General features: G+C 36.7%; 5 protein-coding genes across 6 annotated transcripts; 2 read left to right on the top strand and 3 right to left on the bottom strand.

Moving 5' to 3' along the window:
- Positions 1 to 15,395: 15,395 nt before the first annotated feature.
- LOC101900554 (ATP synthase membrane subunit K, mitochondrial) lies at positions 15,396 to 16,054 on the top strand. The gene is made up of 3 exons (XM_005183615.4): positions 15,396 to 15,480; positions 15,565 to 15,648; positions 15,739 to 16,054. The coding sequence occupies exons 2-3, from the start codon at positions 15,580 to 15,582 to the stop codon at positions 15,808 to 15,810; spliced, it is 141 nt and encodes a 46-aa protein (XP_005183672.1). The 5' UTR covers positions 15,396 to 15,480; positions 15,565 to 15,579; the 3' UTR covers positions 15,811 to 16,054.
- A 2,441-nt stretch (positions 16,055 to 18,495) lies between these two features.
- LOC101900381 (hornerin) lies at positions 18,496 to 44,680 on the bottom strand. Of its 2 annotated transcripts, none has more exons than XM_059118649.1 (7): positions 43,982 to 44,680; positions 35,984 to 37,077; positions 35,601 to 35,778; positions 26,295 to 33,397; positions 26,121 to 26,225; positions 24,769 to 25,333; positions 18,496 to 20,380 (listed from the first exon to the last, which is right to left on the bottom strand). In XM_059118649.1, the coding sequence occupies exons 2-7, from the start codon at positions 36,071 to 36,073 to the stop codon at positions 20,367 to 20,369; spliced, it is 8,055 nt and encodes a 2,684-aa protein (XP_058974632.1). In that variant the 5' UTR covers positions 36,074 to 37,077; positions 43,982 to 44,680; the 3' UTR covers positions 18,496 to 20,366. The 2 variants fall into 2 exon arrangements, with proteins under 2 accessions (XP_058974632.1, XP_058974633.1); XM_059118650.1 differs by lacking the exon at positions 43,982 to 44,680 and adding an exon at positions 40,526 to 40,680.
- A 422-nt stretch (positions 44,681 to 45,102) lies between these two features.
- On the bottom strand, positions 45,103 to 48,759 carry LOC101901088 (uncharacterized protein CG3556). Its single transcript, XM_005183618.4, has 4 exons — positions 48,390 to 48,759; positions 48,249 to 48,326; positions 45,467 to 45,549; positions 45,103 to 45,267 (listed from the first exon to the last, which is right to left on the bottom strand). Exons 1-4 carry the CDS (start codon positions 48,644 to 48,646, stop codon positions 45,194 to 45,196), a joined length of 492 nt encoding a protein of 163 aa, XP_005183675.2. The 5' UTR covers positions 48,647 to 48,759; the 3' UTR covers positions 45,103 to 45,193.
- A 3,646-nt stretch (positions 48,760 to 52,405) lies between these two features.
- On the top strand, positions 52,406 to 53,809 carry LOC101900909 (transmembrane protein 177). Its single transcript, XM_059118463.1, has one exon. The coding sequence runs from the start codon at positions 52,468 to 52,470 to the stop codon at positions 53,386 to 53,388; it is 921 nt and encodes a 306-aa protein (XP_058974446.1). The 5' UTR covers positions 52,406 to 52,467; the 3' UTR covers positions 53,389 to 53,809.
- Positions 53,810 to 59,187: 5,378 nt separating this feature from the next.
- Positions 59,188 to 64,574, bottom strand: LOC101900033 (uncharacterized). Its single transcript, XM_005183612.4, has 2 exons — positions 62,956 to 64,574; positions 59,188 to 59,899 (listed from the first exon to the last, which is right to left on the bottom strand). Exon 1 carries the CDS (start codon positions 64,208 to 64,210, stop codon positions 63,332 to 63,334), a length of 879 nt encoding a protein of 292 aa, XP_005183669.1. The 5' UTR covers positions 64,211 to 64,574; the 3' UTR covers positions 59,188 to 59,899; positions 62,956 to 63,331.
- Positions 64,575 to 70,634: the final 6,060 nt, after the last annotated feature.

Genomic DNA, 70,634 nt, shown 5'->3' with positions numbered 1-70,634 from the left:
CTAAATAAAATAAATATTAAACTGAAATATGGAATAATTTAAAATAAATTAACATAATTTAATCAAAACCCCATAACAAAAATTAAAATTGAAATAGATCGTTAAAAGTAGTTGTTTTAATCTGTCACCTATATAGAATTTAAAGTTCTCCGATGTTATGAGAATTGGCCTCTAAACCCTCGCCAACCATTGTCCAAAAATGGCAATGTTTTCTTTGGACCCCAAATTTAAAAAACCTTCAAACTATATAGCCAGCCCTATTAAGATAACGTCTTCTTAGAAATTTAGAAATTCATATTGAATTCATATTGAATTTATTCACATTATATACAAAGATGATTAAACTTAAACGTATTTAAAATATACAGAATAATACTAAACGCATAAAGTTACAATATCATAATTTCTTTTCTGCCCCTGAATGGGATAATTCATGTTGTATAAATAAGAAATACAATTTTCACCACAAGGGAGAATTTGAATAAATGTAAGAGAATTGAACTTCGAGAAATTAATATCAGAGTGTACTCTCAACAAACAAAGAGAATACATTAAATTAGATCTCACTTAATTATTCAACTTTACCACAAACAATACAACAAATTTATCAATGATGTTCTCAATCACTTACCACGCTCTCCTGTATTGTTGAAGGCCTTCTCCAATAGCTGGATGCTGGTTCATTTTGATCTGTGAAATTAGTGTGTTTGTTGTTGGTGGTAATGATGTTATCTCATGCGATAAAAATAAAAATATGATGATAATGAATATAGGTACTAAATATTTTGCAGCATGATATACACTCAAAGACTAAATTGTGTTAATTTAAAAAGAAAAATTATTTTTACCATAGTAATAGATTTTGATATGAAAAAAAAACAATTTATATCTTTGAATACATGTCATGTGCGTATATATAGATAGATTGAGGGAATTATCAATTATACTTATTTTATATCATTTGGGTAAATTGTAATTATATTTTTAAATAAATCCGGTTATTGTTGATATGAATCTATGTAGATCCCATGATTTCCAAAAATGTGGTTATGGTGTATATTCTGTATTGCTGGTCGATCATTCGTTTTGGACGACTGCATGTGTTGAAGCAGGTGAATTCTGACCACAAAGAGGGATGTCAGGATGTAAAACAAAATATCCTCAGAATTCCACTATCAGATTGGGAATAGTTTCAGACACCCAAAACGTAATCTTAGGATATAGCGGGTTTTCAGAACTTCACAAGAACTTCGAGTCAGCAAGAAATCGTAATAGCGTTATATGTCTTGTTTGGTTACGTTCAGGCAATATATATATATTTATTGGTTACTGTCAGAGTTAACCTCGATGGGCTTATTTACAGAAAGGTTTCTTGTTCCAACAGATGTTATGTTATGTGTCGATGATCTTAGTTAAAGGCAGGGTTTTTGTTCACAACATCCACGATGAAGCTATATTTGATCTTCAGCAGACGTCTGCCAGTCGGGTTACGGAATTGGAATAATTGTGCACGAGAGGTTTGTTGATGTTTATGGCACGCCAATAACCCTGTGGCCAATATGGTCCGTTTATAGCCTGGTTATTTGTATCGTCAGAAATCACCAATTTGGAGTTATTTAGGGTTTCCACAATATATTTTAAAAAAAGGGAGGATACTGATTCCAGTGGCCAGGTCACGTTGTGTTGTCGCAGAGCCAATTAATATTTTTTTCAAAAATCACGTAGGAGCAACGCGAAATATATTTTTTGAAGAAAATTTTATCACTTTAAAGTTGATTTAACAACGGGATGCAAATGATAAATGTCGATTTTTTATAAGGATTTTTCGTCTGCTCACGTTCAAGATTTAATAGAAAAGAAAGATTATTTTACTTGAAAGGCTTAAGCTATTAAGTTAGCAGCAGAAAAATGTCAACAAAGAGAAGAATAAAGTTTTGTAGTTATCGTTTTTGGTAATGTTGCCAGCTTCGAATAAGGTCTAATCGATGTATATACCACATTTAAAAGAAACAAAATGTATTATTTTGATGAAAATAAAGCTGTAGATTACGAATAACCACATCAGAAAATTGTTTTGAGTGTATTTCTAGTTAATAGAAGTGAATTAAATTGTGATCGGTAGTGTAATTTTATTACTAGTGGAGACTCAAACCATTACTATACTACTGAGGTGAGTATAGTAAGTGGGATATCAATGAAGAGAAAAATGAAATTTATGAATGAAATGTCAATGCGAATCAAAACAAAAACTATATTGATAGAAGAATAGACTGACATAGAGAAAATACGCATTTGTGGAATTTGGGCGTGAAATGTCTCTCAAAATTTTTATGAATTAACTGAATAGTAATGTGAAATAAAGTGGACAATCGAGTATTTAGTTTGGTTTCAGACACCAAAGAATGGAAGGTGTACGGAATGTCGGATAAAACTTAGAAGCAAAGCTCTGGCCGATTGTGGAGTTATCCTAAATCCGAGTGTGTGAAAGACGTGTATAAGAAATAAGAAGAATAAGATTATCAAAACAAAAAGATTTATATTGGGTAAAATTCAATTGTGAAATATATTATTTTAAATGGCTAACTGAGACTGATTTTGTCCAAATAAAAATGTGAGGATTTAAATTAAATATTTAATTTTAAGTGCCTTTTAATAATGCTAGCATTTCCAATCCAGATTTGGTATCTTATTTTAATAATTTTATTTTCAGTAAAAAAATTATATTGCCCACTTTGTAAGGGGATTGTGGATAATAGATGTAATAAAAATTATTTAATAATCTTTTGGCTGTTTGTATAAAACGTCCCTTACAAACCGGATAATTGGCTAAGATTTTCGAAAGCCAATTAGATGGAATAGACGTTTTTAGGATCTCATATCTTTACCGTGAAAGGTACCAATTAGTTTGCCTTCCATGTCTTCGAGAATATAGTACTGTTGGCCTAATTTTTCTCTGATTTTGGCTTTTAAAAACATTGGTGCCAGTTTGGCATTAAAGGCTTTTTCTTGGGAACTTTGAGCGAAGTTTCGCCTATAAACAATTTGACCAACTGAGAAATTTTGTGGTCTCGCTCTGAGGTTGTAAGTCGCTTGGTTCCTATCATAAGCTTGCTTGATGTGCTTAACTATATCCTGCCGTATGATTTGAAGTTCATCGTCATTAGACAAAGATACAGAAGGTTCATTTAATAGTTTTAATTTTCTTAGTAAGTCGTACGATGAAGCATGGGTGATCATGTCAAAGCCATATAGAGCATGATATGGCGAGCACTTAGTGGATTGGTGGATAGAATTCCTCAGAGCGCAACTAATATGGCTCAGTTTCTCATCCCACTGGCGTTGGTCCTGTTTAAGATACGCTCTTATTCCTGCTATCAACGAACGATTGACTCGTTCCGATGCATTGGATTGAGGTGAATATAATGCGGTGTAGGTGTGACTGATTCCATAGGATGTGAGAAAAGCATTTAGTTCGTTTGAGCGAAATTGGCTGCCATTATCGCTTACAATAGTCTCGGGAACCCCGTAAACATGGAAAATTTGTTTTTGAAGGAAATCTTGTATAGCTGAGGCCGAGAACTTCCGAAGAGGACATAACCAATGGAATTTTGACAAGTGGTCTAGGACAATAAAAATTCCAATATTTCCAGATTTACTTCGGGGATAGGGTCCCAATATATCTACGTACAATCGCTGGAAAGGACGTACGGATTGGTTTTGCTGACCCATGGGAGGCTTCATAATAGTGTTCGGGGCTTTAACGGTTTTACATATGTCGCAGTTACGGACATACCCCCTGACATCCAAAACCATGCCAGGCCAAAAGAATGTACGTCTCAACAGTTCAAGGGTCTTTGTCATGCCTCCATGAGCTGCTTCAGGGGAATCGTGAAATCGGGCTATAATCTGTTTGCGTAAATTTTGGGGAATCCATAACTTCCAACTTTGTTGCTCTTGAGACGGATCGCCAGAATAATGCTCCGCCCGAAAGTAGACATACTTGTCAACGAGTTTTATGTCGGGGTATTTATTAGGGTTCTGGGAAACAAGTTGTTTAAGCTCAACATAGTCCTTGTCCTCGAAGCACGGGGAATCTAAGTCAATAACTGGATCATCCTCTAGACCTGAAACTTCAGCCTGTGGAATTCTTGATAAAGAGTCTGGCACAACATGGTCTTTGCCCTTACGATGGCTGATGGAAAACCTATAGGGCTGTAGTTTAAAGACCCAACGAGCCAACCTTCCGCTGAGATCTTGCTGACGCATGAGCCAAAGAAGGCTGGAGTGATCCGTTATGACTTCAAATTCCTGAAGTTCCAGGTAGCACCTGAACTTCTTTATTGCTTCGACTGCTGCGAGGCATTCACGCTCCGTAACACTATAGTTACGTTGAGCTGTGTTGAGCTTTTTGCTCATAAAAGCAATGGGTCTCTCATTTTTTTCGTCATCCAATTGGACGAGAACGGCTCCTATACCAAAATCACTGGCGTCACAGTGAAGGTAGAACTTTTTACCAAAATCTGGGTTCGCCAATACTGGAGCTGTGGTAAGTAAGGACTTAACCTTTTCAAATGCCTTCTGTGCTTCTTCAGACCAATGAAACTTCTTTTGGTAGACAGTACCTCCGTTATTGGAAAAGTTTCTGACGCAAAATCCTTTAAAAACGTCTATACCAACCAGCCAGACCTAGAAAGCCCCTAACTTGTTTCAAGTTTTTGGGTACTGGCCAGTTGGAAATAGCAATAATTTTGTCGGGATCGGTTGTAATGCCACCGTTGCCGATAACGTAGCCAAGGTAGTTGACCTTGGTTACGCAAAATTTGCTCTTAGATACATTAAGAGTCAAATTAGCCTTCCTAAACTCTGATGAAAGACGAATTAAGATCTCAAGATGCGTTTTAAAATCTTCGGATATAATAATTAGGTCATCAAGATAACCGAAAACGGAGTGGCGAAGATCAGGTGGGATTAGTTCGTCCATAAGTCTACACATAGTCTGAGGGGCGTTGCACAGCCCGAACGGCATCACTACGAATTGATAAAGAGGCCGCCCAGGGACTGTGAACGCCGTCAGGTGCTTAGACTTATGGTCGAGACTAATCTGCCAAAATGCATCTTTGAGATCTAATTTCGTGATAATATTCGCTTTTGGCAGGCGTGAGAATATCCCTTCGATGTTCGGAAGCGGATATGCGTCCTTTTTCGTCACGCTATTCAGTTTACGAGCATCGAGACATAGTCGAACCTTATTAGGCTTAATGACTAATCTCATTGGAGAGCTCCATGGGGAATTGGATGGTTCGATAACCCCTAACTTCAACATCCGGTCAATTTCATCAAACATTAACTTTTCCACTGCCGGTGAGACAGGGTAGAAGCGTTGTTTGATCGGAGTAGCACCTCCAACATCGATGACGTGTTTTATAATTTCAGTCCTGCCTAGGCCCTGTTTCTCGAAATTTGGAAAAAGGTCGATAACGGTATTTAATTGTTTTACCTCCTGGTCATTTAAGGGGTAAAAAATTTCGTCCGTAGCTTTTGCACTTTCTACGTCCGGGGGTATATCAAGAGAGGATATATCGGAAGTACAAATGCCATTATGGTTAGAAGCTAATATGTCAGTTGACCCTAATATATTTTCTAAAAGATTAAAAGTCTTCCAAAAATCTATCCCAAGGATTAACCTTTGGGAGATTGTCGGAATAATATAAAGTTTTATATTTTTTATCTTACTCATAAAGGACACGCTTACATCAATCCATCCCAGAACCTTTTGCCGATTGCCGTCAGCGGTTTTGACGAAGGATTTACATCCGAAGAAGTTGGGGAATTTTGAAAAGTCTTTGTTTGCCAGATCTTCACCTATACAACTTACATTGGCCCCAGTATCGAGAAGACCGTATTCCGTGAGATCTAGAAACGACACTTTAGCGTAATATCTTCTGTCATTTGGGTTCGATACTATGGTTGAAATATTAATTTTTGAGCATACTTTCCTAAGTTTGAAAAATTTTCGCTGACGAAGTGTTGACCGTTTTGGTTGTTTAAGCGAATGAATAGATGAAACATTGAATATTTCATTTCTCCGTTTCAAATATAACTCTAAACGCTTATGATACGGAAGTGTGGGATATATTATTTTGGAGTTATCATTGTCATTACTTGTATGTTCAAAGGCTGGCCTTTTAAGGATAGAAATATTTGTACTAAAAGTACCAGAATGGTTGGATTTATTAGTAATATAATCAGATTTATTATCGTTAGACTTGAAACTGGAATTGTTATGTTCTGTATTACGTTCATCATTTGTTTTCTGGGAAATATCTGGGTTCGAATTATTTGAAGGTACCTCCGTCAAACTTAGTCCTTTGGAGGCCCCATTGGTCTCAAGTTTTTTGGATTGGTCGCATTACGTCCAATGCATTTAGCGCATTGTGGCTTATATACGTTTTTAGAACCGCAGCCGTAGCAAAATATAGTTCGACTTTCCAAACAATCTTGCCAGTGGTGTCCCGATTTATCGCAGTTCCAGCATTTATAGGTGAAATCGTTATTTTTCTGAGTAACCTCGAAAAGGTATTCCGCTTCCGTATTTCTGAGCGGATCTTCGTGTTCAACTTCAGCAACCGTTCTACGAGGATAAGACTGCGGAATTTGGTTACGCTGGCCCAATGCCTTTCGTACATAATCATCATTTAAAAAATTCTCGCGCATTTGCACAAGTTTTCTTAAATGAGATAGGGATTCGATGGGAACATAAAGCAAATCCTGACGTATCTCAGGTCGCAAATTCCGAGCAATAATACCTATAAGCTCCTCTTCAACTATTGGTCTTGGTAGTCTGTCTGCTATCATAGATAGGGCGTCAAAGAAATTATCATATGTTTCACCAGGCCTTTGTTTTCGATTTCTTAATTCTTCTCGGATGTCAAATGAAGATTTCATATCTTTATATTGGCTTCGTATAGCCTTGCAAAAGTCTTCCCACGATATTACATCTACTGTCTTTCGGTACCGCCAGTACCATTCGCGTGCTTTGCCTGCCAAAAGAGTATTAAAATTTTTGCATATGACAGAGAAGTCTCCGTCAAAAGTCTCATTAGTAAGGGTCTTCACTCTATACAGGAATTCGTTTATAGTAAGGCCATTGGTGGAACCATCAAATTTTAGATTCCAATTGTTTATAATTGAAGTAACTTTGTCAGCATGTATATTACTATGATTAGTTGTGTGTGAAGTTGAATTTGAGTTTTGAGAATAGCCAGAAAATTGAACACATTGTGGAACAGTGCCATGAGCATTAGTATCGGAATTGGGTATGGAATTCGGATTTATAGATCTGTTTTGATTGGGGAAATTGCCGTTAGAATGTGATATATTGTAAAGGGTATTATTTTCTCTTAAATTATTTGTATTGATAGGTTGTGAATTAGAATTATTATATGATGTTATTGGAATTTGAGGCAAATTATTATTATTGTACGACATCATTGGAATTTGAGACAAATTAAGGTTTTGAAGAATACGGGTGATATTTGATTCAATCATGCGATTAATTTCAGCGTAATCCACTGTAGCAGAGTTTGTACTTGCTGGTCTCGTATTAGTTGTAAATGGAGATATACGAAAATTATCATTATTTATAGAATTATTTATCTGAGATTCACCTTGTTGTGGATCAGGTTGGGGATTAATCTCATTATTAAATGACACGTTTTGCATGTCTTGAAATAAATTACGGCTGGCACTTCTTGTATTATACCCTCGGGCCATTGCACCTCTTCCTTTGCCTCGTTTTGCTTGCTTGGACACAGGTTGTCTTTTAGGCGTGACGACATAGGACCTTAACTCGTTAAGTTCACAAGGGTGCTGACATACCGGGCATTGACCGGATGTAGACAAATGAGACTCTATGCATTCTCTATGGAATGAGTGTTGACAATGGCTTATGAGTAGACAATCTTGGCCTTCGTTCATAGACTCATTGCAAACTAGACACGTAGAAGATGTGACATTAGTCGAAGCTGAAGACTGATCTTCACTCAAAGGAGCGGCTTGTTCAGCCATTTTTACAAGTTAAATTTCAGTATATTAATACACTTAGAGAAGATTCTGAAGTAAATATATATAATAACTATACGAAATTGTATAAAACAAAAAGCTATTATTTGTATTTATGGGATATTTCTATATGGAACACGACTTGCGATAAAAATATCATTAAACTATAATAATATTTTATTTATTCACAATTTTAAGAGTAACCAAAAATTTTCATATGTATAAAATGACGTTTCTTATAAGGTGATGATCTATAGTAGTTTGAAGAGATATAAAGCTTTAGATTAAAACAACTGAATACAAAATCTGGTCTATAGCGTTTTGCATGTTTTCTAAAATACCAATACGTCTAACACACCAGCCCTGAGATTCAAAAATTTACATGTTAAACTCTTATCCTTTTGACGGAGGTCATTAAACCGCAAAAAGCAGTTCTAACGAAATTCCATCCGTTAAAAGGTTGCTGATAGCTAAATTAGAGATAAAAGACAATTTAGAAATCATACTAAAACATCGGAAAGTTCAAAATTTAACCTTAATACAGGACTTTATTGTAAAAGAAACGATTGTAGTTTTATTTTCGGTCATCTAAATTGAAGTTAACTTCATATTGATGAAAATCCAGAAAACGCTGCCAATTATTCTTATACCAAAAAAATCATGCACTATAACCAAATTTATAACTTTCGAAATAATGAAATCTATATATGAAAAATCGGAAAGAGCCAAAATCCATGTAGGATCTTCAGGCCCCACGTTGGGCGCCAAATACTGTAATGTACACGGTTTAAATTTTCTGATCTAATGCATTAAAAACTTTTAAGCCTTAGAGCCTTTGGTTATGAGGACTACGGGAGCCATTGAGTTGGTAGCTACAGTCGGAATGGGGGGGGGTGTTGTCCTACTAAACTCAAAGGCATGTCTGTTTACAGCTATTAATATAGACTCCCTAAATAAAATAAATATTAAACTGAAATATGGAATAATTTAAAATAAATTAACATAATTTAATCAAAACCCCATAACAAAAATTAAAATTGAAATAGATCGTTAAAAGTAGTTGTTTTAATCTGTCACCTATATAGAATTTAAAGTTCTCCGATGTTATGAGAATTGGCCTCTAAACCCTCGCCAACCATTGTCCAAAAATGGCAATGTTTTCTTTGGACCCCAAATTTAAAAAACCTTCAAACTATATAGCCAGCCCTATTAAGATAACGTCTTCTTAGAAATTTAGAAATTCATATTGAATTCATATTGAATTTATTCACATTATATACAAAGATGATTAAACTTAAACGTATTTAAAATATACAGAATAATACTAAACGCATAAAGTTACAATATCATAATTTCTTTTCTGCCCCTGAATGGGATAATTCATGTTGTATAAATAAGAAATACAATTTTCACCACAAGGGAGAATTTGAATAAATGTAAGAGAATTGAACTTCGAGAAATTAATATCAGAGTGTACTCTCAACAAACAAAGAGAATACATTAAATTAGATCTCACTTAATTATTCAACTTTACCACAAACAATACAACAAATTTATCAATGATGTTCTCAATCACTTACCACGCTCTCCTGTATTGTTGAAGGCCTTCTCCAATAGCTGGATGCTGGTTCATTTTGATCTGTGAAATTAGTGTGTTTGTTGTTGGTGGTAATGATGTTATCTCATGCGATAAAAATAAAAAATATGATGATAATGAATATAGGTACTAAATATTTTGCAGCATGATATACACTCAAAGACTAAATTGTGTTAATTTAAAAGAAAAATTATTTTTACCATAGTAATAGATTTTGATATGAAAAAAAAACAATTTATATCTTTGAATACATGTCATGTGCGTATATATAGATAGATTGAGGGAATTATCAATTATACTTATTTTATATCATTTGGGTAAATTGTAATTATATTTTTAAATAAATCCGGTTATTGTTGATATGAATCTATGTAGATCCCATGATTTCCAAAAATGTGGTTATGGTGTATATTCTGTATTGCTGGTCGATCATTCGTTTTGGACGACTGCATGTGTTGAAGCAGGTGAATTCTGACCACAAAGAGGGATGTCAGGATGTAAAACAAAATATCCTCAGAATTCCACTATCAGATTGGGAATAGTTTCAGACACCCAAAACGTAATCTTAGGATATAGCGGGTTTTCAGAACTTCACAAGAACTTCGAGTCAGCAAGAAATCGTAATAGCGTTATATGTCTTGTTTGGTTACGTTCAGGCAATATATATATATTTATTGGTTACTGTCAGAGTTAACCTCGATGGGCTTATTTACAGAAAGGTTTCTTGTTCCAACAGATGTTATGTTATGTGTCGATGATCTTAGTTAAAGGCAGGGTTTTTGTTCACAACATCCACGATGAAGCTATATTTGATCTTCAGCAGACGTCTGCCAGTCGGGTTACGGAATTGGAATAATTGTGCACGAGAGGTTTGTTGATGTTTATGGCACGCCAATAACCCTGTGGCCAATATGGTCCGTTTATAGCCTGGTTATTTGTATCGTCAGAAATCACCAATTTGGAGTTATTTAGGGTTTCCACAATATATTTTAAAAAAAGGGAGGATACTGATTCCAGTGGCCAGGTCACGTTGTGTTGTCGCAGAGCCAATTAATATTTTTTTCAAAAATCACGTAGGAGCAACGCGAAATATATTTTTTGAAGAAAATTTTATCACTTTAAAGTTGATTTAACAACGGGATGCAAATGATAAATGTCGATTTTTTATAAGGATTTTTCGTCTGCTCACGTTCAAGATTTTAATAGAAAAGAAAGATTATTTTACTTGAAAGGCTTAAGCTATTAAGTTAGCAGCAGAAAAATGTCAACAAAGAGAAGAATAAAGTTTTGTAGTTATCGTTTTTGGTAATGTTGCCAGCTTCGAATAAGGTCTAATCGATGTATATACCACATTTAAAAGAAACAAAATGTATTATTTTGATGAAAATAAAGCTGTAGATTACGAATAACCACATCAGAAAATTGTTTTGAGTGTATTTCTAGTTAATAGAAGTGAATTAAATTGTGATCGGTAGTGTAATTTTATTACTAGTGGAGACTCAAACCATTACTATACTACTGAGGTGAGTATAGTAAGTGGGATATCAATGAAGAGAAAAATGAAATTTATGAATGAAATGTCAATGCGAATCAAAACAAAAACTATATTGATAGAAGAATAGACTGACATAGAGAAAATACGCATTTGTGGAATTTGGGCGTGAAATGTCTCTCAAAATTTTTATGAATTAACTGAATAGTAATGTGAAATAAAGTGGACAATCGAGTATTTAGTTTGGTTTCAGACACCAAAGAATGGAAGGTGTACGGAATGTCGGATAAAACTTAGAAGCAAAGCTCTGGCCGATTGTGGAGTTATCCTAAATCCGAGTGTGTGAAAGACGTGTATAAGAAATAAGAAGAATAAGATTATCAAAACAAAAAAGATTTATATTGGGTAAAATTCAATTGTGAAATATATTATTTTAAATGGCTAACTGAGACTGATTTTGTCCAAATAAAAATGTGAGGATTTAAATTAAATATTTAATTTTAAGTGCCTTTTAATAATGCTAGCATTTCCAATCCAGATTTGGTATCTTATTTTAATAATTTTATTTTCAGTAAAAAAATTATATTGCCCACTTTGTAAGGGGATTGTGGATAATAGATGTAATAAAAATTATTTAATAATCTTTTGGCTGTTTGTATAAAACGTCCCTTACAAAAACCGCAAGTGGCTATCGTTAGAGTACTCCAGCATTTAAATGTGAGAAAGAAAATAGACTCAAAAGAGCCAAAAAGTTGCTTCGCTTTGCCGAAAGTGGTGAACTGCCGAATTTGGGTTTCTCCGATGAGAAAACATTCGTTGTCCAGCAGCTTGTAAATAAACAAAATGATCGTGTTTACTTGCCAAAAAGGTCAGCCGAAAATTTGCACCTTCGGTTGGCCACCAGAACTCATGCGCCGGCCTTGTAGGCCTCCATAACAGCCGATGATCGCTCTCCGCTCGCATTAATCGATCATCAGAATAAATGCTGAATATTATCGCGAAAATATTCTAAAGCCTTGGACATTCCAAAGTGAGGTTCCTCGCTTCATTTCCAGCGCACAATGGATACCAAAATCTCCGAATACCAATCCGTTGGACTTTTGTATCTGGGGTGTTTTGGAAATCAAGGTTGGCACCAAAAAAAAAAAATACCAAAGTGTCGATCACCTCAAACAAGCGCTTTGCCGGGAATGGGCCAAATTACCGCAAAGCAACATTCGGTCAGCGTGTGACGGTTTTATTGGCCGTACCATAATTCTTGGCAAAGGTGACCAATTCAAACAAATCTAAACTTATATAAATTTGATAAGAGAGAGTACATAAAGGCTTTTTTGAATGGCTTAAGTCACGTCTGGTTGAACCAGATTCTTGCAGGTACTGGAACATTTTTTAGTTATTTATCTATTATTTTTTTGAAATTGAAATTTTACTGTCAAGATATTTGACAGTTGTTCCACGTTTTTTGCTATAGTAGAAGAGGGCAATTTTGAATTTAAACAAAAAATGTTGGCAATTAGATCTTGCATTGTCAAAACGTTTATTTATAAATCCATTGTTTATACACTAAACAGAGGTGGGAATCTTTATTCAATGAAGTTAAATTTCACAATGTAATTTACAGAAAAATGCAGAGATGGATGTTGTGTTTTGAAATTAAGTTAACTTGATTTAATTACACCATAAAATAATCTAAGAAATTTGATTAAATTATATTATTTTATTAAATGCCGGCCATGTATCGGACGATATGTGTAACTTCTGGAAAATTTGACACAGCATATGTAAAAATAATTCGTCCGATAGAGCCTTAAGTTTGCAAGTCTTGATGACTTTGTTATTTTATTTCTGCAGTTAAAGTCGCAAAGCGCCATTTAACCGAACAATTGTCAACTAGTATAGTCATATTATAGCATATGCATCAATTTTCCTATAAACTTCCTAAAAATATGCTATGTTCTTGAAAGCGATATAAAATGGTCGATAATAGCGTTACCCATAAGTGTGGGGCGTATCTACACCAATACAATTGGCCGTATTTTGTGACACCATGTTTACACTGAAACAGTATTACCAACATCAACAAAATCTCTCTAATTAAATTTGAATTATTACTTTAACATGCTATACCATGGCAGAAGAATACAGGTAGATGCATCAAAGCTTGCAAACATTTATATGTATAAAATTTGCATTTTTTTTTCAAAAATAAGTAGATTTTTATTTTTTTTTATACAATGTCAATCGGAGGTTATTATAATATGCATTTTTCAACAACATTTAAAATTTTAAATAATTTTTCATTCAAAATTTTTAATTTCAAAATTGGTTTGACAGTCAGTTTATTGTTCCGTCTGCCTGTATTCTTTTACCATGTGCTATACGTTGCTATACACTGGGCAAATATTTGATCGAAATTTGTTTAGCCATATTTGTCTGAACAAATGTGAAATTCATGCAGAGTTGATTCGATGTTCACATTACAGTCAAATATTTGACAGATTTTGTTTGTTCAAGCAGTCACCAAACAGCGTCAAATAGTGCTATTGGAAAACATGTTTGACATATGTTCAGATTCGTGAAAAATATTTTCGCTACGAAATTCTTTAATCGAACTGTGAGGAAACATACGTTTATTTGATCGAGAGAAATATAGAGAGAAAATGAAAGAAAGATATAAATAAAATGGAGTTTTGGGTGTAATTTATTTTGAAGAAGGGAAAAAATACCAGCTGTTGTGAAATAAATGCCTTGCCAGAACAACTTTTTTTTGCATTTTTGTATGTTTATATTTGTGCGCATAAGTATGCATAGGTTTACAATTTTTTCAAATTTATACATTTGACAACATCTTATTGTCGAAATCTATATTCACACAAAATCAGAGATGGGAACTGTTTTTAAGCCTTAAAATTTGACAAGGTAAATTACAGAAAATACAGAGCTGGGAATGCTAATTTGAAATGAGGTTATCTTTATTTCATTGTACCATGCGTTCATTTTCAGAATTTGAATTATTAAATTGAATATGCAGAAGAATCGTTCATAAACTATTAAATTTTAATGATTTCACATCATTCGTCTGAATGTACAGGGTGAGATAAAAAAACTGCATCAAAGTTGAACGCCATAATTTTTACATTTTTTTACATTTTATTGAAATGAACGCAAAAAATGTCGGAAACAGCATCAAATTTTAGAATAAGTTTAGATTTGTTCGAATTGGTCACCTTTGGCACGAATTATAGGCTTCAAGTTCTGGTGGCCAACCGAAGGTGCACATTTTCAGCTGACCTCTCTGGCAAGTAAACACGATCATTTTGTGCCCAAGGCTTTAATACTCTAGAATATTTTCGCGATAATATTCGGCATTTATTCTGATGCCACGGTCGAATAATACGAGCGGAGAGCGACCATCGGCTATTATGGCACCATCACCATGGCCGGCGCCTGAGTTCTGGTGGCCAACCGAACCGGTGCACATTTTCAGCTGACCTCTTTGGCAAGTAAACACGATCATTTTGTTTGTTTACAAACTGCTGGACAACGAATGTTTTCTCATCGGAGAAACCCAAATCCGGCAGTTCACCGCTTTCGGCCAAGCCACTGTCGGAAGTAACTCTTTAGCTCTTTTGAGTCTATTTTCTGTCTGTTGCGGTGTAATTTCTTGCACATTTTGGAATTTCAACGGTTTTACCCCGAGCTCATTTTTTAATATTTGCCGAATGGAATATTGCGATATGTTCAGTTCACGAGCTATTTTTCGGCCACTACGACGCGGGTTTCGATCAAGTCGCCTCTTTACTTTTCGAACCATTTCTGCTGATGTTGCTGTTTTCTTCCGTCCACTTCCTTGACGTCAGGCTACGCTACCAGTATCACTGTAACGAGCGATGGTACGAGACACAAAAGATTTATTCACATTTAAATGTTGGAGTGCTCTACCGATAGTCACTTGTGGTTTTCCAGCCAAATATAAAGAAATCACACTATCACGCTTGAATTCCATCACGAATAACTTTTTTGCTGGAAAATTCTCACCAAAATGTTTTTGTACGCTTGTAAACAATATAATGAGCTGTCACTGAAATAATTTTAACAGCTGTCGGATGAGTGACTTAGAAATGACAGCAAGCTGAAGTTGGTTGCAATTTTTTAATCTCACCCTGTATGTAATAGCCGGCCATTGCGTCAATTCAGAAGCTTTTATTGTGCCAAATCGTTGGCATAACCCCGCCGTTACATTTATCATCAGCAACGCCGTTACCGGTACACAAAGGCCAGACTGCGGTTTGTGTTTGACACTTGTATTGTCAAAGTTTACCAGAGACAAGTAAGTCTGCGCGAAATTATATAATTTTACTTTAACGAAATAAATTATTTTTTATTCTTTCTTTTCTTTTTGGAACAATAAAAGCAACAAACTAAAACAATGGCCGAAGAGAAATTAACCGGTTTGTCCAAATACTTCAACGGCTCGACCACTGCTGGCCGTGCTAATGTAAGTAGTCGTCATGCACGACTGTGATATGTTATCCAATCAGAAATAAGTAAGGAAATCAATTTGCAATTTTTTGTTTGCTATTTCCAGGTTGGAAAGGCCACATACGCCGTTGTTGGTTTGATCATTGCCTACAACATGATGAAACCCAAGAAGAAGTGAACTTTTTCAATAAAGTTTTCAGCATGTGGAGTGTGTTTTCTTTGAAACACCTCCCTTCATCATCATCCTCTGGTTGACATTTTTTCAGATGAAGACGAGTAGTAGTTTGTTAAAACAATAATTTATTTTTGCGTGGATTTTGCACATTCAGAATCTTACTTACTGTTTATTGAGAGTTCTGTGAACCGAGGATCATTTTCGGAGTGCGCGTTGACGTTAATAAAACCAACAAAAAAACTTAAAATTGCAATATTTTATTACAACAAGTGCTTGGGGAAAAGTGAATGGTTGGACCGAACAATAATTATTTTGAAGGTTATGTTAAAAACTTCAACTAATATGAAATTATGACTGGATAAGCCGGACCAGGTCCAGTTTATTACATATGGAAGTGAGTAAAAATGCCTGCGGACGTTTGAAATAAATCTACTGTAGTACCTACAATCATCCAGAGTCTCATCTCCTGCTTAAAGGGAAAAGTTCAAACAATAAAAAAATAATAAAAACAAGAAAATTTTTGGAAAATATGAATGCTGAAGCGAGAATAAAATTCTCCCAAAATCTACTTTCCACATCGCATGTATAAGTTAATACATGCATATTATGTTTATATTACGACTGCATATGATTCCTTATTGAACTACAAGTCCTGATCTTAACTGCCAATAAATAGATATAACATCTACAGTAAAACAACTAAATAATTGTTAGATAAATTACTGATCTTTAGAAACACTAGATATAATAATTTGACGCTCATTTGAGGTTATGTTCACTGGCTGCTAACGGATAATAGAGTTATGTTTTATCCATGAAGGAGGTATTAGGATCTAATTTGGCCATACTTCCCGAGCATTTCCAATGTTTGTAAGAGCAACTCAACCAACCTAAATACTACATGTTCCAATTTTTTAATGCCAAAGAAGTAGTTGAGTCATGAGTACATTTGATTTTGAACTATGCCTTTATGTACGATAGGAGTCATAATTTTTACGGCTAGAATGCAGTTCTATCTGCATCTCAACCACGTATTTGCATTAGTCCGTTGAAGTGAAGTTTTTGTTCATATATTTGAAACAAGCAAAAAGGGAAAGGAGTTAAACTTACATTTTTTGGGGATCTCCACAGAAACGCATTCTCAGTCGATTATTACATGTAAGTTCTAGTTGGCAGCAGACTATAGTACCAACGGTTTCCTACTTGCCAGTTAGGAATCAGAACTACAGAGTCCCTTAATGTGATCCCCAAAGATTCCTCCTAGAAAAAAGTTGAGATAGGGAGGCATAGAAAGTAGGCAAGAAAGACCTTCCATCCAGTTTCGATATTGTTGTTGTTGTAGCCGTAGTACATGCAAGTGTTTGCGTTCTGCTAATCTGGTTCCAGGTTTAGAAATTCGACTACTTTAATGGGCTGTAGCCAGAGATCTTCTGGAGTGAGTTGGGTAGGTTTGGCTGTGCAAGTAAAGAGGTGCAGCGTATTGTGCGGGCCTGTATCGCACGCCGGGCAGGCGTCAGGCACATCTTCTTCAATTCGTGCCCAATACGAATTGAGACGACTACACCATCCAGAACGTAATTGCGCCAAAACTATCCTGGTTTGTCTAGGTAGCTGACCTTCTTCAGCTGCAATGGATGGGGTGGACTCCGAGAACGGCATTCATTTTATAATAAAATACCAATCGAATACCAATCCGTTGGGCTATTGTGTCTTACCTGCATTGTTTCAAATTTGACGATAATAGCGACATTATTCACCGGAAATATTTCAAATTTGGTATTTAAAGTTTTTAATGTATACTACAGTCTAAGACAGAAAATTTTCCGAGCAGCCAGATCGCCAGAAGCCCTCATTAACGGTACCTCCGGATATTCGGTATTTTGTTGATTTTAGCGACATTATTCACTGGAATTGTTTCAAATTTGGTGTTTGAAGTTCGTAATGGATACTACAGCCTACAAACCGAAAATTGTCTGTGCGGGTCCACGTCTTCGTATAGCCCCAATATAACGGTACCTCCCTATATTCGGAATTTTGATGATTTTAGATACATTACTCACCGATTTTTTTTATTCAAGTTTCGCATTTGAATATCGTAATGGTTTATAAGAAAAGTTGCCTATACAGGTCCACGTCGTCTTATAGACCCTGACATAACGGCTACATTCGTTATTTTTAAGATTTTAACAGAATTTTTAAAGGATTTTATTTTTGTTTTTTTTTTTTTTTAAATTGCCAAAATCGTTCCAAATGGTGGGAGGTATTCAAAGATCGGCCCGGCCGAACTTACAGCTTTTTTACTTGTTAAGATTCCTTTTTACGAATGAATACGAGCGATCATTGGTTTCCGAGACATGTGATCGCCAGAAACTTTAATTAGCCAAATAATGGTTTTCCTGTAAAAAGACTCCAGGGAAATACATCTGGGGCTGGGCTTGTTCTATGGAAATATGAAATGAAAAATATTTCCTTTCCTTTATTAAAGTTTTCATTTCATATTTTCATAGAACAAGAATTGAGGCCCTGGTTATAGTTATAGTCTTAGAAACACAAATTTTCAATAATGCCCACTTTATGTAACCCTACCTTTCAACATTTTTTTCCACCCCAATTAAAACATTTACAATTTAAGTTTTTTTATTCGTTTTTGTTTTCTTTATATTTTTATTTGGAAAATGTTTGCAATAATTTCATCATATGCTTTTTTGTATTTATTATTTTTTTTTTAATTTTTTGTTGTTGTTGTTTAACATCATGTTACAGAAAGAGTTGTTGGTTGGTTGTTGTTTTGTTTGTTTGTTGGTTGGTATGCAATTTTATAATGTAATTTCGAATAGATATTTTGTTGTTTTTGTTTGTTTGTTTGTTTGTGTTAATTATATATGATTCTCTTCTCACTTCGAAAATTAGGCTGCTGTATGACCTACTACGGTTTTCGGTTTTATGTTGGGCTTTTTTTATTGTTGTATTTGTTTGTTTTTTTTTCTGTTTTTTTTTTCATTTTAATAAAAAATATTTTTTTGTTATTCAAAGTGGTTTTGCATCATTTTTGTTTTATATAGTAATAATAATATAAACTATTTTTTGTTGTTGTTTAAAAAATAATAATGATTATAAAATGACAAAAATAATTAGGAAAAAAATAAAAAAATTAAAAATATATATATTTATTTTTTGTATATGTGTAAATCTGTTAAGATAGTTATTTGTTTGTAATTTCTTATAATTCGTGTTAGATAATGAGGGGAGAGTTTATTTGTTAAATGTGTGTGAATTTATTTTTATATGTATGTATGTGGGGAGTGTGTATGTGTGTCCTTCATTAATTATTAATAATAATCATAGAATGACGTTTTTTTTGTATTTTATTATTATCTGCTTTTTGTTGTTGCTGCTAATTCTTTTTTTATTTATTTTTTGTTTGTTTGAAATTCATATAATAATTTAATAAAAATATATATTATATTCATTAAAATTATCCATTATTTTGTTTATAAAATAAAAAAAAAACTGAAAATAAAAACATAATTAAGAATAAAAAATTATATATTTATGTTATGCTGTATTTTATGTATATTTTGTTGTTGTTGTTTTTGTTTGTATGTAATATGAATTCATTTAATATATCCCAAAACTCTTCGGTTGGGTTAATTATTTTTCTTTATTTCATTTTGTTTTCCTTTTAATTTTCAAAATATTAGGTTATGTTTTTTGTTTTATTTTATAACTCCTCATCTTCCAGCTCTGGTTGTTGCCAAAAATGAGGGAGAGTATAGGGGAGAGTGAGCTAACGGTTAAGTCGTTCTCATTTTTGTTTTCCTTTAAAGAGTTTCTGTATTTCTTCTGGCCAAAGAAATGTAACAGCTATGCTTTTTCATTGTTGTTGTTGTATGAACTCTTTTGCATTTTCTTTTTTCTTCTTTTATTTTGTAATTAATAAAGTAATGTGTTTAAGAAATTGTTTTAAACTTTAGTTTTTTTTCTTTTTCTTCTTGTTGTTGGTTTGTTTCATAAGTGTTTCTATCCTGTTCGCCGGTTAACAAACGTGTGTGTGTGTTTCTTTTTGTCATTATACATCTTGGTTTTTGCTGGGGTAGTTTTTTTGCGTTTTTGTTTTCTTTTTAATTTATTTCATAGGACTGAAAGGGAAAGTCCAGAATATTCCTTGGAAAAGTTTATCCTTTTTTATTTAAGGGTAATTTTGTCGCTTCTTTCTCGTAGTTCTTCTTAAAAGTAGTCTTATGGCTGAATACTCTTTTCCATACTCATCCATGCTTGGTAAATTTTATTTTTCCTTTTGAAGTTATTCCATATTTCTTGTGTTCCTTTATTTCGTTTTGAATTAATTTTTTTGTAATAGAAAATAATTTGTTTTTTCATTTTTGTTAATGCATATTTGTTAATTCCTTTATAAATTATTTTCTATTAGCTGTGTGTGGTTCGTGGAGAGGGGGATTTTTTTTGGCTAAACAAACAAAGAAAAGCGCCTTTTTATAAACTTACTTTCGTTATTTTGTTTATTTTAAATTTTTAATAAATTTGCCTTTTGTCTATGTTGTTTAATTGTGATTAGCTGAAACAAAGAAAATATTATTTTAATTAATTTTTTTTATTGAAAATATCATTTTTTAATTAAATGTTGTGGTGAGGTGGATAAATGCAGGTCTAATGAGAGGTGGATGAGTGGATCTTAACAAAAAGTATTAAATTAAAACAAATATACAGGGTGATATGATGAACAAACAAATATACAGGGGGAGGTACGAGAAGAAGTGTGCCGATAAATTCCATATTCACATCAGATCTCTGGTTGAGAGAAATATTGGGATGTACAAAGTTTGAAAGTAATCGGATGCTCCTTTCGCCTCCTTTGACCCGTTGTAAGGGAGGTACCAGAAGGAGTTGTCCCGTTATTCATACTAGATCTTCTGTTGGTAGAAATTTCAATACAATCGGACTCTTATATCACGTTATGAGAGTTGTCATTATTCAAAAGTTGGCCTTTGTGGGGGAGGTACTTGATACATATATACAGGGTGAGATGGGAAAACTGCAACCAACTTCAGACTGTTGTCCATATGATATGGAGGCCATGGCGGATTTTTGAATACCAGTATTTATAAAAATAAGTCCCAAATACCTGAGGGTGGTTTCAATATGGGAGAATGAGAAGCCCAAGTCGTTCAGTCGGACATTTCTAACCTCGAATTGCTACGCTTGATTGTCAGTTCAAATTTCTCAAAAAAGTCTCGGCACAAATTCAAGAACCTCTTGTTAGGCAAATGGGACATCAATCAAAAACTGATCCTATTCCAAAGTATGAGAAAAGTGTCACAATTTTCGCTACAGAAGATGGATCTTGTCACTCAAGGTCTTTTTTCGTAAACCAAATGCTCAACATAATTCCGTCCGTTGAATTTCCAGGCCAATACACCACATAGCGAGAGTGCAGCAATCCAAATTTTAAAAGAATATGTGGGATTGATTTCATGTGCGAAAGAAACTTAACCTAGTTGTTTATCTGGTGTTAACCACCCACATGTTTTCTGAAGCCTGGAAAGTGAGCAAGAAGGTCCCGCTACTGAAGCCTGTGAGGATTCCAGCGAAAGCGATAATACAAAGCCAACTTCGCCAATAGAAAGACTCTTGAGGTTTTACTCCTTTCCATCTATAAATACGGATTCCATCCCCAACATAGTACCACAGCAGCATTGCGCATCATTACCATATGTATCAGTCGAGGATTAAACCAGAACAAGCCGTGTTATAAATGGAAACGGGGAGTGCCCAAGATGGGGTGATATCTCCGGATCTATTTAACCACTACCCTACCGGAATTCCTCCCCTTTCCCCAGACGGCATAGGGATCTAACGTATGCAGATAATTGCACGATCATGGCGTCAGGGCCTGTTGTTGAGGACATATATTTAAGAATGAACACCTGTCTTGCGGAGCTTCCAAGCGAGGGATATGAAAATATTCTGCCACTAAGTCACGGCCATACTTTTTACCACATGGTCAGTGGAGATGAGATCACAGCTGAATGTGCAGGCCGAGTCGTCCACGCAAAAGTAGAAACATTACAAACTGCTGGACAACGAATGTTTTCTCATCGGAGAAAACCAAATTCGGCAGTTCACCACTTTCGGCCAAGCTACTTTCGGAAGCAACTCTTTAGCTCTTTTGAATCTATTTTCTTTCTGTTGTGGTGTAAGTTCTTGCACTTTCTTGAATTGCAATAGCTTTACCCCAGCTCATTTTTCAATATTTGCCGAATGGAATATTGCCATATGTTCAGCTCACGAGAGATTTTTCGGCCACTGCGACGCGAGTCTCGATCAAGTCGCTTCTTTACTTTTCGAAGCATTTCTGCTGATGTTGCTGTTTTCTTCCGTCCACTTGCTTGACGTCGGTAACGAGCGATGCTACGAGACACAAAAGACTTCTTCACATTTAAAGATGGAGTGCTCTAACGATAGCCACTTGTGGGTTTTCAGGCAAATATAAAGAAATCACATGATCACGCTTGAATTCCATCACGAATAAATTTTTTTCTGGAAAATTCTAACCAAAATGCTTTTGTACGCTTGTAAACAGCTGTCGGACGAGTGGCTTAGAAATGACAGCAGTCTGAAGTTGGTTGCAGTTTTTTCATCTCACCTTGTATAGCCATGCCAACGTACGGGAAGAACCTTCGCCTTCTCATGCAAATGGTCCACTGGTGTCACGAGGAGGCACCCTGTCGCAGGTCTCAGGTCAACATTCAGGCAGGTCTGGATATTCCCCTGTATTAGCAGACCACACTGGGGCATCATAGCTACCCACAGACCGAGCTATTGCGTTATAAAGGGTCAAGAAGGTCTCACTGTCCATAGCACAAGTGCCGCCGTCGCTAGCGCCATGAGGACCAAAATGATCGTGTTTGAACGTGTCAAAGAGGTTAGTTGAATATGTGCACCTTCGGTTGGCCACCAGAACTCAAGCGCTAGCCATGGTGATGGTGTGGGCCGCCATAACAGCCGATGGTTGCTCTCCGCTCGTATTAATCGAGCGTGGCATCAGAATAAATGCCGAATATTATCGCGAAAATATTCTGGAGGGTGCATTAAAGCCTTGGACAGGCAAACATTTTGGCCGCAGACTTGGACATCCCAACAGAATTCCGCACGATCGGACTCAGCACGCGCTGAGGTTCCTCGCTTCATTTCCGGCGCACAATGGCCACCAAAATCTCCGGATACCAATCCGTTGGACTATTGTGTCTGGAGTATTTTGGAAAGCAAGATTGGCAGTAAAAAATACCAAAGTGTCGATCACCTCAAGCAAGCGCTTCACCGGGAATGGGCCAAAATACCGCAGAGCAACATTCGGGCAGTGGTTTCATTGGCGGTTTGAAGGCCATAATTCGTGCCAAAGGTGACCAATTCGAACAAATCTAAACTTATTCTAAAATTTGATGCTATTTCCGACATTTTTTGCTTTCATTCAATAAAATTTAAAAAAATTTAAAAATTATGGCGTACAACATATAATGTTATTACAAAAGCAACCAATGATAGCCGAGGATATACTGGATTTAAAATAATGTATAAAATTTTAGAAACCATTATAAGTTCTGAAATTTTCCCCCCGATTTCAACATATATATCGAGAGCTATGGCCTTATTCCCAGGTGTCTGACAAAAGTGAAAGAGAACTAAGTGTCGAGCAAGCGCTTCGCCGGGAATGGGCCAAAATACCGCAGAGCAACATTTGGGCAGAGTGTGATGGTTTCTTTGAAGGTTTGAAGGCCATAATTCATACCAATTCGGACAAATCTAAATAAATTCCAAAAATTTTATTCTATTTCCGAAATTTTTTGGTTTCATTCAATAAAATTAAAAGAAAAATGTAAAAATTATGGCGTTTGACTTTGTTGCAGTTTGTTTTTATCTCACCCTGTATATTGTTGTTACAATGATGGCCGAGGATAAACTGGATTTAAAATAATGTATAACATTTTAGAAACTATTATAAGTGTTGCAATTTTTCCCCGAACATATATATCAACAGCTATGGCCTAATTCCAGGTGTCTAACAAAAGTGAAATAGAACAGAAATTGGTTGGCGAGTATTAGACTAACAATGAACATGTGCAATACAAAAGCAGAACAAATATTTTCACTGCAGGCATATGTGAATAGGAATTAAATATAAACGCAAAAGGCAAGCAGCAATACACTATTAAACACACAAAATAACCAATAATAAACAAATTAAAGAAAAATGAAGAAATAAAAAAATGGTTGGTATTGTTTTGTGCTTTTCGCATATAAATATATAAATTTATTCAAATTTTAGCATATTTTTTTGTTGATGTTGTAATATATTTTGTTGTGGTTGTTTAAGTTAATAATAGTTATAATAATATATTTAATATTTCTTTAGCAAATAAGATTACTTTGTTTTTGTTTTGTTTTCTCTGTTTTGTTTCGTTTTTATTCTTCCTAATTTTAAAGAGTAGATTCTTCTTTCAAAAAAACATTTTAAATATATAAATTAAAAAAAAGTATAATGTGCAATTATTGCATTATTATTATGATTAAGTAAGTAAATTAAAGTTTTGTTGATTTTTGTTTTGTTTTCTTTTCTTTTGTTTAGTTCTTTTTGTTTGTAAAACATTAAATTAATGAACAATTTCAAATCAAACAAAAAAAAATATGTATGCGTGTGGGGAGTAGTGGAGGCGGGGGTATGGAGTGTGGTGTCGTTTTGTCGTCTTGCTAACTTATGTAGTAAGTAGTAGTGTTGGGAGCAGCGGTGAGAATGTTGTGGTTGAAGAATGGATAGTCAATGGGAATTAAGCCATGTTTCATAGGTGCGTTTGTGTTTTTATGTTGGATGGGTGGTGGTTTTGCTGGGATGATTTGTGAGGATCATGGATAGTTTGGGGGGAAATAATCTGAGTAATTTTTAATTACCTCGATTTGGGCCAGCATTGGCCGCATTGTTCGCATAATAGGGTTTATTCATTTGCTGAGGTTGACCGGCAGCTTGTGGATTATTGTTGCCGCCACCTCCTTGATTATTGCCACCGGGACCACCAGGGCCACCTCCATTGCCAGGAGCACCACCTCCAACTTGGGCGCCAACTTGGGGACCACCAGGGCCACCTTGTGGGCCACCACCACCACCATTATTACCGCCGCCGCCTCCACCCTGCCGCAGATTCTGTGGCTGTTGACCTCTTTGAACTTGTTGCTGTTGTTGGACTTGCTGTTGCTGCTGCTGTACTTGTTGCTGTTGACTCTGTGGTCCTTGCGGATGCTGGGGATAATTAGTGGGTCTCTGTATTGGTGTGGGATAACGTCCTGGCTGTGAACCTTGCGCACCGGGCGGAGGTCCACCTACGGCACCGCCGCCACGATTATTAGGATTCATATTTTGATTGTTGGCTCCGGGACCACCACTTGCTAGTCTCTGTTGAACGGCAGCTTGTTGAGATTGTTGTTGAGCGGCTGCTTGTTGTTGCATAACTTGATCCCACTGAAAAGGTATAGAAAGAAATTTAAAAGATTAACAAAATGTTTGAGAGATTTCGAAATGCACAATGGAGTCACTTTTGGGAAAGGAGATGAAGGCTAAAGACTTGAGGATTTTTATCGGATTTCATGCATATTTGGCAATGAACTCGACTCGGTTATATGTCATTCGGTGAAGCAACCGTTACTACTTCTTTTGATTGATGGAGAAACAAAACTCCGGAGAGGTCCAACAAAACTGATTAAACGAGAGGGATTGCAATGTCCCAAAAGCAATTTGCCAACACCCCTCGGACGAGAACAAGGTCGCTTATAACCTTGAGATAATGTTTTGAGTGATGGAGAAATAATCTCCGGAAAGGTCCAACAAAAGTGAATGCATGAGAGGGATTGTAATGCCCCAAAGGCAATTTGGTCAACACCCCCCGGACGAGAAGGCCGCTTATAACCTTGAGATAACGTACTGCTCCCAGTACCTTTAAGGGTAGCCCTTTCTGGCTACAAAGCCCTCATGGCCTTTGCATTTGTTAATTCTAACAAGTCTTTATCCTAAGGACAATTTATGTGGCGCAGTTTCTTCAGCTCGATTCTTCAAGAATTTCGAAAGTTCGCCATTAGATATTTGCAACCCTTTAAAAAGTCGTTTTATGTGGGAGAATTCCTTAGGGAAACTCATCATAAAATATCTTCCATCCTAGAAGATCCGAACGTTTTTAAAGTTCTTCCTTCTGTAGATGACACTTGAAATTTTATTATACTTCATCTCAAATACTTATTTTTGTGCTACTTACACTTCCATAATTCTTCAGATGTGGTGGACTGGGCTGTGATTGAGCATGTTTAACTAGGTTCAAACTGCCATCGGCTCCCAAAGGGCTTTTTAGCTGGCGACCCATCTATTTGAAAAAAAAAACGAATACATTTTTAAAAACAAATCATTAGGCATCTCACCAATCACAACTTACCGAATCTTGCATATGTGCTTGCTGTTGACTCGACTTGATATAAGCCGCTGCCGCCGCTTGTTGGGGCGTGGGTCCACCACGATACTGATTTATTGTCGCTGCCGTTAGCAGTTGTGAGTTCATAAATGGTGTATTGAAATTACCCATTGTATGTTGAGATTGTGGACCAGGTGGACCCTGTGGAGGTCCGGGTGGTCCATTCGAACCCGGTGGACCACCTTGATGTCCGGCATGTCCATATAAGCTGGCAGCAGCTGCCGCTAGGCCATAGTTCTGGGCAGCTGCTCCGGCACCTTGGGGTGGTGGACCACCATAGAATGCAGCTGGACCACTGGGACCACCGGCAGAATTCGAATAGTAACTGTTCGATTGTAGCTGATGTCCGGGTGGTGGACCGGGAGGACCACCTTGATGTTGTGGTGGACCGGTGGCATAAAGATTCATGTACTGTTGAGCTGCTGCAAAAGGACCACCGCCACCACCAGCCTTCGAACCGATGGTACCCAATTGTTGAGAGGTGGGTGGTGGTTTAACCGAGCCCACCGCTGACATTAACGAGTTGGAATTTGATGAAATAATTGTTACCGCCGCATTGGGATTGTTCAATTGCTGAGAATTGGGATTACCGAATGGTGAAGGGCCTCCGCCCATGCGGAATTGCGATGTTAGGTTTGAATATATTTCCGGTGTGGGTGCGGTGCCCATGTTTGGCGGTGTTTGCATGGGATAGGCATTAAAAGGGCCACCGGCTGCTGCCGCCGCTCCATAGTGTCCGGGAAAACTGTGAGCTGCAGCAGCCGAAAATTGTGAACGGTTCGAATGATCTATAGAATGGAATGGTGCATAGAGGCCACCTTGTGATGGTGGCGGGGGCATCTGAGATGAATTGAAGACGACGGCTGCCGCCGGTGGAGATGGTATGGTGGAGATGCCTGTGAATTGCGGTGAGGCCTGATAGAAGGGTTGTGGAGCGTGCATTTGTTGTTGAGCCGCCGACTGTTGCTGTTGTTGTTGCTGCTGCTGGTGTTGCTGTTGTTGCTGCTGCTGCATATTGGGTGGCGGCGACATACCCATCGATGACGAATGATGTTGTTGCATTTGTTTGGCCGCTGCCGACACCTGTTGTTGCTGCTGTTGCTTCACAACTTCCGATGAGTGTTTCATCTGTTGTTGTTGCTGCTGTTGGACCACCGCCGCCGCTGCCTGTTGTTGCTGTTGGGGACTTGGATAGCCACCCACAACGGAGTTATCATCGCCGGCTCCAACCACAATCCCAGCAGCTGCTGCTGCGGGTCCGAACTGCTGTTCTAGCTGAGCAGCTGTATCAAAGGGTGAAGCATGGGTACCAAATGCCGAGGGCACTCCCGCACCGGGAGATGACAGGGCATGATGTTGCATGTGTACTGCGGCCACGGCATAATGTGGCAAATGTTGTTGCTGCTGTTGTTGTTGGGAGGCTGCAACGGCGGCAACAAAAGATGCCGCTGTCATATGACCACTGGTATCGACTGGTTCCATTTGTTGTTGTTGCTGCTGTTGTTGTTGTTGGTGATGCAATTGCTGTTGTTGCTGCTGCTGTTGCAATTGCTGCTGCACAGCTGTGGCCGCATCGGAGGTCATGGGTTGGACACTTTCCCACACTTTCTTGACACTGGCAATTTTCATATTCAAATCGGCGGCCGAGATAAGATTTTGGGCCTGTTGAGATTGTTGTTGTTGTTGCTGCTGCTGTTGTTGTTGATGTTGGGGAGTATGTTGTTGCGGCGGCTGGTGTTGTGGTGTTTGTTGCTGCTGTTGCATGCCAACTTGTTGCGCCTGCTGCTGTTGTTGTTGCTGCTGCTGTTGGTGTTGCTGGGCACTGTTATTCTGTTTTACCACAGCCTCATTGTCTGCAGGAACACCACTGGAGGCCATGCCCTTAGTGGCTGTCGTATACGACTCTGTCGCATCACCGAATGAGAAGCCTAGCTTCATTTCCTTGTCATAATCGGATGAAGATGGACCGCCAGGCACAGTCTGAGAATTATTTGAGTCACCACCTGCCGCTGCAGTTGCTGAGCCATTTCCAGTAGCCGTTGGTTTTGTGGCATTGCCACCACCAAATGACATCTGTGACAGGGCAGTGGAGAGTGTGTCCACTCCAGTCACCGAAACATTCACATTTGATACCACCGATGAGGTGACCACCAAAGATTCCGATGAACGTTTCATTTGGGCAGCCTGTACCTGTTGTTTGTAGTGGGTATTTTCAAAGATGATAGTATTGACCGGGGCACCATCTATCAAGAGGGTTGAATTATTTGATTTGCCCTCCAAACTACTCAGAGATCCCAGAGAGCCCAACTTATTCTTTTCATTTTCCAGCTTCTGTCCAGCCGAAACATTATTGCTGCTGCTGAGAGGAGCATTATCCGATTTTCCACTCTTGGAATCTTGTGTTGTGGACTTTTGTTGAGATGTCGAGGTTGTCGATCCAATCGAAGCAATACTAGCCGACGATCCAGTCGATTTAAGACTTCCCAATCCAGTTGGAGTCTTTGTTAGGGTTGATGATTGATGCTGTTGCTGCTGAAGGCTACCTCCTGTGGGGGTTGCTGATTTATTAGCTTGTGCTCCACCACTGGATGAACCCTGTTGAGCAACAGTTGTTGGCAGTGTTGTCATTTGTAGATCCTGTTTCTTAGCGGCTTGTTGTTGCGATCCCGCGCTCATAGATGCATTAGACGCTCCACCAGATGATGATGCTGCTGCATTTGTGCTTCTTGTGGATGCCGCCGTACTGGTAGAGTTTGAGTTGGAGGGCAAAGCGTTAATGCTGCCCGATGCAGGAATGTCTTTTTCCTTGGAAGCTGATTTCTTCTCCCGTTCAAGAGTTGTGTTGCTTGTCCGCATCTCGTCGTCAGTTTTGCTGCTAGAAACACTTTCTTTTCTAGTCTGAGACTGTTGTTGCTTAGATGGTGTGGTCGATGATGACGACGCTGATGTTTTCTTCTCACTTTCGCTCGTTTTTTTCTGTTGCTGTTGAGGCGGGGTTGTCTGCTTGTTAGCAACTTGGTTGCCAGTGGAGGACGCCGCTGACGAAGAGGATTGGTTGGTGTTGTTGCGCTCTCCGCCATCCTTTATGTCCTTACCAACCTTTGATAGACCTGCACTTAGAGCCATTTGATTTTGTTTGGTCTTATCCAAATCCGAGTTGTTTGTCTCCGATGACTCTGAAGTCCGTTTCATGTCCTTGTGATCGTCCTGATAACTCTGGCGACCATATTGACGCTGTCCACCCGATGCCGAAGAACGTCCATCGTTACTGCGTCGATACGATAACGATGCTATACCACGGTCACCCATGTTACCGCCACCACCACGACCTCGCCGTGATGGCTCTCCCCTGGGGGCAAATCCACGATCATCGCGATCAGAACCACGACCGCCTCGGTCGCGATCACGATCACCTCCTCCACGGCCACCATCTTTGCGTGGTACTTTAGGGCTGCGTTCCGAACGCCTGCCACTGCCATATCCACCACCACCGCCACCCTCCTCCATCATGTCGTCGTCTTCATGATCCAGGTAATGGTCTTCAGGGCCTTGATAACGGCCGCCTCTTGAATTTCCACCTCGTTGATTCCAACCACTATCGCGATTGCCGCGATAGGAACTACCACTGGCATTGAAAGTGCGACTATGGGAAACACGCATGTCGCGCTCACGATCACGATCACGATCTCGGTCTCTATCGCGGTCGCGATCACGACCGGAACTGCTGCCTCCACCGCTTCTGGGACTAGGTCGTTTCTCCCTTTGGGGTTGTGGTGCAGCTGTCACACCTGCCGACGAGCCACTACGTTCTCCCTGCTCTGCTTGTTGTTGCTGCTGTTTACCATGGGAGTCAGACTCATTACCCGTAGCTGTTGTCGAAGGAGATAACGAATTCATTGAGTCATTTTGCTTTTGCGTATCCGAGACCACCGGTGATTCGGTCGCAGCATTATGCTCCTGTTCCTCCTCCGCCTGCTTACTCTCTGCCAATTTCGAGGCGTGCATATCTGAATGTCCAACACCACCCAGCGACGATGTCGAATTTGAACTTAATTTCTGATGTTCAATCGATTCGGAACGACGCAGAATTTGGGTGGGAGCAAAAGAACTTGTCGATGCCTGGTCACTGCTTTCACTGATGCGATGTTGTTTGTGTTGCAGCTGTGGAGGACTTTCTTCCTCTGATACACTCTTCTGGGTGTGGGGCCGTTGCAGAATTTTAATGGGTATTGAGTCATGGCTGTGTGATGAGGAGAAACTTTCATCCCTTTGCCTTTTCAACTCCATTTCGGTCTCCTCGGCCCACGAGGATACAATGCCACTTCCGAAATTGGTTGAATCTCCCGAGTAGCCTAATTTTATCGACTCGTCATTTGATGAAACACTTGTCTTGCGTTGAGATGTGTCGGAAATACTGCGGGACAATTGATTGGGTCCGCTAGCTAAGCTGCTGTTGCGGCCATAGTCATCTCCTCTATTGCCACCACCACCGCCGCCGCGACTGTGATAACGATCATCATCCCGATCGCTGTCGTTTCGCGAACGATAACCACCACTTCTGGTATAGTTGTCACGATACTCGCCACGTGGTCCTGAACCTCCTGTACTACGCTGGGGACCACCACTTGATGATCCGCCCTTTTGCATGTAGCGCGTATTTTCATAGTTCATTGAGGAAGATGACGATTTTTCCAAGCCTCCGCCGCTACCACTGTTGCTATTGGGTCCAGAACGACCGGGACCCAAGCTACTACTGCTACTAGTACCACCTGCCTGTTGTTGGCGCAGAAAACGTGGTGGTAAATTAGATTGGAAATGGGCCGAGAATACAGTTTTTGACCCAGGTGGTCCGTTGGAGCCACCCGAGCCAACTCCTCCAATGGATCCTGAGTTGGTGGCATTCATGGTGGATATATTACCAGAACCACTGCCGCGAGAATAGTCTGTAGCTGATCGCACATCTCGGGAGTCATAACCACCTGCACGACTTCCACCGCCACGTTCTCCCCGTTCTCCCCGTTCTGCTGTGCTAGAACGTTCATAACTTCCACCACTGCGACGGGTAGTATTTTCATCAACTGAACCGGCAGTAGATGAGGTCGACATACCACTTCCTCCCGCCGGTTGTTGATCATAGCTGGAATCTCCACCACCTGTGGCAGATTTTTTGCTATTGATTTTCATTTCCAACTCCTGTTTCTTTCTAGCTGCTGCCAATTTACGTTCCATGTCACGACGTTCTTCCTCCTCCTTACGTTGCTTTAATCTCTCATACACGCTAGCATCAATGGTAATGCCGCCAGTACCAACACCGGGACGATGACCGTTTTGGTGTCGGGTATCTTCAACATTATCACCCCCTCCTCCACCAACACCCGCAGATGACTTGTCCCGTTCCGAACTGTCTCGATCCTTTCTTTGCCAACTACCACCACCAGCTGTCGACGATGAACCACTGGCATTGGAGTTTTTACGTTGGTCATTGAGATTGCCACTGTTCTTATTGAATACTGGTCGTTCACGTTCCTGGGTCGGGGTATCCTCCGGAGACTCATCGTCCGAGAAGGTCAGTTTCTTGGTGTAATCGATATCCTCCTGTTTTGTCCAGCTGTCATCGTTGGCAATTGCATTTAGTCGTTCCAAGTCCTCTTCGCGTATAATGGGTCGTTGCATTTGGGCCACTTCCGGTTCAACAATGTATTCCTTGTCTTTGCGATGACCATTATTGCCACCAACGCCGCTTCCATTACCACCAACACCACCACCACCTCCACCATTTGTGGGCGGTGGAGTATTTAGTAAAGGTGGACGTTTGGGTAGAGCAGTTGCTTGGCGGAAACTGCTACTGACGCCAGCCGAATTCGAGCGATGATAATCTTGTGCATTTCCGCGAGGTTGAGGCCTTATGTTCACTGATGACGATGACGAGTCCTTTGTTAGTCCGTTTTGATAGTTGGGTGGAGTCTGCGAACGTCCACTGGAGCTTGATGTAATGCCGCCACCAACTCCTCCTACCCCTCCCCCACTGTTGGCTGGCAGGGGCACACCGCGCTGCATGAACGACGGCATTAGTGACAAAATTGGTAGTGGGACTGCAGCGCTTGGATTTGCAACCGAACTAGTCTGGGGGCCCTGGCCCTGATGGTTCGATTGGCTGTCGGCTGCCGCACCCTTGGCATTCTTTTCCTGTTGCTCCAGCCAGGCGGCAGTATTTGTTTGTGGTCTCAGACTGACTTCGTTCATTTCGCGAGATATATCGCCGTTTCCACTGCCACCACGACCACCACCGTCTCCGCCGCCTTCGTTGCCATCTCTGTAATTGTGTGGATCGTTGCGTTGATGGTGATGCCGACCGCCGCTGCCACGTTCTCGATCTCCGCCGCCACGTTCGCCATGATGATAATCGCCACCACCATTGCCACGCTGATGATGATGATAATTCTGATGATTCGAGTTCGAATGATGATGGTGGTGCTGTTGTTGTTGTTGCTGCTGATGTTGATGATGATACTCCTTTTCGCCACGATCTCGTTCTCGTTCGCCGCCGCCTCCACTTCTGCGATTCGCATTCACATTGCCACCGCTTCCGGCGCCGCCAACTGTGCCATCCAAAGTCGGAAATTCGTGCTGAAACTGTGGACTCTGGTAGAGTGGTGGTACTGTGGCTGTCGGTTTGCCACCTCGTTGGTTGTCGTTGCCTGTCGTTACAGCAGACCATGTTATTGGTTTTTGTTGACTGTGGTGGTGATGAGATTGACTGCCGCTACCTCCTCCTCCTCCGCCGCCGCCACTCTTATTGCCAACAGATGTTGAAGAGTTGAGAATTAATTTACTCCCAACACCGCCGATAACAGTACCGCCGCTGCTGTTGCCGCTATTGTTATTGCCAATGGGGTTGTTGTTATTGTTGCCGCTGTCTCTGCTGTTGTTGCTGCTGCTGTGGTGGCTGTTACTACTGTTGTTGTTTGTAATGTTACTATTGATGTTGCTGCCGCTGCTGCTCTTTGTTGCTGTGGTACTTTTCAATGGGTTATTTGTAGGGCCGGACGTTGGTGTTTGTACGCCTCCTAAAATTTGAGAAAAACATATAGATTGGAGGGAAATGAAGAATAATCTATGATATTTATAATTTGCAGAACCAGTTTGTGTTATTTACTTAATATAGATATAGAATTTTATGCTTGATTTTATGGAGGCTTTTTTATTCCGACACTGAGGAAATAATTTACAAGGAAAATTGGGAAGGTTTTATTTATCTATTTTTTTATATGAAGAAGGATATTACAAAATTGACCAATCAAAGGCCGCCAAAGTTCCTGTTTTTAAAAGGACTCAAACAAAAAACTTGCATAACTCCAGAAATAGCACTAAATCCAAAATATGGGTCCTATTCGAAGCATCTATGAAATATAGACCCTATACGCCTCTTTTCAAACATGTAAATATCTCTTTCCATGCCAAATATGAACAAGTTAAAAAGCAATAAATTCGGCCGGGCCGAACTTTGAATACCCTCCACCAGTAACGAATTTGGAAATTTTAAAAAAATAAAATCCTTAAAAAAATTATGCTAAAATTTTAAAAATACCGAATATAGCAGTTATATTGGGGTCTATACGACGTGGAACTACATAGACATTGTTTGTCATAAGCCATTACCATATTCAAATTTGAAACTTGAAATAAACGGCGAATAATGTAGCTAAAATCAACAAAATATCGTATAGAGGGAGGTACCGTTTTATCGTAGCTGTGCGAAGACCTAGACCAACATAGACAATTTTCTGTCACAGGCTACAGCATCCATTACGAACTTCAAATACGACATCTCAAACAATTTCGGTGGGTATTGTACCTAAACTCGTCAAAATAGCGAATATAGAGAGGTACTGATAAATGGGCCTATACGAAGACCTGGACCTGCATAGGCAATTTTCTGTCACGGACTGTAGTTGCCGTTACGAACTCTAAATACGTAATTTGAAACAATTTCGTTGAATAATGTCGCTAAAATCATCAAAATATCGAACATCGGAAGGTACCGTTATATGGGGGCTATACGAAGACGTGGACCTGCACAGACAATTTCCTGTCATAGGCTGTAGTATCCATTTCGAACTTCAAATACCAAATTTGAAACAATTCCGGTGAATAATGTCGCTAAAATCATCATAATACCGAATATCGGAAGGTACCGTTATATGGGGGCTTTATGAAAACATCGACCTACATGGCCCATTTACGAACTTAACCTGTCTACTGGGGAAAATAATCACGTGTGCAAAATTTTAGCCTTCTATCTCAATTCGTTCGAAAGATAGCGTGATTACAACAGGCAGACGGACAGACAGATAGACAGACGGACAAGGCTAAATCGACTTAGAATTTTACGCTGATCAATAATATATATATACTTTATTGGGTCTGGCATGAGTATTTCGAGGAGTTACAAACGGAATGACAAAGTATGGTGGAGGGTATAAAAAGATGAAAAACTGCAACCAACGTCAGACTGCTGTAATTTCTAAGCCACTCGTCCGACAGCTGTTAAAATTATTCCAGTGACAGCTCATTATATTGTTTACAAGCGTACAAAAGCATTTTGGTGAGGATGTCCAAAAAAATTATTCGTGATGGAATTCAAGCGTGATTACAAAATGAGGTTCCTCGCTTCATTTCCAGCGCACAATGGCCACCAAAATTTCCGGGTTCCAATCCATTGTATCTGGAGTATTTTATAAAGCAAGCTTGGCACTAAAAGATACCAAAGTGTCGATGACCTCAAGCAAGCACCTCGCCGGAAATGGGCCAAAATACCGCAGAGCAACATTCGGGCAGCGTGTAACGGTTTCTTTGCCGCAAGGCCATAATTCGTGCCAAAGGTGACCAATTCGAACAAATCTAAACTTATTCAAAAATTTGATGCTATTTCCGATTTTTTTTGCTTTCATTCAATAAAATTTAAAAAAATGTAAAAATTATGGCGTTTGACTTTGTTGCAGTTTTTTATCTCATCCTGTACTTCCTCCTCGTCTAAAGGCCATAATTCGTGCCAAAGGTGATCAATTCGAACAAATCTAAACTTATTGTAAAATTTGATGCTATTTCCGAAATTTTGTGCCTTTAATCAATAAAATTAAAAAAAATGTAAAAATTATGGTGTTTGACTTTGTTGCAGTTTTTTATCTAATCCTGTACTTCCTCCTCGTCTAGACAAAGCTTACAATATTTAGTATCGTCGTCCCTCCACCATTTATTTACATCACTTACCTTCTTGACCAGTTGTTGTTGTATTATTATTAGCAATAGTTGGCGAACTAGTTGTTTCAGCTTTTAAGGATGGTAGATTAGCTGGTGGTCGCCGAGCGGACGGCACTTTGCCCAAAATTTGCATTCCATGTTTACGTGGCACTTGGTTTTTTTGTGCTGAAGGCTCTGTCGTTTCACCCTAAAAATTATTAAAAAAAAAAAAAAAAAAAACAAAAATGAAAAGAGATGTTAGTACCACACAGCAGAACACACACAAATTAACAGCAATTATTAAAACACAAAATAAAAATGCGATTTAGCGATTTAGATTGCTCGCATTCACTTCCTTCCATTATGGCAGATGACAATGATGAATTAATGCAATACAAATATACAATACTTACACGACTATTTTTGTACATTCGATTTATATCGAGTGCTGAGAACTTGGGCTTGGCATTTCGCTCTCCCCTACTTCCCCCCAGTGTACTCATGCTGCCAATAGATCCTCATTAGCGTTAACTTGCCCCTTGTGCACCAAGCACCTCTCTTCTTCGGATCTGTTTATTTAGGGGGGCTGCTGGCTGGTTGGCTGGCTGGCTAGCTGTTTGGCGGGCTGCTACTGCTGCTCTGGTTGGTGTTGGTTTGCTCGTTTTTGGGGGTGTTTGTTGTAAAAGCCTAGTTTTTGGTTTTTTGTTTTCTATTTTTTCCAAAAGAACCAAAGACCAATATGCCTTTCACTGTTGAAAATTGAAAATAGGATTCAAGTTGGCTTTTGTTGCAGATTTCAATTTGATCTCTATTTCTCCCCCTCTCTTTCCACCTACAAGAGTGCTGGCTTTAGAAATCTTCTCAATCAACAATTATGAAATTGCACAATTGTTGTTGGGCAGAAGAGGTTTGTTGCAGTTGTTGTTGGGATGGATATATTCTTCCTCCGTTTATGTGGTTGTTGCTCCACTTATATCTCTTGGTATTGTTTATGCAAAAACAATAGGATTTTCTTTTGTTGTTTTGCGATTGTGTGTGTGTTGTTGTTGTTGGTTTCTTTTTTTTTCTTTTTAATAGTAATTGCAGTTGTTGTTGTGATTAGAGCGTTCTATATATGCCGGAAAACGGAAAACAAAGAAGTAATGAGTTTTTGGTTTCAATTTTGTTTTTGTTCCAAATGAAAAAAAAATGTTTGGCAGGTTGTTGTTTTTTGTTTGTTGTTGTTGTTTAGGCTTGTTTCCCCTTTCGTGAATACTTTTTCAGTTTATTTTGGTTGTGAGAGAGTTTCGAGTTAATGTTCCTTTCTTTCTGGTTTTTCTTTCCTACTTAGTCTGACTGTTGTTGAATGTCGCCGATATTGTTCTTGGCTATCTCGCAAATGGATGTTTTTCCTATATATGGGTGACTTCTAATGTTGTAAATAATAGTTTGATTTACTTAGGATTTTATTTGTAGTTATATTCCGTTAATGTAAGTTTATTAATTAAACTTCAGTCTTCTGTTTATCCTGAAAAAAATGGGAAAAGAAAAAGTTAGAAATGGTACTCTTTACAATGAGGAGATCTTTAAATTTAAAAAATACGGCAATTTGAATTGTACCGATACATGAAGGTCTAACCGAGTTAAATGTTGTTGTTGTTCCAGTTAGATAATGTGCACTTCTTACGAAAAAACTTCCAGGAATTACTCTTAAGCTGAGATGTGATCTTCATGTGATTCTTTAAACCTCATTTGAAAAAGATCAGATTAGGACGAACCGAAAACACTTGCAAATATTCATAATGCAATTTTGAGAGATTTTATACCCTCCTCCATAGTATGGAGGGTATACTAAGTTTGTCATTCCGTTTGTAACACCTCGAAATATACATTTTAGACCCCAGAGGGTATATATATTCTTGATCAGCATAACATTCTACGTGGATCTAGCCATGTCCGTCTTTAGAAATTACTCTAGCTTCCGAAAAAATGAAGTAGGTTGATAAAATTGTACTCAAATGTATATTATGTCTGCAGGACATTTGGTATTGAAAATGGGTCAAGTAGTTCCAAGTTTTGGTATAGCCCCCATATAATGGTACCTCCCAATATTCGGTATTTCTGTGATTTAAGCGACATTATTTACCGGAAATGTTTCAGATTTGGTATTTGAAGTTTGTAATGGATACTATAACCTATGACAGAAAATTGTCCGTGCAGGGACACGCCTTCGTATAGCCCTCATATAACGGTACCTCCCGATATTTGGTATTTTGATGACATTAGCGACAGTATTCACCGGAATTGTTTCAAATTTGGTATTTGAAGTTCGTAATGGTTACTACGGCCTATGACAGAAAATTGTCTGTGCAGGTCCGTATATCCCCCACATAACGGCACCACCCGATATTCGGTATTTTGATAATTTCAGCGACATAATTTACCGGAAATGTTTCAATTTGGTATTTGAAGTTCGTAATGGCTCATATTTGGTATTTTGATGACTTTAGCGACACTATTCACCGGAATTGTTTTAAATTTGGTTTTTGAATTTCCTAATGGATACTACAGCCTATGACAGAATATTGTCTGTGCAGGTCCACGTCTTCGTATAGCCCCTATATAACGGTACGTCCCGATATTCGATATTTTGATGATTTTAGCGACAATTTTCACCGAAATTGTTTCAAATTTGGTATTTGAAGTTCGTAATGGATACTACATCCACGCTTTCGTATAGCCCCCATATAACGGACGGCATCACCTGATATTCGGTATTTTAATGCTTTCAGCTAAATTATTCATTTTTCAGCTATTCATTTTATTCATGATTTCAGCTAATGCCTTGTGACAAATGTTACCTATGCAGATCCACATCGTCGTATAGAATCTTAACAGATTTTTTAACGGAATTTTTTTTCTGAAGGTGTTACCAGTTCGACTGTCCAACATCCTAAGTTATTTGGCATTGGTTTCTGTGTTAAGCGAAAGGTTGGTTTTCTGATTTGAGTGTCTTAAGTTTGGCTTAACCTGAAAGTGATTCACAACTGTGATCTTCGGATCGCATGAACGTTGACAGATGCATACTTGGACAGACATGCATTTTTAATGGCGACAGAAAACTTTCCACATCTCATCGAATTTTTTGAGATGAGGAGTATTCCTGATTAACGTACAGGTTTCGACTACTACAAACTATCCCAAAATCCAAGGAACCATATTAGATAGCTAGTTTAATTCTCCTCTTAAATTATGTTCTTTTTTTAGAGTTCAGCTATGGCTTAATAAATATAACAGCTGAATATCGGTAGAATGCATCACCTTTGCCCATGGTGCAAACAAAACAAATGTTGACATTTCGTCTGGTTTACAGAATCTGGCGAAACCACTTTTTATTGTGTCGTTGCAAAAATTTGTTTAAATTACATCAAGGTCGGTGAATGGTATGATACAATTAAAAGGTAACTTTGTCACAACTGATTATTAGACTAGCTGTCAAAATACATTACTGTAATTGAAATTAAAGGATAAAAGATTAACAAATCGTATTTATTTAAATGCGGCACAATGCCAAATCGACTCCAAAACAACAAACTATGGCAGGCCGAACAATACGCTGCACCTACTTAATTTAATTGCACCGTCAAACCTACCAACTCACTCCAGAAGACCTCTGGTTACAGTCCATCAAGGAAGCCGAATTTTTAAACCTGGAGCTCGAACTAGATTAGCAGAATCCAAACTTCTGCATGTACTACTGCTAAAAAAGTAACAACAAACATTGAGATTTAGTGAAATTTTAAGTATAACATCTTATTATTGCGCCGTGTTGTAGAAAGTTTTTAAGCTCCGCCAAAATGGTAGCTTACTCCTCTAATGTAATAAAATTAAATATATATATCCATACATCAATGAAAAATCCAAATATATTAATGACTATTTTGTTATGATCGCCATTTATCATCCGACATGACAAATTCCGATTGGACGTATAACATGGCTTTCCATCAATTTCTATTAAATATCCCCCAAATTGTTTGAATCATTTGGCAACACTGTTTTTCCCAATTCTTTTGTGTTTTGCACATAACAGTAAAACCCTCCAACGAAACGCGTTCCAACTGCATTAGAAAATGCACTGGCTAGAAAGAGATGGCTATATTCATAACGCACTAAACATAACATGTATACAACATTAAATGCAAAATAAACGACGACTGATGAATGAAAACAAAAAACAAGGAAAATCGAACATAAAAAAGGAAAAAGAGATATTAAAATTAATGTTCACTTAAGCCTTAAATTCAAAGGGAAAATTCTTTATAAATTCAATTTAGTTGTAGTTGAAAATATCCCTTTCACACGACAGCAAACCCAAATAATGCGAGCTATAAAAATGCATTCTGTTGATCCCTTTTTGGGCCAAAATATTACACCTTTTTCGTTTCGAAACACACACACACATTTGTTGTAAGGACGTGTGTTCCTTTCTTGCAGTATTTCCCCCCTCAATTTGATACTTTTTTCTTTTTTCACATTAGCTTCAAGCAGTTGTTTAGTGAATGGGTGTTGCGGCGGCTTGAAGGGATGCGCTGCGCTGGTTGTTTGCTGCTATCTCCTCCTCTTTATTGTAAGTTTTTTTGTTTGTTAGGTTTTTTCCTATTCACTCCTCTACTCGTTGAAAAGTCAACGAACGAAAAATTGTGGAACAAAAAGAAAAAAAGAAATTTCCAACTTTTGTTTTTTGGTTTGAACAATTTTCGAAACGAAAAAAAAAAACTTATGAGAATATTTTCACAGCTTTTCAATTGTCTTTACATTTTAAAAAACACTTTAGCATTCTTTTAATTATGTTTCTTATCCAACAATATAAAACCGTTTTGAACTTTCTGGACGACTCAAAAAATAATTTTCATCTTTTATTCTTGCGCAAAAAATTACTTTGCAACATTCTTCTTTTCTGATCATCATCTCACCACCATAAACTCTGTTGGAGACTTTTTCACACGATTTTCAAGCTGAATTATAAGTAAATAACACACGCACACGTTTGAAAACGCTTAGGAAATTGATTTCGTTCAATTATTTGTGAAAATTTCTTCATAAATTGATTTATTTTCAGCAATATTTTAATAATAATTTAACCAACACGACTTTTTGCTGCTACTGCACAACTCGCCTTTTTTCGGTTTTGTTAACACGCACACATATACACATACACGTACGTACGTACACGACAAGTAGCGAACACATACAATTATTTGGGGGAAACGAGAGTTTTTGCTCAGAGAATTTTGTTGGTTGTTTGTCGGTAAAATTGTTGTCGACTACTCGTTGATTGCCTTTTTCTACAGTGTTGCTTAAATCGGTAGTAATTAGTTTATGTTGTATTATTTTAGTAGCAAATGGGGTGTTTTTGTAGCAAATATGTAATGTTAGAGGGAATTCTTCGAACAAACGTCAAAATGTAGCGGTAAATGTCAAATATTTATGTTGATTTTGGTCTCTTTGACATTATCTAAAGCCTAGGGTTGAGAAAATGAGAAACTACCAAAAAGAAAAGGAATTCCCCCAAAATTACGACAAATTTATTTCCAAGGGTTGCATTTTTTTTTTTTTTTTGGAAAATTTTAATTTTTATGGATTTCTGGATTATGGATTTCTTATGTTCAGTGCTGCAGTGTTTTGTTCTCAAGTAAATTAATCAACAATACAGGAATAACCAAAACGTAAATAAATAGAGAATTAGAATTGTATTTCATGATCTCTCGTTTGGTTTTTAATCGTAATAATTTATAATAATTAATTAATTATTCTTTTTAAATTAATATATTTCTTAATTGTCCGGCCTTCTGTAAAAGTTGTGTTAAAGTTTAAGTTATTGAGCAAAGATCATGCCATGTATCGACATTTCAGGATCCGATCTGAGCAAAGTTAGTGCGTTTTGCTGGTTTCTACATTAGACTGTTCCTCGACCCTACAGTTTCTAGGTGTCCGCATTATTTTCAGACTGCAAAAGTTGTATTTTTTGAAAAAAAAAACTGCAACCAAATTCAGACTGCTGCCATTTCCAAGCCACTGGTCCGACAGCTGTTAAAATTGTTTCAGTGACAGCTCATTATATTGTTTACAAGCGAAAAAAGAAAAAAAGTTATTCGTGATGGAATTCAAACGTGATAGTTTGATTTCTTAATATTTGGCTGGAAAACCACAAGTGGCTATCTTCGTTAGGCCACTCCAGCATTTAAATGTGAATAAATCTTTTGTGTCTCGTACCATCGCTCGTTGCCGTGATGGTAACTGGTAGCGTAGCCCGACGTGAAGGAAGTGGACAGAAGAAAACAGCAACATCAGCAGAAATGGTTCGAAAAGTAAAGAAGCGACTTGATCGAAACATGCGTTGCAGTAGCCAAAAAACGGCTCGTGGGCTGAACATATCGCAATATTTCATTCGGCAAATATTGAAAAATGAACTCGGGGTAAAGCCATTGGAATTCTAAAAAGTGCAAGAACTTACACTGCAGCAGAAACAAAATAGACTCAAAAGAACTAAAGAGTTGCTTCGCTTGGCCGAAAGTGGTGAAACTGCAGATGAGAAAACATTAGTTGTCCAGCAGTTTGTAAACAAACAAAATGATCGTGTTTGAGGAGGAGGAGGTCAGCTGAAAACGTGCACCTTCGGTTGTCCACCAGAACTCAAGCGCCGGCCATATGGTGATGGTGTGGGTCGCCATTACAGCCGATGGCCGCTCTCCGCTCGTATTAATCGACCGTGGCATCAGAGTAAATGCCGAATATTATCGCGAAAATATTCTGGAGGGTGTATTAAAGCCTTGAGTACGCAAAGATTTTGGCCGCAGACCTGGGACATTCCAATAGGACTCAGCACCATTGCGCTCAGTACGCGACACCCAAGAATGGTTACAAAATGAGATTCCTCGCTTCATTTCCAGCGCACGATGGACACCAAAATCTCCGGATACCAATCCATTAGATTATTGTGTCTGGAATATTTTGAAAAACAAGGTTGGCACTAAAAAATACCAAAGTGTCGATTACCTCAAGCAGGCGCTTCGCCGGGAATGAGCCAAAATACTGCAGAGCAACATTCGGGAGCGTGTGACGGTTTCATTGACCGCTTGAAGGACATAATTCGTGCCAAAGATGACCGATTCGAACAAATCTAAACTTATATTCTAAAATTTGATGCGATTTCCGACAAAAATGTAAAAATCATGGCGTTTGACTTTGATTCAGTTTTTTTATCTGTCCCTGTATGTTCAGATTTAGACTAGGTTATTTTGAGCACACCAGTCCTGTAAAATTTCATTAATATATCGTAGAATGCTCGACATGGACGATAAGGTTTCCCAATTAAAATGAAACTAATAATTAAATTGTATAGTTTTCGGCTGAGATATTTTTTATGAGTTTTACAGAAATCTTCACTAAATCAAGTAAATCCGAATATTGATGAATAAATTATGCTCATATGCGAATATCCGAAGAATTTTGGCCCCATCTTAATGTAAATACAATAAAATACCATAATTTTGTTCTTTAGATATTCCAAATAATCAAACAATTAGTGTCCTCACTAAAATAAACACTAGAATACGCAATGTCTCCATTTGATTCATATTCACATCTCTTTGTTCGAATGGAAAACATTCTTTGTGGATTATTTGAAATGAAATGACAAAAAATATTTCCAATAAGCAGTATTTCAGTCCATTTGTTTTGATACCTTTTTAATGCAACGCCCCGGTGCCATCAAAGTTAGTACCAAATTTTTCTAACACTGCATGTTATGAGCGTGTGTTTGTGTGTTCCTTAACTAGTGCCATTAACTCGTTACGTTTTTCACCCATCGTCAACTATTTGCCAAATATTGAATACATATGGTTGAACCGCTCTCTCACACAGTAAATTTCATAATAACAAAACAAATTACAAAACGAGGGGGAGTAACAAGAAGACCATATACAACCCACCAATACCAATTGTCAGTGAATTGTGTACGTGAGTGTTCAAGAATCAAACCAAAACCAAAAAAAATTACAATAAGAAAAGATGTAAATGAAACTTTATGTGAAAAAGAAGGGATCATTTTAAAGCACTGTTTGTTTAGATTATTTTCTATGGAGAGATTACACCACACATAGAAAGAAAACACATTTCATCCTATTCACGTCCAGTGATATGGCAACACCATACTATGTTCATAACTCATTGCTGCTGCAAGTGTACAAAACAAATTGCAAAAACACCGGCAGATAATTTTTGTTGGTGATGTTTCAAACGGAAATATTTAATGGATGATTAATGTTTGTTTTCACCAATGGCAAAAACGTGTTAACCAAAGCCTATTCTGCTCCGCTTTTCAAACAAATGTGGGCCCTATCATGTCATATCATCCGCATGTCACTTACCTTCTTTCAATCCTCCTTCAATTTTTTTTCCTTTCATCAGATGTTGTATTTCGCCCTAGTTCGTTGCTCTTATAATGGACTGATGAACTTTTCTCGTCGTCAAACAACAATTTCCAGCTTAAAACATTAGCACACACAACACACCGTCTAACCATCCAGCAAAAATTAATTATTTTTGACACTTATTCTTCTTCTTTTTTACTTCAAACGTTGTCGTCGTCGTGTTTGCAGAAAGTGTAAAACCAAATAACTTTTTCAAGTTTTATTTTGCCTTTATTTTTGCAACTACACAATTATTCTCTTCTCTACCATACAAATGTCTCACTCACTCGTTCTCTGTCACTCACACCAGTGTGTGTGTGCGTTTTTTGTACCGAAAAAAATCCAATTCGTTTTCTTTTTTCTTCTTCACCGATTCTTTTTTTTTTTTCTTTTTCTTGTATGGAGAAGGAATTGGAATGCAATTTTTTCATATGAATTTTACACTTTATTTTCGCTTCGCTGTTGAGCTAATTTTCCGGACACACGTTTGCTAAACTTTTTTCTTTTGCTTTTTTGATTTATGAAACGTAAAAACGTTTGGATGTAAAACTAAATTTTATTTTTTAATTTTAATTCTGGGCGAACAGGACAGAAAATCACTCAGACAAATTATAATTTGCTGCTTGTCTAGTTAGGGATAAGTAGCTCGACTTTTAGTACTCAAAGTCGTAGTCAACTAGGACTGTGGTGAAAATCGATTAATCGTTTGTTCATAATCGATTGTGCGACTCAGTGGTGCATAATTGGTCTGCTCCAAAACTGCAAGAATGTAAATGTTTTTACTACTTCTTGCAGGTTCTGGAACAGACCAAATACTATGTTCTCATTGCAATTTTAATCACGTTGTTCGCTATTAGAATTCGGTACACGATTCGAAATTCATAGTAACATAATTAATTATTTTAAAATCTTTATTTTTTTGATTTTAATGGGCATTTGTAAAAAAACATACGAAATTCTGATTAATATCAATCGAATTATTTGGTCTGTTCCAGAACCTGCAAGAATCTACTAGTTTTGCCATTATTTTCGATATAATAAAGGAAAAATCGGTCGTAGCAGGCTTTGTAGGATCAAAGTTTCTTGCTAAAGAATCAAAGTTTATTTATATATTTGAAAAGACATAACATATAAGCAGATATATTAAAATCGTTAAGTTTTTTTTTTTTTTCATTTCGATAAGTTAAGTTCTCTGAGCCAGAACAAGTAGTTTTTGCCATTTTCCACAATCAACCCATCGACACCTAGAGTAAGAAAACAGATTTTATATTAAAATTTTAATGTACATTTTTTACATAAGTGTGTGCTTTACAAATGCTCTGTTCCAGAACCTGCAAGAATCAACTAGTTTTGCAATTTTCTTTGATATCATAAAGGAAAAAGTCGGTTATCGTAGTGAAAAATTTTACATTCTTGCAGTTCTGGAGCAGAGCAAAAACTTACCGACAGGGGACATATATTCCTCTCCGGGCTTATTATTCTTATTTGGTGGTTCCGGTAAGTTGTACAAAAGCCAAAATATGTTGCTGAAAATAGAAAAAATTAATAGTTTTTATTTTGAAAATAATTTTGTAAGTCATGGTACAATAATTTCCAAAATTGGGTAGCAGTAATCGGAATACAGGGTGAGATAAAAAACTACAACATTGTCAAACGCCATAATTTTTAAACTTTTTTTTTAAATTTTATTGAATGAAAGCCGAACATGTCGGAAATAGTATCAAATTTTAAAATTAGTTTAGAGCCCTCAAACGGCCAATGAAACCGTCACATGCTGCCCGAATGTTGCTCTGCGGTATTTTGGTCCATTCCCGGCGAAGCGCTTTCTTGAGGTGATCGACACTTTGGTATTTTTTAGTGCCATCCTTGCTTTCCAAAATACTCCAGACACAATAGTCCAACGGATTGGTATCCGTAGATTTTGTTGGCCATTGTGCGCTGGAAATGAAGCGAGGAACCTCATTTGTAACCATTCTGTTGGAATATCCAAGGTCTGCGGCCAAAATATTTAATACACCCTCCAGAATATGTTCGCGATATATTCGTCATTTATTCTGATGTCACGATCGATAAATACAAGCGGAGAGCGACCATCGGCTGTTATTGCGGCCCACACCATCACCATGATCATTTTGTTTGTTTACAACCTGCCGGACAACGAATGTTTTCTCATCGGAGAAAACCAAATTCGGGAGCTCACCACTTTCGGCCAAGCAAAGCAACTCTTTACCTCTTTTGAGTCTATTATCTTTCCGTTGCGGTGTAAGTTTTTGCACTTTTTGGAATTTCAATGGCTTTACTCCGAGATCATTTTTCAATATTTGTATATTTTCGATATGTTCAGCTCAAGAGCCATTTTTCGGCCATTGCGATGCGGGTTTCTTCTTTACTTTTCGAAACATTTCTGCTGATGTTGCTGTTTTCTTCCGTCCACTTCCTTGACGTCGGGCTACGCTAATGAGCTGTCACTGGAATAATTTTAACAGCTGTCGGTCAAGAGGCTTATAAATGACAGCAGTCTGAAGTTGGTTGCAGTTTTTTCATCTCACCTTGTAGAAGAATTGTAATCGTATTAAGGACTCAATATTTTAAAAAATCCGCGGCGATTCATTCATTTTTCGCGGTTTTCTCTTAAATGAACATATTGTGACGAAAGTGTTAAATAAACAAAACAACAACAACAACAACTTATTATTATTATTTAATAATTCTTCCCTACCTTGTAATTATCGCACCATGCTGTAAGTTGCTGAGAAAAAATATTTGAAAGAAACTGCTTGTTTTTGTCTTTTTTACCACTCAATACAATGCCACTTAAACTACCCGTTTTTAAAAGATGTAGCAATCATTTCTCTTATATTTGCCTCAATGTATAAGAAAACTTATAATTTTTTTTATTTTTGAAAAAAAAAAAACATTTTAAAATTTTGACATATCAATGTTTCCGAACGTTGATGAATCTATCTGTATTCCTCTACCATGTGTAAACCCATGGTACATTCATGGCTTAATAAGAAAGGTTGCTCAACTTCAATGAAACTAGAAAAATGCAACTCTGTGCTGGAGTCTTACACTGCCAAACATATTTTTAAATATGTTGTTAACAGTTGCTTATATTGGGGAAACCCCGCGAAACAAGAATGGAATTTTAGGGTTATTCCACAATATTGAATCCAAAATTTTACTATGTGTTGCCCATTAACGTCGAAAATATGCATTTAAGTTGCATCCGAATTTGAAATAATTTCAAATTATTGTATTTTTTATTCAAAACAATACACACACAAAATGTACATATGTTTTGACAGAACAAGGACACCAAAAGAAAAAAACGTATTTAATTAACGTAATTGAATGTCTTTTCAAATATAAGTTGATTTTTATATGTTTTCTTATACGACGTCAATCGGAGGTTATTATAATACGCGTTTTTTTTCAAATTTTTTTACAAATTCAAATAATTTTTCATTCAACATTTTCAATTCCAAAATTCGTTTGACAGTTCATTGTCCCAGCAACTCTGTCGATGCATTTACCTGCATTCTTCTACCACGTGTAAACTGCAATTCTGACGGAAGCTTAAAGGTGCAAGTACATAAAAAGCTTGAAGTCATGGCTAGGCATATTAATGTCAAATTATAATGGAAACGACGACAGGATTTTAATGCGGCTCTGTAATTCCTTTATGAAATGTCACAAAATATGCCTAGCCATAACTTCAAGAGTTCTTATGTACTTACACCTTAACATTTACCTTAAATCAGTTGTCTAATAAATGATATATTAATGTATGGTACAATGAAATGAAGGTTACCTCATCCCAAATTAGCATTCCCAGCTCTGCATTCTCTGTAATTTACCTTGTCAAATTTCAATGCATAAAAAAAGAGTTCTCATCTCTGATTCTGTGTGTATATAATGGATTTATGAAATATATTTTTACCATGAGATGTTGTCAAATGTTTGAAAAAATTTTAAACATATGATTGCATGAGTTTACTTTAGTTAGTTAGTTAGTTCTACCATGTATTAATGTAGGGCGTTCAATACGTTTCAATAGTTAAATATTTACCATCAATGCAACTTGTGTAAACATACTACAGTAAACTATTTGTGCGAAAGAAGGGAGTTGATTGAGGTAAACGTAATATTCTCTCTCTCTCTCCAAGAATTTCTCTGTTGCCGTTAAAACAGGCAATTGACAATAGCTTTTATTTCAACTCACTTTTTAACATCTTCCGCCTTCCCAGAAATTTCGGTGACATAATGGCCCCAGGAAGTATTTTTGTACTTAAAATCAAATCTAAAAATAAAATATGTTTGTCAAAATAAAAAAAATTATAAGAAAAACTTAAACTCAACTTACCTTGGATCAATTTTCGCAGCATGATTCATGGCATCAAAGAAATTGGTATTTTTAGGTGAAGTCAAGGAGATGTTGAATTCCTGGGATACCGATGATCCAATCCATATTGTATAGGTATACGAGACTTCGTCACAATTACTCAATTCTTTGATATTCCTTGCGTCAATTTCTTTGGCCATTGCAAAATTTAGCAAATATAATGCCATAAAAATTGCAGAAAGCCAACGCCAATATTGCCCGTTACGTTGTTGAGTCATCTTGCAAAATTTTACAAATGATAAGACAAGTGACGATATCAATTCTTTATATATTCTCTTGAATTGCGTTGTGATATTAGAAAGTAGACACCACAATGTGTATACATTGTGGTTGTTTCGCTCTTTTTTCAAATACGAAATGATGTAATTAAATAAACCATTTCTTAGAATTCAGCCAAGTGTTTTGCTTATCACTGAAAACAAGTGTAAGATTTTTTAATTATTGTATTTTTTGCTGGGAATTATTGACCTCTTTGTTTCTATTTGTAGAATCGTACACTATCTGCATAAATGCCACTTTTATTTGGATGACTTTCATTTTTGGACGAGTTTTTATTTTAAGATTCCATATTTATTAAATACAGGATTGGAGGATCGGACCATAATTGCGACCTGTACATAGCTAGATCGACTCAGCTCGGCGAGATAGGAAGATCCATATATACTTTCCTATATGGGAAATCAATATTTCGAGGTGTTAATAATTTTTGGCCCAATCAAACTTATAATATCCCCAACACATAGTGTTGTAGGGTATAAAAATGTAAATGTATTTTCAAATACAAGTAGATTTTTATATGTTTTCTTATACGACGTCATTCGGAGGTTATTATAATACGCGTTTTTCAACATTTTTTACAAATTTAAATATTTATTCATTCAACATTTTTAATTCCAAAATTGATTTGACAGTTCATTGTCCCAGCAGCTGTGTCGATGCGACTACCTGTATTCTTCTGCCATGTTAGGAATGATTGACCTCTTTGTTTCTATTTGTAGAACCTTACACTATTTGCATAATCGCCAATGTTATTTGGATGACTTTAATTTAATTTGTGGACGAGTTTTTATTTTAAGATTCCATATTTATTAAATACAGGATTGGATAAACAAAGTCAAAGGCCATAATTTTTACATTTTTTTAAATTTTATTGAATGAAAGCACGGTAAAATTAAGAAGGTAAAGTCATTTCAAATAAGCGTACCCATGGTAGAAAACAGGTAGATGCATCAACGCTTGGGTGCATTGATATGTCAAAAAATTTAAATGTTTTTTCAAATATAAGTAGATTTTTACATGTTTTCTTATACTACGTCATTCGGAGGCTCTTATAATTCGCGTTTTTCAACAATTTTTACAAATTTAAATAATTTTTCATTAAAAATTTAAAATTTCAAAATTGATTTGACAGTTCATTGTCCCAGCAGCAGTGTCGATGCGTCTACCTATATTCTTCTACCATGGTACCATCTTTCCATTTTCTGCTATTTACCTAGTCAAATTTCACTGCTTAAAAAAAGCTTTCCATCTCTGATTTGTGCATTCAAAATGGTTTTCTAAATAAATATTTTGACAATAAAATGTTGTCAAATGAATAATTTTGAAAAAAAAAAAAAAAAAAATTGGTTGCATGACATCACCTACTTGATTTTTCCATAGAATGAAAGCAAAAATATCGGAAATAGCTTCAAATTTTAAAATAGGCTTAGATTTATTCGAATTGGTCACCTTTGGCACGAATTATGACCTTCAAACGGCCAATGAAATCGTCACACGCTGTTCGAATATTGCTCTGCGGTATTTTGGTCCGACACTTTCGACAATTTGGTATTTTTTAATGCCAACCTTGCTTTCCAAAATACTCCAGACATAATAGTCCAACGGATTGGTACCCGGAGATTTTGGTGGCCTTGGGCGCTGGAAATGAAGCGAGGAACCTCATTTTGTAACCATTCTTGGGTGGCGCGATATGAGCGCGATGGTGCTGAGTCCTGTTGGAATGTCTAAGGTCTGCGGTCAAAATGTTTGCGCGCCTAAGGCTTTAATACACCCTCCAGAACATTTTCGCGATAATATTCGGCATTTTTTCTGATGCCACGTCGATTAATTCGAGCGGAGAGCGACCATCGGCTGTTATGGCCCACACCATTGGTGCCCAACCGAAGGTGCATTTTTTCAGCTGACCTATTTGGCAAGTAAACACGATCATTTTGTTTGTTTACAAACTGCTGGATAACTAATGTTTTCTCATGGTACAATAAAAAAGGTAAGGTAGAGCTCCCAGCTTTTTTTCTAAGTGGGCCCGACTTTTGCCAATATTGTGTATGTATTTGTTGAATAAAAAAAAAACAAAATATTTTCAAAATTAATGATTTGAAGAAACTTAAATGGCAGGGGCGCGCATTAATAATATTAACCAGATTTGCATTTCTGACAGGAAGCGGGCATAGCCTCAGTGTTGTAATTACGAAGCTGTTATACCTCCTTATTGTACCATGTGTTTTCTCATCGGAGAAAACCAAATTCGGTAGTTCACCACTTTCGGCCAAGCGAAGTAAATCTTTAGCTCTTTTGAGTCTATTTTCTTTCTGTTGCGGTGTAAATTCTTGCACTTTTTGGAATTTCAATGGCTTTACCCCAAGCTCATTTTTCAATATTTGCCGAATGGAATATTGCGATATGTTCAGCTCACGAGCCATTTTTCGGCCACTGCGACACGGGTTTCGATCAAGTCGCTTCTTTACTTTTGGAACCATTTCTGCTGATGTTGCTGTTTTCTTCCGTCCACTTTCTTGAAGTCGGGCTACGCTACCAGTATCACGGTAACGAGCGATGGTACGAGACGAGACACAAAAGATTTATTCACATTTAAATGCTGGAGTGCTCTAAAGATAGCCACTTGATTAGTGGTTTCCAGGCAAATATAAAGAAATCACACGCTTGAATTCCATCACGAATAAGTTTTTTTTTTTCTGGAAAATTCTCACCAAAATGCTTTTGCACGCTTGTAAACAATATAATGAGCTATCGCTGGAATAATTTTAACAGCTGTCGGACGAATGGCTTCATCTTACCCTGTATGTATTACGCTTCTAGGACAACCTATGGCTCAATAAGAAATGTTGTTCAACTTCAAAGCAACTAGGAAAATGCAACTCTGTGCTGGAGTATTATTATGCCAAGTAGACATTTAAAATTTAAAAGTTGGTTTTGTTTATTTTATATTTTTTCAAAAAATATTGGGGAAAAAATACAAAATTATTGGGTATTAGGTATCCATGGGCAATAATTTTGTAGTTTTTGCAAAAGTTAAAAATATTGGGGGAAAACTACAAAATTATTGGGTATTGGTTATCCGCAGGCAATATTTAAAATCCCTAACAAATGAGAACATTTATCGAAAAAAATTATGACATTTAAAAATTCAAAATTAAAAATTTTATAACATTTTCATATTTCAAAAATTATGAATGAACAATAAAATGTTGAATGGCGTATGAACATCCAAGAGTTGGAATATTTGCAGAAAGCAAAAAAGGGGACACTTTTTGTCAGAAATTTTGCAAAGTAAATTGACAAGTTTCTCTCCAGCACAAAAAAATCACCCAAAAAATATTCAGTGTGTCAACTTTTACAGAAAAGTGTCAAAACATGAATAAATGTTGTGAAATAATGATAAAATAGTTCTTTGGAAGAAAGATAATAATTTTTTCTGTTCATATTAAGCGAATTTCATATGTTTTCATTCAAATTCCCATTAAAATTAAAAAACAAACGTTTTGAAAAATGGAATTATGTATTACGAATCATGCCGTATGAACTGATTAATTTGTGTATTTAATTCTGAGAGCGAACAGCGTGATTGAAATTGCAGTGAGAACATAGCATTATTATATTTTGTTCATACGACGAATATTTTATTATGAACGATAGTGTGTGTCATCGATTGCCTACCATCTCTGGCACCGGTGTTATGTGAAGGAATTGACATTTACCTTCTCACAATTTTAAAACATTGAAAATTGAATAAAAAACGAACATGAAATCTAAATACATTGGAGCGGGTAGCGGTAAAAAGGCCTATGTTGCTGCCGGTGCCACAACCATGGGTTTATTCCTCTTCAACTACCTGCCGAACAGCTTTGGCCTGGAATACTACAAAGACTTCCTGCAATGCTATAAAAATGGTGAACCGGTGAAAATATCACCAAAAATCCTGGAAAGATTTGAGAGGGCAAAGGAAATATGCGGCTTGGAGGCACACGAACAGACGCTAGTGAAACCATTTTCAGTATTTGGTTTTGAAGTATCATTGGTGGGATGTACCAAGACCAAATTTGGTGCCATTGTGGGCATTCCGGCGAATTTTGAATATGACAGTGTCAACGATATAAAACGTAGTGAAATACGTTTTCGTGATCAAGCAATCGACTGGAAATCGGAAAGTGGTAAATACTTGGAACAGGCACTCATCCTCACCGAAGAAGAACAAATATTTGCCTTTTGCAAGGCATTGTTGCAGGCCAAAAGCAATTATGTGCTAATGAACTCGTTGTTTCCATCCTTGTCGTTTCTAACCGTGTACACGGTAGGCAGTTATTTGAATTCAAGTTTGGGTCTCTTGGCGAGGCCGTTTAGTTTGCGTTTTGTTATGTACACAATTTTGGGCCTGTTTGGTCTTGGAACCTGGTGTTTTATGAAAGACTTCAATCAAGTGTCACTCGATGCTGATATTGACAAGGAGTTGTCCGCCAAAGGTGAACGTTTTGTCCAGGCCGGAGTTAGTTACTACGACAAGCAGTTGAAGAAAAATGTTGCCTTGAGAAATCTGTTGAAAGATGACACCTTTACGGCAAATGGAAATGTTAATTATCTATTGCGTCAAAAATCATTACCACTAACAATAAGAAAATCATATTTTGAGGAAAAGTTACAAGAAAATGTTACTGCGACGAATTAATAGAGAATGGAAAAGAATACAATCTTGCTATGGATCATTAGTTGGTCTGTTTCAGAACTGCAAGAATGTAAAAGTTTTTACTACGATGACCGATTTTCCCTTTGTGATATCGGAAAAAAATTCAAAACTAGTAGGTTCTTGCAGGTTTTGGAACAGACCAATTGTTGGTTAAAAATGAAGGTAGAGATTTATTTTTGTTTGGATTCACTAACTTATTGATCAGATTATAATATCTAAAGAGTTTAACTGTCATTTCCAGAGCTTCCAGCTGAATTTTCTCAAAATGCCTAGAAATAAATCAACCTTAAAAAATGTCCATAGTAAGTCTGTTTGTTTTGGGTTCCCTAGTCATAAAAAGTTTTATAATTCCCTGTACCCCACGAATGTACAATAAAGTTGTTAACCATTAATGTTTACCAAACTTGTTAATTTTCAAATTGTTTTAATCTTTTAAAAGCATAATGATGAATAGGATTTCCGGAAGGCCAGACGCACGAATATGGGAGAGATACTTACTTGCGTAGAGCAATATCAAGGTTCTGTTTTCCGATAGTTTCTCATCAATCTGCACCCAAAACGAATTGAAGCGACTACACTACCATGGACATAATTGTCCATGTGTAATCTAGACAGCCGATGATGTGTGGAATGGACTGCGGAGACAACTTTTATACTTTAATAATTCTCAGATCTACCTGATAAACTTGTTGATGTATAGATTTTTTTATAACGTTAAAGATACTTTCTCAATCGTATAGGTTATTTCTGACCCTCTTGGGCATTGGAGTCCTATCTATCATTGTTAGGATTACTTCCACGGATAGACCTAAGCTAATACTGCAAAAAAAACGTGTTAAGTCATGTTGATGCATTGTTAGAGCCACACACACATTTAGCTGCATTCTTATCATCGGAGTTCAAATGGTTGGTGGTGGATATTTTCATATTCCCCGCATCGAAGAAGGCTATCGGTTGGAAAAATGCGTATATAGTCGCCTATATACCATTTTGAGGAGTCCTACTACAGAAAGGAAATATAAAAGCCTAAATATAACTGGATGCATGGTATTGATGACAATTTGGTGAAAATCCTCCTGGAAAAGAACAAAATCTGTCTTTTTCTTTAACGAAAGCTGCCTTAAAACTCGTGGTGATGACTTTCCACATATTATTGTTTTCCAAACGCTTTATAATTTGGTTAAGAAACTCGTTACCAAACTATTACACAACACAATCAGCAGGAAGTAACTCAAGCGAGATGGATCTATATTGAACAGAATGCTATAATGCAGTGTAAGATGAAAAAACCGCAACCAACTTCAGACTGCTGCCATTTCTAAGCCAGTCCGATAGCTGTTAAAATTATTCCAGTGACAGCTCATTATATTGTTTACAAGCGTACAAAAGCGTTTTGATGAGAATTTTCCAGAAAAAAAGTTATTCGCGATGGAATTTAAGCGTAACAGTGTGATTTCTTTATATTGGGCTGGAAAACCATAAGTGGCTATCGTTAGAGCACTCCAGCATTTAAATGTGAATAAATCTTTTGTGTCTTGTACCATCGCTCGTTGCAGTTATACTTTTAGCGTAGCCCGACGTCAAGGAAGTGGACGAAAAACAAGCAACATCAGCAGAAATGGTTCGAAAAGTAAAGAAGCGACTTGATCGAAACCCGCGTCTCAGTGGCCGAAAAATGGTTCGTGAGCTGAACATATCGCAACATTTCATTCGGCAAATATTGAAAAATTAGCTCGGGATAAACCCATTGAAATTCCAAAAAGTGGAAGAAGTAAAGAGCTAAAGAGTTGCTTCGCTGAATTGAAACAGTTGAACTGCCGAATTTGATTTTCTCCGATGAGAAACCATTCGTTGACCAGCAGTTTGTAAACAAACAAAATGATCGCGTTTACCTGCTAAAGAGGTCAGCTGAAAATGTGCACGTTCGTTTGGCCACCAGAACTCAAGCGCGGGTCATGGGGATGGTGTGACCCGCCATAACAGCCGATTGTCGCTCTCCGCTCGTATTAATCCATCGTGGCATTAGAATAAATGACGAATATTATCGCGAAAATATTCTGGAGGGTGTAATAAAGCCTTGGGCACGCAAACATTTTGGCCGCAGACCTTGGACATTCCAACAGGACTCAGCACCATCGCACTCAGCACGCACCACCCAAGAATTGTTACAAAATGAGGTCTCTCGCTTCATTTCCAGTGCACAATGGACATCAAAATCTCCGGATACCAAGTGCCTGGAGTGTTTTGGAAACAAGGTTGGCACTAAAAAATACCAAAGTGTCGATCACCTCAAGCCAAAATATCGCAGAACAACATTCGGGCAGCGTGTAATGGTTCCATTGGCCGTTTAAAGGCCATAATTCGAGCCCAACGTAATCAATTCGAACAAATCTAAACTTATTATAAAATTTGATGCTATTTTCGACATTTTTTGCTTTCATTCAATAAAATTAAAAAAATGTAAAAATTATACCAACCATCCTAGACACAATACAAATAGCTCTGCCAAATTTTGAAGCTCTATGTCAAATAATGTGGGCTGTATCGTTATTTCAACGGACAGACAGACGGACATCGTTAAATCGATTTACAATTTTATGCTGATTATGAATATATATATACTTATACGGGTCTACGACGAATATTTAGGGATGTTACAAATGGAATGATAGTTATTTTTTCAAAAAAAGCCCCGAGAGAAAGACTGTTCTATTTTCTCTTTTGGATTCCATAACATAATTTGATTTTTTTATGGCAAAGCCAATGATTTTCTTCGGAGATCCTTCCAGTTGCCTATGGTACAACAAAAAGGTAAGGTAGAACTTTAACATGTGCCCGACTTCTGCCAATTTTGTGTATTTGTTTATTGTTTTGAAAAATAAAAACAAAATATTTTCAAAACCAATGCTTGGAAGACAGCGCATTAAACAGTTTAGCTATGAAATTTAAAGATTGAATAGTTTGAGATAAAATCCGGGCATTTCATTCATTTTTTCGCGCCATTTGACTCATTTTAAAAATGAGGAAAAATATGAAAATAGCCTTAGGGCTGTATTTTTGTAGTTTTACTAAGCTGTTCTACCTCCTTATTGTAACATGCCCACTAGAAGTTTTCTTCGTTTATCTATAAAAAGGCAATTATTTGGTTTATGTTAATTGATTTCTAAAAAAATTGAAAATTTGGATTGAAAAATTATTCAAATTTGTAAAAATTGTTGAAAAATGCATATCATAACAACCTCCGTTTGATGTCGCATACGGAAACTTATAAAAATCTACTTATTTAAAAAAAAAAAACATTTTAAAAATTTTGACATATCAATGTTTCCAAGCGTTGATGCATCTTCTTCTACCATGAAGCATTTATATAAGTATTTATACGAAAATTTGCATACTTGACAACAAAATAATAAAATACTGATGTATTATATTGGGAAAATAATGAAATTAAATTAACATTTAAACATACATATTTTTAAAGAACACTGATTAAGTAAATCTTTACTTTTGTTGACGTCGCATTTTTCTCGATCTTTGGACTTTGGTGGCTTACGTTGAAAATGGAAGCTTCTACTTGTGCGGTCAATTGAACCGGCAGAGTAACAGCAAAGACGATTTGAGACATTGCAAAATTTAAATAATAAAATAAAATAAAAAATCCCTTTCCATAGACAATAAAAACGTACTTGTGTTCATATAGCTTTGTGTGTATGTGTAAATCATTGCTGCTTATCACTTCCAATGAAAGTGTTTTTTCGTTGAAAAATAATTTAAAAATTTTTTTATTTTGGTTCGTTATCAAATTTTGTTGTGGAATTTTTCATTTCGGTACTTTCACATTTTTTAGACAAAATTCAGAACCTTGGCTTGGTTCAAGTAGAAATGCACTGACCTTTTTTGCTGATGCAATAAATGGCGTTGTGCTTGGTCCGTTGGTCATGCCATTTGAATATGGTTGCTTATATGTTTTAATCGATCTATGTTTGCTTTGTATGTTGACGTAATGAAAATATTAATGTTTCTTTAGACAACTACGCTTTAACATTAAAATAAAATGATTATTTTGAACTGTTTTTATGCCGCAGGTTTATGATTCCTGGAAATGTTTTAATAAAATCCCCAGTAAATCCCTGTTTTGAAAATTGTAGTGTATGTCCATAGCAAATTTTTGAGCGAATAGCCAAATCAAAAGAATTGAAACAAACAAATTAGAGCAAATAAATATAATTATACATCATATAGGACTAAATTGTATGGTTTTGGATTTTTCATAAAATCTACAATTTTTTCCATTGAAATCTTTTGGCATAAATTAATTAAGTAAAGAAAAGTCTTAAAAGTTTTGAAAATAAAATCGTTTGAATCCTTGGTTTATTATCAGAAAGTCTTTAAAAATCAATGAATAAAAAAACCAAAATATTTTTTAACAAGTAAAAAAGCAGCTAAGTTCGGCCGGACCGAAATTTTTATACCCTCCACTATTTCGAAGGAAATTGAAAAATTTCAAAAACTACCACTTAAATGAAAACCGTTATATGGGGACTATACGTAGACGTGGACCTGCATACGAAATGTTTTGTCATAGGTTGTAGTGCCCATTATGAACTTCAAATACGAAATTCGAAATAATTCCGGTAAATAATGTCGCTAAAATCATCAAAATACCGAATATTGGAGGGTACCGTTATATGGGGGCTATACGAAGAAGTGGCCCTGCACAGACAATTTTCTGTCATAGATTGTAGTATCCATTACGAACTTCAAATACCAAAATTGAAACCATTCCGGTTAATAACGTCGCTAAAATCATCAAAATACTGAATATCGGGAGGTACCGTTATATGGGGGTTATGCGAAGACGTGGACCTGCACAGACAATTTTTTGCCTTAGACAGCACTATCCATTACGAACTTCAAACACCAAATTTGAAATATTTGCGGTGAATAAAGTCACTAAAATCAAGAAAGTAGCGAATATCGGTAGGTACCATTATATGGGGGCAATACGAAGACGTGGACCTGCACAGACAATTTTCTGTCATAGGCTGTAGTACCCATTTCGAACTTTAAATGCCAAATTTGAAACATTTCCGGCGAATAATGTTGCTAAAATCATCAAAATACCGAATATCGTGACCTACCGTTATATGGGGGCTATACCAAAACGTGTACCTACATGGCCCATTTTCAATACCAAAAGTCCTGCAGACATAATATACATTTGAGCAAAATTCAATTCGTTCGGAAGCTAGAGTGATTTCCACAGATTGACAGACTGACGGACATCGCTAAATCGACGTAGAATTTTATTCTGATCAAGAATATATATACTTTGTGAGGTCTAAAAGGTATATTTCGAAATTTTAATTATTGACCTCAAGCTGTCCTTAAATAATCCACAATTTTTCCCATGAAGCTCACAAAAAAAATTAAATAAACCAACTGAAACCTTTCCAACACATTGAGTCGAAAAAATATTGGACCAAATTGGAGACCCTTTTGACATTATACTAGATTTGTTTTTTTTTTTTAAATAATTGTACAGGCAGATCGTAGAAAAATATTGGTCAACCTTGATCTGTCAACAACAATAGATGCTGTCAATCCTTCCTTCAAATTGAGCGGCATTCGTGCTTAGAATTTTTTGTTTAGAAAGCTAAGCACCGCGATGTGAAAAATTAAAACAATTTGGGAATTCGTGGAATCCCTAGCCTTCTTCATAAATTCCCCATTATATTTTTATCAGTTTGTCTTTTGCTGTGAATTAAACACACGTTAATCTATTTTTAGTTTTAAATAAATATTTTTTTATTTTGATTTCAATTATATTTATAGTGTTTGTAATCTACTTAAGTGGCTTCTCTTGGTACATAATAATCTGAATTCTAATTAATAATAATAATATAATGATATGTCTAATAGCTAGAAACTGTTAAAAAAATAGAAACATTTCAAATCTTTTAACATTTTATAATAATCTTAATTATGGCTACTAAATATATTTAAACTTTGAACTACATGTTTAATACACACACATTTAATTCTATTTGTTTTTTTTTTTTGTTAGAATATTTAACTTCGACAAACAAAAAAATTGAGAGCACTACGGGGAAAGATTTTTATATTATTATTATTGTTGCTGTTAGATTTAAATTCGTTGTTTTAGTTGATGTTCTTTTGGTTTACTTCCATTTCATTATCAAGATCAATGTCCACTTTTTTCTTTATACTGTGGACACTTTTCATTTTTTGAAAAATGAATTTTTAAATAGAATTCTTATCGTTAACATTTGTTATTAAATATTAAATAAATGTGTAATGCCTTTACTATTTTAATTTTTAAATATTTCATTTAATACATTAAAACTTAATCTTAGTAACTGTTTTTAAGTAAGTAGCTATGTTGTGGCCATAATTTGGATGCAATTTCTTTGAGAACGTTTTTTCTTGACGTAATCCATGTACTATGCGGGAATATGGGTCCTTAAATAAACTGAAATTATATAGAAATAAGAAATTATTAGATTTTTAGCATTTTGAGTAACAACAGTTTTATTAATATTTAAAATGAAATTAGTAGCTAAATTATTATTTTGTTTTATTATACAGGGTGAGATAAAAAGACATCAACATAGCCAAACACCATAAAATTGACATTTTTATGGCCTCCACCATAGTATGGAGGGTATATTAACTTAGTCATTCCGTTTGTAACACTTGTAACACAACCACACAAAGTATATATACTCTTGATCTGATTCCGATATTCGGAATTTTGATGATTTTAGCGACATTATTCACCGGAATTGTTTCAAATTTGGTATTTGAAGTTCGTAATGGATATTACAGACTATGCCAGAAAATTGTCTGTGCAGGTCCACGTCTTGGTATAGCTCCAATATAACGGTACCTCCTTATATTCGGAATTTTGATGATTTTAGCTACATTATTCCCCGATTTTTTTATTCAAGTTTCGCATTTGAATATTGTAATGGTTTATGACAAAAATGCCTTTGCAGGTCCACGTCGTCGTATAGACACTAACATAACGGCTACATTCGATATTTTTAAGATTTTAACAGAATTGTTAACGGATTTTATTTTTTTTTGAAAATTGCTAAAATCAAATTTTATTGAATGAGAGCAAAAAAAAAAACAAATAAAAAAGTATCGGTCGGTTTTGCCGACAGATGCATACCCTCAGCCAATGTTCGATTATTTAAAAATATTTTGACTTCTGTTATGAATTTTCAAACTGGAGAGGGATTTTCAAACTGGAGATGGAGAGGGTTTTGAAAAAATGGGTCAATATTGTCCATTTTTTATCGGACATAAATAAATATGATATATGAAAATTGAACATTTATATCCAATTTATGGGAAATCTTAAATTCCATATTCATCTCAGGATTCTGGTTGAGAGACATATATTTAGATATAGCAAGTTGTAAAGAATCGCTGAGTTGTTTTGCAATTCATGACAGATACAAGTATTGAAAATTGTGCCCCTTTGTGGGTGAGGTAACAGAAGGTGTTCGCAGATACATAGCATCTTCACAACAGATCTGGTGTTTTCAAAAATGTTTGTCTGGTGAAAATTGAAGACAGTTGGGTTATTATTTCGCTTTCTTTGAGCGTTTTGATTTTTAAAATCTTGAACGCTATGTGGAGCAGGTTGCAAAAGAAATGGTCGATCTCTACCATCTCTTTATAACAGATCTTGTCTTGATAGAAATATTTTAGATGTACCATGTCTGGAATGGAATCGGATGTTGATTTCGCTTTTTAAGAGTTTTATGGATATTCAATATTTTGAGCGTTTGTGAGGGAGGTACCAGAAGGAGCGGACCGTTATTGTCAATTGTCGCACCAGACCTAGCACTGACGCAAATATTAGGATATGCAAAGTTGGAGCAAAATCGGATTATCGTTTCTCTATATGTGCAAAAAATATTTTTTATTGAAAATTTTGACAATTTGTGGGGTAGGTTCCAGAAGGAGTGGACCGATATATTTCATCTTAACACCAGACTTTGTGTAAATATAAATATTGGGATCTCTGAATTTTGAAGGCAATCGGACTCTTACATCACATATTATGAGATTTGTAATTATTTAAAATTTTGACCCTTTGTGAGGGAAGTGCCGGAAGGAGTGGACCGATATTGTCCATTTTCGCACAAGGCCTAGCATTGACGCAAATATTAGGATTTGCAAAGTTGGAGCAAAATCAGATTATCGTTCCTCTTTCTGTGCAAAAAAATATATATTTTTGAAAATTTCGACCTTTTGTGTGGGAGGTACCAGAAGGAGTGGACCGATATTGCCCATCTCCGAACTCGATCTAAGTTTGACAAAATTATTGCGATGTACCAAGTTTGGACCAAATCGGATACTCCCTTCGAAAGTTATCGTGCGCACCAGACAGACGGACGTACGGACATCGCTAGTTTGACTCCAAATGCACTGAAACGGATTTAGTCCAAAGAGACCTAGGGTCTAAAATCGTTATTTCGACTAGGCACGTAGCCATATGGCTGACGGTATAAATATCGGAAATAGCATGTTTGCAATGTTTGCGTGCCCAAGGCTTTAATAGACGAGCGGAGAACGACCATCGGCTATTATGCCGACCCACACTATCAGCATGGCCGGTGCTTCAGTTCTGGTGGCCAACCGAAGATGCACATTTTCAGCTGACCTCTTTGTCACGTTCACATACGATAATTTTGTTTGTTTACAAACTGCTGGACAACGAATGTTTTCTCATCAGAGAAAACCAAATTTGGCAGTTCACCACTTTCGGAAGCAACTCTTTAGCTCTTTTGAGTCTATTTTCTTTCTGTTGCGATGTAAGTTCTTGCACTCTTTGGAATTTCAATGTCTTTACCCCGAGCTCTTTTTTTCAATATTTCCCGAATGGAATATTGCGATATATTCAGCTCACGAGCCATTTTTCGGACACTACTACGCGGGTTTCGATCAAGCCGCTTTTTTACAGCTGTCGGACGAGTGGCTTAGAAATGACAGCAGTCTGAAGTTGGTTGCAGTTTTTCATCTCAGCCGCATCTGGCCGCAGACCTTGGACTTTCAAACAGGACTCAGCACCATCGCAATCAGGACGCGTCACCAAAGAATGGTTACAAAATAAGGTTTCTCACTTCATTTCCAGCGCACAATGGCCACCAAAATCTCCGGATTGTGTCTGGTGTATTTTAGAAAGCATGGTTGACACTAAAAAATACCAAAGTGTCGATGACCTCAAACAAGCGCTTCGCCGGGAATGGGCCAAAACACCGCAGAGCAACATTCAGGCAGCGTGTAACGGTTTTATTGGCCGTTTGGCCACAATTCGTGCCAAAGGTGACCAATGGAAACTAATCTAAACTTATTCTAAAACTTGATGCTATTTCCGACATTTTTTGCTTTGATTCAATAAAATTTAAAAAAAAAAATTAAATTTATGGCGTTTGACTTTGTTGCAGTTTTTTATCCCACCCTGTAAATATTGAGAAAATTTAATGTATATTTTCCAAAAAAAAAACTTACCTTAAAAAACTAATATTTTAATGTATGTATAGCCCTCATAAAAGGCATGCAGTCTTCAATGTTATTCTACATTGGTATCAAAACACATTGATGGATGTGTGTAAGTATTTGTGAATCAGGTTAAGTATTGTCCTAATGTCTAATTTGTTCATTATTTATTTATTTTTTTATGAAGAACACAAGCCAAATGATTGCAAAAAGTAAACGTTCTAGAGCATCTTTAACATCGGCATCGTCATGGTCATTGGTGTGTGTTTTTCAGATTATGAACACAAACCCAAACACACACACACATAACCAGCAGCGGCAGCCGCAAACTTGTGTCAAGTTCACAAAAAATAAAAAAAACGAACCACAGAAAATATGTTTGGTATTCTTAAAATTTCTTATTGTTCCTTAAGTGGGCTTTCTGTTTTATCTGCTCCTGTACACAGGTACCATTCGTGGCCCGCTCCAGGCAAACTCGTTCCTTGGCCAACACAAAACATTGAGTCTGTACCATATTGAAGAAGAGCTGTCCAATTGTTTTAGCATCCTCATCGTTGGCCATTTTCAGGCAGGTGCGAAAACGGCGATCACAGCTACAATGCGACAGTGTGTATGGGCGATAATTGAAGAGACCATAACGAGTGCTCATCGCGGCAATGAAAAGTTTGCAATGATCATGTTTACGACAGCACTTGTCAGCCATTGAGGCACCGCCTAGGGTATTGTAGGTACCATTAGCCAAGTTGCCCCGACCGCACCAACGTGTGTTGGGCGCAATGAGCCAATCGGACAATTCACGTTTCTGGCGTGAGAGCAGAGTTTCTTGCTCCATGTTCTCAATTGTGTTTTCATTGTTATGTATGCTGATGCTACGGCTGCCGCTTCCAACGCCACTGGTGGTTACGACGTCATCGTTTTTATCGTATGATGTATGATGTCGTAGACGACTGGTTTTTGCATGCATTGCATTTATTTGGCTATGAGTATGGGTTTTGGCACCGGCAGTGGTGCCATAGTCATCGCCGGTGGTGACGGTGGCGGTGGTGGTAGCCTTAGTTCCATTAAAGTTTGTGTGATATTTAACACTACTTTGTTGCCTTAATAAGGGATTTTCAGGGGATTTGTGTCGCTGTTTCATTTCTAGGGTATCCACGAATTCATTTCTGTTCGTATATTCTGGAACACTGCCGCCGATATGGATTGTCCAAATTGTTTGTATGCACAAAATTGCCAAAACTAATGCAATTCTCAATGGTCCAACTGTCATGATGCTTCTTCTCCTGCTCTCCTATGGGCACACTTTGTGAAATGTTGACCGTTATTTTGTTTTTATTTTTTGAACAAATGTTAAGTGGTTGCTAATAAATCCTATTATTTCTAATGGTTCTCTATCCTCCCTCTCTCTGTCTCTCTTTTCTTAGGGGGTTTCTATTACGTTAATTGACAACCTTCCACTTGAGAAAACTTTCATACACACACACAATCGAAACACTCGAAAAATGTTTCTTTCCGTTTCCTTCGTTACGCGTTTAACTTTGCCGAGGCTTTACTTGTCGTCGTCGTCGGTGTTGTTTCCCGCCTGTTGTTCTTCTCACGTTCAGGTTTTTTTTCTGACTGCCTTCGTTTATTATTCGATTGTTCATTTATATATTGGCCACCACTTTGGGAGGTTTGTTTTGCTAATTTTTCGTTGGTTTGAGATTATTTTTCATTGGATTTTTTTGCTCCCACTCTGGTGTTCTCTCGCTCTCAATTCAATTGTGAATTGAAGAAAAACAAAAAAATGCCGGTCAGCATATGAGAGCTAAGTGTTTTAAGAGAGAGAATAATTTTAAAATTTGAGGTGACCAGGAAACAAAAATTGCACAGGCTTATTTGATTTTAACCGGAAACTCATCTATATATTCTATTGATAGCATGTCTCGTACAAAAAGATGAAACTTAGGCTTCCCTGCAAATAATACGACTACTCCAAACACGCGTCCATAACAGACAAAGACTAGTCCAAAAATAACCCGAATACATTGAAAAACCTAACCAATTGTACATTACGATGTCCTAATGCTGGACATCGTTGCATTACATCAAAGTAGTCTCAAAACTACTCCACTTCATAGCTCTGTTGTACGCCTCAGAAGTTTGCCTGCAAGAAACGAGAAGTTTATTCGCAAAGGCAAATAAAACAGGAACATTTTCCGTTACTTAACTAGGATATTTATACCCTCCAGAGGGTAAATTAACATTGTCATTCCGTTTGTAATATCCTTAAATATTCGTCGTAGACCCCATAAAGTATATATATTCAAAATCAGCATAAAATTCTAAGTCGATTTAACGATGTCCGTCTGTCTGTTGAAATCACGATACAGCCCACATTATTTGACGTAGAGCGTCAAAATTTAGCAGAGCAATTTGTATTGTGTCTAGGATGGTTGGTATTGAAAATGAGATATATCGGTCCCCGTTTTGGTACGGTAACCTCCCGATATTCGGTATTTTCATGATTTATGCCACAGTTTTTTTTTAGCTCCTTTGGCGAAACATTACATGTTTAGGTCCACGATTTGGTATAGCCCCCATATAAGGGTACCTCCCGATATTCGATATTTTGATGGTTTTTTCCACATTTTTTCACTGATTTGTCTAAAAATTGGTATTTGTAGGTCATAATAGGTCCTTGTTCGTGTTGCGAAACATTGTATGTATAGGTCCGCGTTTTGGTATAGTCCCCATATAACGGTACCTCCCGATATTCGGTATTTTGATGATTTTTGCCACATTTTCTCATGAATATGTCTAAAAATTGGTATATGTGGGTCATAATGGAGTCTAATGTTTCCTTTACCCGGAGGTGGAGGGTATTAAAAGTTTGGCCCGGCCAAATGTTTTAATGTTTTTTAATGTTTTTTGCTTGTTTTTTTTTTTTATTCCCTCCACCATTCTATGAAGGGTGTATTAGCTTTATCATTCCGTTTGTAACTCCTCGAAATATTCATGATGAGATCCTACAAAGTATATATATTCTGTATCAGCGTAAAATTCTAAATCCGTCTGTCTGTCTGTCTTTCTGTTGTAATCTTTCGAACGAATTGAAATAGAAGGCTAAAATTTTGCATATATGTGTATTTTGCCAGTAGGCAGGTTAAGTTCGTAAAAGGACCATGTAGGTCCACGTCTTCGTATAGCCCCCATATGACGGTAGCTCCCGATATTCACTATTTTCCTGATTTCAGCGACATTATTTACCGGAATTATTTCAAATTTCGTGTTTGAAGTTCGTAATGGGTACTACAGCTTATGCCTAAACATTTCGTATGCAGGTCCACGTCTTCGTATAGCCCCCATATAACAGTACCTTCCAATGTTCAGTATTTTGATGATTTTGACGACATCATTCACCCGAATTATTTCAAATTTCGTATTTCTAAAAATTTCGTATGCAGGTCCACGTTCTCGTATAGCCCCTGTATAACGGTACCTCTCTATGTGTTCCTTACTTTTGTTAAAATCATTGATTTATATTTAGCAACCATGGATGTCTCCACCATTGGGAGCTGTACATTATCTGACGAATGCTCTTCTTCGAATCAAAGGAGGATAATTTTTCTCTCTTGAAGCCTATGATGATTTTCAATCGGTTGTCAGGTTGATTGATTGTGAAACGGAATTTGAAGGGTTGATCTCTAGTTTTTGATATTTTTTATGATATTTTCGTACTCTCTGGGAAAAATAGTAATCTCAGAGAAAACTTAAAAATGTCAGTAGTTTGTGAATCTTCCGACCTACGTTTTCCCTGCATTCGTCGTCCTGAAATGTAAATTGAGTTCGGAGACCCTATATACTATTTCCCGTTGGGTGTCGGGATATTGTATATTTTTAATATCCTCTAAAAGACATTAAGTACGAGAAAATCAAAATCAATCGGTCCAGAACACCAAAAGCATGGATGGGCAAGTATGCACGCTAGCGTTGAAGTCTCTTTTTTTCCGTCATGTGTAAAACATCAATAAACATACAGATACAACTAATTTTTAACAATCCTTTCTAGCAATTTTTGAGGGAATTTCGATTATATTTTTGTTAAAAATTATTAAATAAGTGTAAATGCAACATAGAAAAGTTATTTCAAAATTCTCCCTCTCTCTTTCATTATTTTGCCCATTTGATAGTAAATAAAATTATTATTTGAAATTTTCGAATATCAAGCAGCTGATTTTTAATCAGCTTTAGGAGTGCTCGTTTACTCGATAATTTGTACAAATTTTTACTGGACGCTCTTCGAGTCCGTTAAGTGAGAGTGAAATGAGAGATAAATTTTGATATTTGAGTTACTGAGAATTGGAAAACTGCGTCAAAATATTTCTGCTGTAAGATTTGCGCCAAAGTTGTTTCGATAAATCACCTGTTACCTTAAAAATGTTTTGAAAGATGATGTTTGTTTATTTTTTGCAATTTTTCTCTCTAGAAGGAGAGAAAAATTCGTATTTTTTTCTCAGTAAAATTTTACTGAGTAAATCTTACTGGGAAAGTAAACGAACGATTTGTCCATTATGAATTTGCAAAATCTCAGTAACTCGACTGTCAAAATTGCCCTTTTTCTGATTCTAATTTACTGGATTTTTGGGTTATCGAACAACTTTTTGTAATAACTTTTACAAATTGGGTTTTCGTACACACGTAATATGCTGGAAGTTGGCCAAATCAGTACTTATTTTTTTTTTTTGTTAAGAAGTCAGCTGAAACTTTCTAAAAAAGTTCCCATATCGTTTACGAGACAATTGTTTTGTTTTTGTTTTATTTAATTTCATTTTTTTTAATTTAAAAAGTGACCCATTTAATTACGAAACAATGTAATTGGGGTCATTTGAAACGTCGTAAAATTTCAACTTGTGACACGCGACATTTAGTTGCTGAACAGATAATAAAACAAGTAAAAAAACATTAAGTTCGGCCGGGCCAAACTTTTAATACCCTCCACCTTAGGGTAATGGAAACATTAGAACCAACTATGACCCACAAATACCAAATTTTAGACATATTCGTGGGAAAATGTGGCAAAAAAAATCAAAATACCGAATATCGGGAGGTACCGCTATATGGGGCTATACAAAAACGTGAACCTATACATACAATGTTCCGCCAACGGATCTAGAACCTATTATGACCAACTAATACCAATTTTTAAACAAATCCGTGAAAAAATGTGACAAAAACCATCAAAATACCGAATATCGGGAGATACCGTTATATAGGGGGGCAATACCAAAGCGTGGACCTATACATACAATGTTTCGCCACACGAACTAGAACCCATTATGACCTACAAATACCAATTCTCAGACAAATCCGTAAAAAAATGTGGCATAAATCATCAAAATACCGAATATCGGGAGGTACCGCTATATAGGGCTATACAAAAACGTGAATATATACATACAATGTTTCGCCAACGGATCTAGAACCTATTATGACCAACTAATACCAATTTTTAAACAAATCCGTGAAAAAATGTGACAAAAACCATCAAATACCGAATATCGGGAGATACCGTTATATGGGGGCAATACCAAAGCGTGGACCTATACATACAATGTTTCGTCACACGAAGTAGAACCCATTATGACCTACAAATACCAATTCTCAGACAAATCCATGAAAAAATGCGGCAAAAATCATCAAAATACCGAATATCCTGAGGTACCGCTATATGGGGGCTATACCAAAACGGGGACTTATACATGCATTGTTCCGCCACCGGAGCTACAACCCATTATGACCAAGAAATACCAATTTTTAGACAAATCTAAAAAAATGTGGCAAAAATCATCAAAATACTGAACATCGGGAGGTACCGTTATATGGGGGCTATACCAAAACGTGGACCTATACATACAATGTTTCGCCACCGCAGCTAGAACCCACTATGACCAACAAATACCAATTTTTAGACAAATCCATGAAAAAATGGGGCAAAAATCCTCAAAATACCGAATATCGGGAGGTACCGTTATATGGGGACTATACCAAAACGTGGACCGATATATGTCATTTTCAATACCAACCATCCTAGACACAATACAAATTATTCTGCTAAATTTTAAAATAATAATAGTTAAATCGATTTAGAATTTTATGCTGATTATGAATATATATACATTATGGGGTGTACGACCAATATTTAGACATGTTACAAACGGAATGACAAAAAGGTGGAGGGTATAAAAATGTTAGGCAGCACGAGAGTATGGTAACAGATGAGTTATTATTTTTTATACTTTTAAATGTAAATCTCGATTATATCTTATTTATATTAGAGCCTTTGCCTGGTTAAACTTTTTATGATGGTTTATTTGATATTCGATATTTTGATGATTTTAGCTACACCATTCACCCAAATTGTTTTAAATTTGATATCAGGCTAAATGAACTTGGCAATTCCGACGGAATTCAGTCTAGAAGTAAGTACATCAAATTTGAAAATTTGGTGAAAATCGGTTCAGATATAGCCATGGCATAATTACAAAAGGTAGAACAAATCTACCCCCTGATTACAATTTTTTTCTTTTTGTGTATGTGTGTGTATTGTTTTTAATAAAAAATACAATAATTTAAAATTATTTCAAATTTGGTTGCAAAATAAATGCAAATTTGGGTAACAAATTTTAAAATTTTGTGATAAAACTGTATTGTCTCACTATTTTAGATTCAATCTTGTGGAATAATCCCGAAATTCCATTCTTGTTTCGCGGGTTTTCTTCCAATATAAGAAATTTGTTAAAAAATTAAAAATAAACAATGTCAACTGTTGCATAGGATAAAAGTCTATTTGACACTATAAGACTCCAGCACAGTGTTGCATTTTTCTAGCTTCTTTGAACCTTTCTTATTGAGCCAAGCTATAGCTCCCATATACATATATGTTTCATCTGATTTAGAGTTTTAAGTCTCTCACATGCGTAATATGCACTCTACAACAATGATCTTCGGCACCGGACATCAGATACAGCTCGAAAATACCTCTGCCAAATTCACCGAGATCGGTTCAGATTTGTTTATACCTTCGATATACATCTTCATCCGGCCCAAATTACCATAAAAATGAAATTTTTTCCAAAACAAAAATAACAAGTAAGCAAAGGCTACATTCGAGCGGGGCCGACCGTTGAATACCCTACAACACTATAATAAACCATACTGTTTATATAGGCGGGATACTCGAAAGAATTCCACAAGATATTGTGACAAAAAATAAAAGAAAACCATCAGGGATCGTTCTCTAATTTTCGAATAATAGCAACTTAAACTAATTTGCTCATTTCCAATTTATTGGTAGATATTGCACTTAAATGGTCTTCCTAGATCTGGAACCAATATTTCCCAAACACCTATAATCTCTCAGAAGTGGCAAAAGATTAACATTTATTATTGGTTTTTGACTGAAACGCATCTATATGAGATACAGACATTTGACTATATTCTTCAACGAAATCAGCGTTAACGAAATAGTCAGAAGTGCGTCTTTCCTGTATTTGTGAATTCTTCAAAAAGTCACTGGAATGGACATTTTCGTATTTTGGCCATCCGAAACTGCTTGGCTTTTGCAATGTCCGGTAACCCCCATTCAAATGTGCGTGAGGATCGGGCGATAATTACGACCTGCTGACAATTTTGCAGTTTTTTGGTCCATTTCA

This window comes from Musca domestica, unplaced genomic scaffold (assembly GCF_030504385.1).
Source record: "Musca domestica strain aabys unplaced genomic scaffold, Musca_domestica.polishedcontigs.V.1.1 13, whole genome shotgun sequence".
NCBI classification, from domain to species: Eukaryota; Metazoa; Arthropoda; class Insecta; order Diptera; family Muscidae; genus Musca; species Musca domestica.
This window is presented reverse-complemented; position numbering and strand designations above follow the sequence as displayed.

Bases quoted from the DNA above. Each gene is read 5' to 3' on its own strand.
- LOC101900033 (XM_005183612.4), bottom strand. From the start codon at position 64,210: ATGACAGTTGGACCATTGAGAATTGCATTAGTTTTGGCAATTTTGTGC.
- LOC101900554 (XM_005183615.4), top strand. From the start codon at position 15,580: ATGGCCGAAGAGAAATTAACCGGTTTGTCCAAATACTTCAACGGCTCG. The intron at 15,649-15,738 runs GTAAGTAGTCGT...TGCTATTTCCAG, and splicing joins CCACTGCTGGCCGTGCTAAT to GTTGGAAAGGCCACATACGC.
- LOC101901088 (XM_005183618.4), bottom strand. From the start codon at position 48,646: ATGACTCAACAACGTAACGGGCAATATTGGCGTTGGCTTTCTGCAATT. The intron at 48,327-48,389 runs GTAAGTTGAGTT...TTTTATTTTTAG, and splicing joins GCTGCGAAAATTGATCCAAG to ATTTGATTTTAAGTACAAAA. The intron at 45,550-48,248 runs GTGAGTTGAAAT...TTCTATTTTCAG, and splicing joins AAGGCGGAAGATGTTAAAAA to CAACATATTTTGGCTTTTGT.
- LOC101900909 (XM_059118463.1), top strand. From the start codon at position 52,468: ATGAAATCTAAATACATTGGAGCGGGTAGCGGTAAAAAGGCCTATGTT.
- LOC101900381 (XM_059118649.1), bottom strand. From the start codon at position 36,073: ATGAGTACACTGGGGGGAAGTAGGGGAGAGCGAAATGCCAAGCCCAAG. The intron at 35,779-35,983 runs GTAAGTATTGTA...AATAATTTTTAG, and splicing joins GAATGTACAAAAATAGTCGT to GGTGAAACGACAGAGCCTTC. The intron at 33,398-35,600 runs GTAAGTGATGTA...CTCAAATTTTAG, and splicing joins AACAACAACTGGTCAAGAAG to GAGGCGTACAAACACCAACG.